Source organism: Pholcus phalangioides, unplaced genomic scaffold, assembly GCF_987345545.1.
Source record: "Pholcus phalangioides strain wild (caught in Gottingen) unplaced genomic scaffold, Ppha-v1.0 ptg000011l_1, whole genome shotgun sequence".
NCBI lineage: Eukaryota > Metazoa > Arthropoda > Arachnida > Araneae > Pholcidae > Pholcus > Pholcus phalangioides.
Window position 1 is genome coordinate 61297628 of NW_028301604.1, and position 60948 is coordinate 61358575.

The following is a 60948-nucleotide window of genomic DNA, read 5'->3' on the forward strand; positions in this document are numbered from 1 at the left end:
ATATGTGCTGGTGCTCCGTCGTGCCGGAACCACATAATCCCTCGAAGATTTACTGGTACATTTCGTGCAGTAAATCAGGCAGCACCTGCTGAAGGCGACGTTTCATCCACTTCAGAGAAAGTTCCCTCTCGCGGTTTGCCCCGCTTTCTTTTCGACCCCACATTGAATGGTGAAAGTTGTTTGTTTTGGCGAGTTCTGTCACCCCTTACAGTTCTGACCATCAGTTTAGTTACACCCTGTATATAACTGTATACTATACATGAAGCATATAAGATTGTCGGTTTCAACAGCTGGCTGATGTGAAGATGAATTCAGGAAAGAAAACTCAACTGCCTTTGCGGGGAATCAAACCCACGTCCTTATCTGAATATGATCAGCTTAGAGTGACATCATCTTCGGATAAGAAACCATCTGGCCGCAGTGTAAGAAATCGTGAGCTTAAGTTGGGTCCGATTGTCTATGTACGGTCCCGTTCAGCGCACACTGGCTCTAAGGAGAGAGGTTATTGCCTTTGTAGCGTAGTAGTCTATCGCGCATATCCAGTAAGTGAGCGGAAGTGAGTTGGATTCCCCGCAAAACCAGTTGAATTTTCTTTCCTGGATTTACCTTCACATCAGCCAGCTGTTGAAAATTTCGTATGATCAGCGGAGAGTGACATCATATCATCATAAGAAAAATTGCTCTCCTAAATCTTAATTTTTTTTAAAAATATATTTATCCTTTTCTTCACCTATCTCCTGTATTTCGCTACTCGTTTCAATTTAAACTTGATAAATGTATTTGGCCGGGACGTATAGCGACCATCATATGTATAGGGATACATATATAATTGAAAAATGCGCCATCTTGTTTACTCCAAATAATATTCCTCTGAATTAACGTGCCTTATATCATGTAAGGCCATTATCCCAGAACTCATCTTGTAACTGTGACCCATAGAAGCCCTCAACTGCACATCCAATCTAAGTGACTTGCCCGAAACGTTACCCATCATAGAGTTTCATAGGTCCGCAAGCAAGTGTGTTTTTTCTGAGGCTCCCTACCTGGCTAGAAATACTTGCCTACAAATTTACATGCTTATAATATCGGAAATTTTAACCAGATCTCAATTTCATATATGAGACGCGTTTAGATAGCACTGTTACATATACAGGCCAAGCCGGCGAATAGGCATGATGGACAGTGAATCATAATCCATGATCAGCATCGTTTGTTGTACGATATAAGGGTGGGCGTTATTCTTGAAGAAAAAAACACTTTGAGCCTGTTGGCGAAACTGGTTATATGTGCAACAAGTTTGGTGCATTTAGAGCAGTGATTCTCAACGTGGGCGGTGAAACGTTCCAGGGGGCGGTAGAAAGAAGCAGCTAGTATAACACAGGATCCTATGGGTTAGATTGCGTTGGGGGCGATGGGAGAAAAACATTTCTGAAGAAGGGGGCGATGGGACAAAAAAGGTTTGGAAACTATGATCTTAGAGTAATACAAAATAGGGTACTGTTGTAAAGAAGGTGTAGCCTCTTGACAAGCACTTGAATTTACACGGCTGTATAGATCTAATTGAAATACTTTTATAGACACGCGAAAAGTATTTCACACACTTTTAAAGACACGTTTATAAAACCATACGAAAAACATCATTTTGATAGGACATAGCTTGATTTAGGACGCTATTCAGTTGGCTGTGCTTTGCTAAAGGGGGAGGGGATAGAGCAAAATTTCACGATTACCATATTAAACCCACTTTGCAGGTGAAACTTCACACTTATTTGTGACAAAAGAGTGAATAGCAAACTTTTCAAATATCTGATCTTATTAGTACCTGTTAATTTATGAGGGACCCAACCGTAACATATAGAGTAGACGAAGAAACTACAGAAACCAAAGTCACCTTTGAAGAAGGACGCTTAGCATATACATATTATCCTTTGAGTCTATAGGTATCGGGTTCGAGTACTGAGAGAGATGCGGCATTTGTAGTCTTTCAGCTTTATACAGTCTATCCTGGTCCAACTGGTTCTTCAGAAAGAATATAACTGCAAGTTATACAGAAATAAATACATTCAATCGCGATGTACACAGTAGAAAACGGCATCGTGTTCTAAATGCAATAAGAGGTATTTTTGTCGAAGGTCTTGTTTTTTAACTAATCAGATGTTGGCGCAGGCGCTGAACGTGCAGTGAAATGTACCTAGAGCAAAAAAATAAAATAAAATAAATGAATGTGCTCAGAGGAAAATGGGAACACGGTCATTAATACTTCGGTCATGTTCGTATGTGACTAAGCATCTTCCTGCTGAAGTTCGCTTATTTATGTATGATGTTATATGTTCGTTTTGACCATCAAATAAGGCATTAGAGCGGTCATCAGCCTTTAGGACATATTTGCATCAACGAACGTAATGGAATGCGTTGAAGGTCGGAAGTTTTGAACGTGCTACTAAGAACAATTGCGGCTAAACACGCGAACGGGAAGTCCATCGCAAAATGAGCCGTGATTTTCTCTGCGCGTGTGTACGCTCATCAAATTCATTGAAGAGAGTTTTACTCTCATGTTTCACTTCCAACTAACATGCCATTTAAAATAGATGAACTAAAGAAAGACTGCGCGAGAAGAATAACTAGTGCAACTCTTCTTGTGCTGACAAAATATTGCGGAACTCCATCTTGCGGAATGAGAACAATATTCTATATTTTTTTGGGTGTAGAGTTTATTTATTTTTTATTGTTCCAAGTCCAAGTTTTATAATGAGAAATATTAAAATTCACTATGTATAATCAGGGACGTATCTCCCGGGGCCCCCGAATGTTGATCTTTCTACATATGTATAATTAGCTTTTTGGGGTAGGGAGTCCCAAGAGAGCTTGGAGTTTTCTCCATCTTTTTCAAACCGAACTCAACTCCGATCCTATCGCCATATCGCCATGGGCAATTTACTACCGAATCGTGCCGGAAGGTGAGTTCCACCGGTGGTTTTCTCAAGCTCGGGACATTGCCTCTCGGTTACCCCTGCGTAGTTATGGCTCGCGTTATAATTGAGTATAAATTGTGGAACTTGAAATGCATAAGATTGGGAGGTATTGGAATCCTTTATTATAACCAACCAAGGGCGATGATACGAAGGCAACATTGCGAGGGCCAATAATTGAAACGGACTTTGAACACTTATTAGCGATATCAGAGAAAAAAATGGAAAAAACATATGGATCAATTAACATTATTAGACCGTTTCGAAATCAATTTCATTGAGCTTCACTTTTTGTATGCAAAGTCTAAAATCAAAATTAACGTCATATATATGATGGGATATACACGTATAAACTTTTGACATTTAACATCAGTCCTGTAGATCGTATATTCATGAATAATTGGAAATGGGTTTCAAGAGGCCTAAGCCTCCTTAAATGTGTGTGTGTGTGTGATTTTCCCACGCTTACAACGTAGACTTTTCAGTGAGAGAAAAAAAAATCATATTGTAATTATCACACGTGTTATGAACGTTCCATAAATGACGATGGAGTTGAAAAAACGCAATGGTGTCAACCATAAAATTTAGGGCTGGTTCGATTGATCAATCAAATGTTAATCAAAGTTAAAAATTTCTGTTGAGTTAATCGACTCGCGATCAATTCGATTAAAGTTTTTACTAGAAGTTTGTAAAATTAATTTGATTCATATGGCGAAACCAATTAGAGGAGATGTCTTATATAAAGTATATAAATTATATTCCTATACATAACATTTCAGATAAGTGGCCATGTTTAAAAATATTTGATTCAATATTTTGATCAAATTTTTAGACATGTCGATTCAACAAAAACTGGTGATAATTTCAGTTTCAAATTGGAAGTTTAAGAAGACGAGACCAAAATTTATAGTCTCTAGGAAAACAAGCAACAGTATGGAGATCGAAAGTAGTTTTGAAATCAGTGGCTAACCTAAAATAACTGATTTTCTGAAGCAACAAAACATTCAAGTGAAGAAATTTCAGGATTTGTGAGACTAATATGTTCAGCATATTAAATTGCTTTCATCGGCAGCCTTAATTTCTTAATCATTCATGTATTTGTTCACTTCTAGCGAATATAAGTGCGCGAAATGAATAAAATATATATTTATAGCATCAATTAACATTATCCAGTCACCAATATACGTTACCAATTCGCTTGTAATGCAGGGCAAGTCCTACTTCGGCCTTTATTTCATCAATCGTTCGTCGTAGAAGTATGGTTATTATTTAAAAAATGCTCAAAATGTGTTCAAAAATCACTTTGTACCAGTTTCGAGAGCGAAAATATAGTGTGACAAAAAATAAAAAAATCTAAATTGTTTTACGGTCCCCATATTCTCTAACATCTAATTGAAAAGTTGTTTCCCTGTCTCTCCTGAGGCCAACAAAAAATTTTCATGTTTCTAATTCCGATATTCCCTGAGGTACTTGAATCCAAAAAACAGAGAAAAAAGGGGGAAAGAACAGCCTGAACTAATGTGGGTAACGCTCCTTTCCCTTATTTATGATGTTCTTTCCCAACTTTTCTCAAATTTTTTGAAATCAAAAATCTCTCTGCGAAAATATTGCACTTAGAAACACGGAAATTCTTTTGTCGCCCTCAGAAGAGACAGAGCAACAATTTCCTAATTAGAAGTTAGAGGACAGGAGGACCGTATAAAAATTTAGATTTTATTCATTTTAACACTGTATTTTCACTCTTCAAACTGGTACAGAGCGATTCTTGAACACATTTTGAGCTTTTAAATTAGAACCATGCGTTTTTATGACGAACGGTTGATGAGATAAAGGCCGAATTAGGATTTACAGGACACCCTGTGCATAGGCGTACGCAGAATTTTCTCAAGCAGGGGGGAGGGGTTCAATTTTTGTTTCTTCTCAAGTTTGTTTCTTTTCCTGCAAAATAACACTATAATCTCGGCTTGAGGAGGGGAGTTAGAACCCCAACCCCCCTCCCCCTTTGCGTACGCCAATGACCCTGTGTATGGTGTACATTTGAAAATATTCAATTAAAATTCGATTAATCATTCATTCATTCATTCAAACCGATCACAAGTCCGGTCTATCGCATAAGCAATTTACTGCCGATCGGGTTGTGCCGGAAGTATGAGTGCACCCCGCAAATCCCCTGGGTCCCACGGATCTCCTGGAAAACGAAAACGCAAAAACGATTATATACAACGTTTACATTACACATAGTACATTCGATTAAAATTTTTGATTCAATCAGTTCCCATCCCTAAATAATAAGATTTTTTTATCGCTCGTTAATGCTATTCTTCTTGGCAAACGCTAATCGATGCTAAATGCAATTTCCTCTGCGAAAGAAAAGAACAGGTAATGTAACCTGTTCTTTCACAACCCACAACTGCTGAAATCTAGAAAACTATAAAACTGCTCATTACAAAATATATTTCTCATTTTTAACCCCATATACAGGGTGTCCTGTAAGTATTAATGCGGTCTTTATCTCATCAACCGCCTGTCGTAGAGGTATGATTCCGACTTAAAAAAATGCTCAAAAGGAGCTCAAAACTTACCCTGTACCAGTTTTAAGAGGCAGAATACAGTATCACAAAATAAAAATAAAAATCTAAATTTTTATACGGTCCCCTTGTCCTCTAACTTCTAATTAGAAAGTTGTTGCCCTGTCTTTTCTGATCCGAAGAAAATAAATCCCATGTTTTTAACTGCGATATTTTAATTCAAAAATCGGTTAGTTATGCCTTAGTTAAAACCTTAGTTATGCTGTTCTTTTCAGCTTTTCTGTATTTACACTCTCAAAATTGGTACAAAGTAATTTTTGAACACATTTTGAGCATTTTTTAAATCGAAACCGTACCTGTATCAGATAAAGGACGCGTTAGCACTTACAGCACACCCTGTATAGCAACTTCGAATGCAAGAAAATGCATTATTATAAAAATAAAGCAATCGTTTTTTTTTTCAAATGTAAAAAAAAAAAAAATCATAGCAAACACAGTCATATTAAATTCAGTGATCATAATCATTTTGCAATGCCGATTAAAACTGAAACATTCTTACACCATTGCATGATTTTTGAAATCACCATTTTTAACTCAGATCAAATGTCTGAAGTTTTTGCTGCTGATGTGTAAGATAAAAAAAAAAAAATGATGAAAATTTATAGGAATGTTTACTCAACATGTGTTGGTAAAATGAACCTTCGATACTTCGCGATTTAGCAACTGACTAATGGGAAATATTTTTTAAAAGATGTCGAATTCAAATTTTTGATATTTATCTTTTTTTTATTCGAACTTTTAAAATTCCTAAGATTTCAACAAATGGTCAGATATTCGCATTCGAGATCCATTTCACTGACACACGTCGTATAAATATTTTCCTGCAGAATTTCAGCAATTTTTGTGCAATAGTTTTTTTTTTTCAATCTTACGGATTAGAAGCAAAAAATCAAACTGTTTGTTCCTTAGATACTTTTCCACTGCCATTCATTTCATCTTTCTTTGATTATGAAAGAACCAATTGACCGATTCATACGAGATTTATTGCATTTGATTTGCAGTTAATTGAAATATTTTTAGTCATTTTTGAAAAACTGATTTTTTGAAGCCTCAGACGCGTTGTGACACCCTCCCCCCTTAACCCTTTCATATCCTAGTGCCACAAATGTGTGAAAATTGCTTTTCTTACTGTAGTATTTTTTTTACCTCAGGGAGATAAGCCCTGTTTTAAAGGGTTGTGTAAGTTTCGAGTTACTTGAGAAATATGATGAATATGAACTTTTGGATTTCTCATCAGCGTGCAGTACTTAAAGTTGAACTTCCAGGGGTTTTTAAGATCGCTTTCAGGAGAAAGTGCCTCCGAGAAAAGTGTGATTTATAGCATAAAAATTAGCAATATAATTCTGGAAAAAAATTTATGGGAAGATGAATATACCCTTCATCATCTTGACTAAAAAAATTTGTACGAAGTGAATTATTTCTTCACAAAAAAAAAGGAAAAATGATTTGATGACATTTATATTTTTAATGCATTTTTCGAGTATCAAAAATGCAAAAAAGTTTTGAAAATTCGGGTCTGAAAGGGATATAGGATCTCATACCTTTTAATATGGTCACAACACGCCTCAAGAACTATGAGTACTGCGGTTCTCAATTGTTTTACTCAATTATAATCTCAATTATAACTTCTATGGCGGAGCCCCGTAGGTCCATTTTCTATTTCATCGAAGTTACTGATTTATTTTTATTATTTAAAAATATCTATAATTATTTTTTTCAAATTTACTGTTCGTTTTTATTTACCTCGAGTGGCCGCGGAGCCCCTCGAGAGTGCACACGGTGCACCGGTTGAGAACCGCTGCTCTAGTAGAAATATCATAAAAAAACTTAATCATCGATTTCTTTCAAAATTTGGTACACATATTTTTGATTATAAATGTTATACTGTGTCAATACAATGTTTTACACATCTTGATTACCTATTGTTTTAGAAATTTTCAAACATTGAGAAAAAAAAGCATCATCATTAACATCTTGCGCGTATTATAAAAATAGCATGAAATCAATATAATTGAATAGAACTTGATTCAAAATAAAGGAAACTGTCCAGTCCATAAATGAAAAATATTTGAGATAATTTATATATCAATATTGAGAAATACTGATGTATAAATAGTTGATTTATAAAAAAATTATTAAATTTTTTTTATTTTTAAAATTTGAATTTCAAATTTAGTTTAAAATAAGGTTATTATGCAATCTCAATATTCTGCCTCATTTCATGAAATGAACAGTTTTCTTCATTTTAAATCAATTTTTATTCAATTGCATTGATGTAATGCTATTTTATCATGCGCAAGGTATTAACAATACTTTTTTTTTCCTTAATGTTTGAAAATAAGCAAAAAAATAAGTAATGGGGGCCATTCAAGTATTACGTCATCACCGAGAGGGAGCGAGGGGATTTCGGATTTGCTGACTTATGATGACAACGGATAGTGGGATATTTAAATGATGATTACGTCCTCAATCACCCTTTATTAAAATATTAAATATTCTTAATGGCATCTTTACTTTGTGTAGTTTATGTGTATTTATTTACTAATCCTCTGATAAACTTGACCAAGCGTGGTGTGGGCCCACCTGGCGCTATAGTCAAGACCATATATATTCGTAATAATTCCATCATCATTATCGCATCGGTAACTAATTAGGAAAGAAATACTCCAAATTACACTGAAATGATTGTTTTTAAACAACCGTCTTGCCATTGATTAACATCTCTGGAATTTAGAAAAACCATGATCAAGAAGACGATAGCCCAATACTCGGTACTTGTACCAACTAGCAACGGTAATCAATACCACTCCATTAATTAATGCTCAAAACTTGAAACACAAGCAAAAAATATAGTGTGTTCAGTCAATCAATGAGAAAAATTATTCCCGTGCATACGTAGCCAAGTTCATGACAGCAGTGTCGTACAGTGGTGGTTAGGTATATTAGTTATTATTAAATTCACTATGTATATTTTCGAAGGACAATCCAATCAGGGGCCTACGCAGGATCGACCTTTGGAAGGGGCAAAATGGCTTGGGGGAAGGTCACAAAGAATTTCTTAAAAACAAATTGTGATTTATTAGCCTTCACCTTCAGAAAGCATTGAAATTAACAGAAATCGATTATAATAACGTGTAAAGGTATTTTCTTTCTCAATATTTTAATTTAAAATATACATTTTTTTGGATCAAAAGTTTTTGATCGTCCTGGAGGGGGGGGGGGCATGAGCCCTAGCCCCTGCCCCGCGTAAGCCTTTGATCCCGATGTGCTGTATCAGGTGTGGACATTAGTTGGCGAAATTTTGCTGACAAGGGGGGGGGGATCAGACTTTTACTGACGTTTGCTGACAAGGGGGAGTCAAAAATGGTCAAAAACCTGCTAAAGTAATAGTTGAATGGCCCCTTAGAGATATAGAAAATATTGTTTTTTGACATTGTATATGAAATCGAGAAAATATGTGTAAAAAACATTTGAAATAGACCAAAATTAAATAATATTTTTAATGATATTTCAACTGGATCATAGTTTTAAGGCCTTTTCACCACGTTACAGTAAAAGGTACCAGACCTCCTTAAGAGAAATTCACAACCATTTTAATGATGGTACTATTCAACACGATGTAGTATAATTTCACACAATATAGAAGGGAGTTGGAAATTTGTGGGACTGAAAACGAATGTGTAAAATAATAGTTATAATAATAAAGATGGGGAGGCACGTGAGATTTTGACAAAGTTTGAGATAGAAAAGATGGAGAGACGGAGCGTGAATCCGGCTCTTCTTTCCGAAACTTTTTCCTAAAACAAAAAAAAAAACAACAGAAACCCAAATTATTTTCATCCCACGCGGCGAAAAAACTTCATTTCGATGGCTGTTTTTGGCTGGTAATTCTTACTCTTTTGGCGATACAAAACTCACTTTTTTTTTTATTATATTAGAGCGGCGAACTCTTATATCGGAAAATTCACTATCCCTGGCAAAAAGCGTCAAGTCAAATGTTACCGCGAAAAACAAACATTTCTAACTTGGGATGCAGTTATAGTAAGATCTCTGTTGATATATAGGGTGGAGGTGACAAAACACATGCGTCAAACTTGCTAATGTGTGTTCAAAAAAAGTTCCGTTACAAAAAGTCCTATTTAGCTGTTGTTGATACGTTCTCGTCTCTAATCGCTGCGACTAGAATATAACCCCATGGTGATTGAGAAAAAATAAACCACCGTTTAAAGTTCCAAAGAAAAATTTAATTTAAATTTCGAGTCAGTGAGTGCCCGGTGTTTTCTGTAAAATTTACTCATTTTTGTTTTGAAAGAAATAGAGAGCCCACATCATGACTGTTTTAATATTCAAGACTGTATTTGTGACTCTGTTGTGCTTTGTTGCATTATGGACAGTGATCGAGTCGCAAGAGTATGGAACGACATTAACACTTAAACAGGGAATTGTGATCGGAAGGATTTTGAAAACGTCGAATGGTCGAGATTTTTACGCTTTTCGCGGGATACCCTATGCGACTCAACCCGTAGGTGTTCGACGCTTACAGGTAAGTTTCGTTTTCTCTTTTATAACAATTAAAAACTCTAGTTTTATAATTTTATGTGCTTTAAAGAAAAATAGGATAATTTTTATCAGAATATTTTACATGGGTAGTATATAAAAATGAAATAGAATATTATATATATATAGAATGTGGGCTATGGGCCACATGCCACGGGGCTGTGGCATGCCTTCTTGGGGTCTCAGGTGCAGACTTTTTTTTGGAACCCCCCGGAAGGGTTATTATTGCGCAAAATAAGTGTACATTTTTTGTGCTTCTTCCACGGGCGTGGTGTACCAGCGTTTCTCAACCTTTCTGAGCCCAAGAACCACTACAATTTCTGAAATAATTTGACGGACCACTAATTTACAGCATTTTGGCCCGACTTATTGTTCAAACCGATGTGAAAACCATTGCTATCAGTCACATACCATGGAATAATTTTCGTTTAATCAGAACTAAGTTTTCAAGCGTGTTTGCGGATTACCTGTATTATCTTCACAGGTCATTCTGGCCTGTGGACATAAGGTTCAGAAACGTCGTTGTATAAGATAGATAGGAAAAAGGTTTTTAGGTTCAAAAATAATTTTGAATCTGTACGGGTCGGCAATTTTTTCGTTTGAAAAGCTAAATTCTCATGAACCTCATAAAAGATCAAAATTTTAATATAAATAAAATTCATTCAAGAGGATGATTGTTTATTCTTTCTTTAAATTCAAGAACGTGGGGTGATATTATATGCAACGTATATGCAGATTTATTTCAGTTTAGGCTTCGATTTTAAATTCATATATTTCACATTTACACAAAACAATGTGTAAAAGTATGCATAATCAAAGATTCAAATACAGTATATAAAATAAACATTAAAAATGACATTTGTCTTAACTTTTATTTTTTGGCCATTTGGTTGATCTTAAAAATGATTGTGCAGTAAAGAAGATGTTGTCACATAATTACGTAACAATATGTATAGCGTGTATAATGTTACATATTATTATGAACTAATATGACTGACATTCTTCTCGATTTGATTCAAATTCTATTTGAAATTTTAATAGAATTTTAACTTCTATTTCAATTTTATATATATATATATATATATAGCATATATATATAACACTTAAATAACTCCTCAAGAGCATCTTTTAATTTGAAAATATTTAATGCTCAAAAATGATTTTTAATATAAATTCGTTTGTCTTTTCAGAGCAAATAATTACATATGAATATGATATCGAATTTAATTATTTTTGAAAATTTCGTTCTGTAAAAAAAAAGCAAGTGATGGTTATTTGAAAATATAAACCATTTTTTAGCTTCACAATACAAAATAGAAATACAAAGGCCACAACAGGCTAATTGCCCAACAGGTGGCTGAAAAAAAGACACCCATACAAAATACGGATGTCAAATATAACCACAATACAGCAACCCAATATAAAAGCATATATCTCGAAACAGAACTAATAATTAATATTAGATAATACACTGCCCATAAAAAAGATTATGGTTGTCTTATCGAAGTATTTATAGTCCATATAAGTATGTCTTAGCTAAGTAAGTAAAAAGTTTCCTGGAAAACCATTTCAGCTTAAATTTCGTCTGATGATTTTTTTCCCTCAATGTTCGATACAAAAGATACAAGAGTTCAACATGATCATAAGAAAAGTTTTTTTTACCATTTAATATTTCAATGAGTGACTAAAAAAATTTCCACAAAATTTTCTATGGGCTTCGTATCGTAAGTAGAATGCTCTAGAAAATTTTGTAATCATTATCGGATTCTGTAAAACGTATTATAACATAATCATCTAATTTTAAAAATTAAAAAAAGTCCACTACGTCACTAATTATACCCGATAACAAGAATGGCATCTCTTTAATAAACGACATCTACCAGTCAAGTAATAGTTTGCTTGTATTTAATTTAATAATTCATTTAAGGAAGGCACGTTTCATTCAATGCAGCAATTACTCTGTAACAATCATTCATCTAAGGCTAAGGCAAAAAAAAATTATGTTAGGTTAATGAATGAGAAGTTGACCGAGAAGGTCGTTTCGTGATCACGATCAATAAGTCATAATTTCTTTAGCAATTTTTTTTTATTGTCGCTAGCTTGTAACTTATCCACCGACACGGGTAATAAGTAAAATACCAATTTCTTTTTGCCATATTGCTAATTTATCTTAACGATCAGAGGCATAAAAAAATTCTCGATATATTGTGCGATTAATTTCAGTTCTAATTATATCACTTCATCAAATACGATCAATATTTGCTTTTTATATTATTCTATACCACCACTCAAACAGTATCTTGAAAAAATGATCATATATATATAAACACAAAAAAATTATGTTAATTCTAAGCGAAAGGAAAACTAGCTTTTTTTACTTTCACTTCGTAATTAATATTGAACTATAGTATAATACTTAAAATTAGGCTGAAAATCATGGAAAATAAAATCCCGTAGAACAATATATTTTGTTGTCTTTCTTTCTCTCTTTCAGCCTAATTTTGAGCATTAGCCTAGAGTAATTAGAATCTTTTTATTTTGAAGGTTTTTTAGAAGAAAAACATTTTTCTTTTGTGCTGCCTCCCATTAAACACTTTATGAATCCCAATGAGTTTCATACACGCACTCGAAGTGACATAGAAAGTGCTGAGCTTAAGAAGGCATCCGTTTGTGAATATTAATAAGTGCGTAAAATTTATTGCAGTACCTAACTTCCGATATCAATTTTTTAAATTATAATCAACAGTGTAATTGTCTGAATTAATCAATATGGAAATTAAATTATATCAATCATACTTCGCGAAAAACTCGAGAGAATTAAAAATTCATTAATTTACATGTTTTTTTTCCCATCACCAATACCATATTGTGTATAGTTGCCATATCGTTGTAATATTGCAAACTCCTTTCAAAAACAATAATATTCACATATGAATATGAGATATTTACGACTGAATAAAATTTTCAAACATGTTTTAGTTTTAAAATTTAGTTCAATTCAAATTCATTTTATGCTTTATTCTACTGATAGATTTATTGAGCGGGATCCACAAATTAGAGCTGATTTCCAACAGTGACACAAATTAATCCATGGACTGTGTGCATGGAATTTAAATCTAGTCCGAAAGTTAGCACACAAATCATATTACTGTCAAAAAAAGCAATAAAGATTTCAAATTCCTTTAACAAAATTTTTTATTTACAGGTGAACCCATCGTTTACGGATTTTAAGTGGGATGTAAAACCTTCCATTACATTATCAATCAATGAAAAAACTTGAAAAAAAAATTTAGGAATGAATTAATTAATACAGGATATTTTCTTTAGGAATATGTGATGTACAGAAAATTGTTAAAACAAGCTCAAATGGCACAGAAAATATATAATTTGAACAAATTTATGGGACATACATTCCACAAAGATTAAAAAAAAAATTTCTTGGAATTAAAAGAACTGTGGGATTTATTCCATAAGCTGATACATCCGCAACCATCGTTGATCGAAACGATTATAATAATTTTCATTTCATCCAGACGTTATTAAGTATGCTCAATAATTGATGCAAATTCTTCCGATGATCTCACGAGCGAAAGATAAAATGGAAAGTGAAAGGGAAGGAAAAAGGTTTTATATAGAAAAATGGCATTCTCTTTTCAAGTTAGTTTTGGTTACATTTCATCATGCCCATAGTATTAATGCACATTTTTTGTAAGATTTTGTGTAGAAAGTATGTTTTTGTTAGATTTTTTAACGTGAAAACGTCTTTTATGTCATCTGACGATACTGGGTACATTCTCAGAAAGTTGCGTAGCGAAATAACTTAAACGCTCATATCGCAGGAAGTATTCAAAATATATCACTGTTTTTGATGTCTGCGGGTAAATCTTGTCAATACAAATCCAACGATGTCACTCTAGTTTTAATACCTCTCCTGGTCCGGGTACCACGTTTGCGGCCCGCTTTCGTAAGAGAAATCGTTTTACGCTATATCTCGAGAGGTTTCTTAAGGTCTCTTAAGAGGTTTTTTCAAATAACAGCCAATGGTGTCGTCTGATAGATATTCTTTTGGCAAATCCAATGATACCAATTTCATTATGTCAGTACCAACCACGCGACGATTCAGGGCACAAAGAACGTATTCACGTCAATATTTGCGACCATGTCTATGACACAGCCTACCATAATTTTTTAACAAAGTATATTTTGGGAACATTCCTTCACCGTTTACCCTTTTTCTGTTAACACGATGGTAATAAACTCAGAACATATTTATAGTACATTCTATGAAATATGATTCAAGAGAAAGAAAATTAGGAAAATAGCAATTGATTTTCTTCGTTTATAACGAAACGCGATTCTTATTGGTTCTAAAAGGGAGTGAAATGCTCTCCTGCCTAGCAACAAAAGCATCTTTTCGAAACATCAAAGTTGTACCTCCCTTCGTTTTTTTGGACACCATTAAATACATCCTAAAACCACTTGGGAAATAAAAAACTAAAAACCATGCTTTTTTTAGACTGGACACGTTTTTAGGCAAAATGCTTATTCCTATTTTATCTAAATATTACAGAATTACAATATGCGTTCCATAAGAACTGAGAGTAGAACCATAAAAATTCAAGAAATATAGGTACAGCAAAAAATGATTTATACTTTCTCAAATGATACGCAATGGTCCCATCGTCCAATCCAAAGCAAGTAGAGAAGTTTTTTTCTGGAAACTGCTTCAGTGAACTCCCGCACTCCGAAATAACGTCAGCATCTTCATTGAGTTTTCAATCACAGAGTTTCTCTTTCATCGTCGGAAACAGCCAGAAATCGCAAAGTGCGGAACCCGGACTGTAAAGGATTATGGTATGATTTTTAGTGTTTCATTTACATATTCTGTTTCGATTTTGAAAAATTTGCGATGACACGTATCGAGACACGCATATCAACGCTTATATATGTGTCGTGAACTGGTAAGAAATTTGACCCATACATTACACCATAATGTGGACCGCATGTCGCTACTTCTGTTCAGCAATATCTTAGTAAATTCAACATTAAAATCATGTCACAACCTCCTTACAGTCCGGATCTCACGCCATGTGATTTTTGGCTGTTCTCGACGTTAAAGAAGAAGCTCTCTGTGGTAGAAAATTTAATGAAGATGCTGACGTTATTTTAACTGTGTCGGGTTCACTGAGACAGCTTCCTGGAAAAGACTTCTCTACTTGCTTTGAAAAGTGGATTGAACTATGAGAGCATTGCGTATTATAAATAATTTTTTGTTGTACTTATTTCTTAGTTTTTTTTATTTTTTTTTTATTTTACACTCAGTTCTTATGGAACGCACCTAGTATCTCAAAGAGTTGGGGTTTTGGGAACCAAATAAAATGAAAGACGAGGAGACAATCATTCATGCTTTTTGTATGAAGATAATGCCATTTACATAACGATACAAACTAGATATCATTTATTTTTCACTCGATATTGATTTTTTGGAAATTTAAATGCAAATATTTTCTCCCTATTTTAGGACGAGATCAGCAAGCACATAAAAACACAGAAATTAATTCCAAAAGGGCATGTAGTTATTTTTTTAAAAAGTTTAGAACAGATCAAAGGAATGGTCATTCACAAAGATTTGTATTCTTATTCACCTGTTATAATCTACCAGGTTTTTATAACGAGCAATTAAAAGATACGCTTCGTTTATACGGCATCCACAAAACATCACTGTTTTCGATTGTTCTGGTAAGTGAACGATAAAGCTCACGGATTTATGTGGTAGATAACTCGTTCAACTCTCAAATTGGGAAACTGACTAATTGCTATGGCAAAGGCGTCAAAATACTGATTTTTTCCGCATTCCGCCCCCCCCCCCCTTCCCATTTTGGGACTCTCGGTAAAAGGTCACGTGCGTTCAAGGTTACTCAATGATAATAATACGCATTCAAGCACGTCCATGTGCAAGAGCAACGGAATTCTCACGAGTTTGCAGAATAATAACAGGGAAATTAGAAATAATTCAAAATAACGAGATGATTTTGAATCGAATTGCTGTTACGCACAGATGATTCTAAAAATGAGCAAAATAACATCTCTCTGAAAAATTCATTCTGAAGATATAAAGGAGTTAGTTTTGCGCAAAAATGATGATAGATTAGCTCTGATAAGGAACGATAACTGTTTTCTCAAAAATTTGCGAAGCGTGCACCAACGCTTCACGTTGATTTTCGGTTTTTTTGCATCATCAGTTATGCCACCAAGACGCTTTTTTTGAATACAGAGAAACCTAGATATAACGATACCCTGCGTATCAAGAACGTATAATTAATCATATATTTATATTATCATATACATATTAGTAATAAATATAATTAATAATAACTAATCGTTGTAGAGGGATTTTATTATATCGTTAGGCGCAAAATTACCATCATACGCTACCAAATTTACGCTGTTCTTGTCAATCCCGTCTGAGTCGGCACTGTTGGTGCTACCGGAAAATGCATTTATGCACGGCACACAAAAATTATAATTAATTTATTAAATTCAGTTACTTTTTTGCCCCTCTAAAAAGAAGTTTGCTGCATTACACTTTTGTGTACTCCAAAGTAGTTTCATGGCAACTTCATGAACACTTTCAGGGCCACGTTCCTCAGAATACCGATGTTATTAGAGACCCTCGGGAGAACAAAAACTGGTGACGAAGAAAACAAAAATTGCTGGTGATTTTGAGCGAAATATAATAACATATCATTGTAGCGATTTCAAAATCTCATGGATTTATACATGGATTTATTGAGTAATAGATATCGTTGTATTGATAGGAGTTTAACATTAGCCTATAGACTAGCGTTTCTCAATCTTTCTAAACCCAAGGACCAGTAAAATATTTGAAACAATTCGACAGACCATTCATGTCCCGTATTACGGGACAATCCAGTATTTTCAGTTCGGAATTGTTCTATACATTTGTCCCGTTTTTTCAACGATGCTTATTTAAATTTGTAATGTTTACTACAATCGTGAATAAACAATGTTTTCATAATTACAGTAAAACCTCTCTTTTGCGGACATCAGCGGGACAAAAAAAAATTCGTCCGTAAAAGAGGGGTGACCTTTAATCAGGGATTTGAAACGCATGCTTTTATTATATGCGGGGAAATTATTATTTGGCCGTAAAAGAGGAGTGACCGCATCTGAGGAGTGTCCATTAAGAGGGTTTTTACTGTATTATGATAATTATAACTATAAATACAAATATTCATCTTACTTATTTGTGAGGTTCAATGCTTTTTTTTTCTCAATTTTTCAGTCATTTTAACTGCAATTAAGGATTTTGCGGACTTATGGCAACGTTTTTAATGACAATTGGTGACGTCCCGTATTTAAAATTATTTGAGATCTCAGTTCCCCTTATATTTTACAACAAAATATGGTCATCTATTCATTTGAATTTTTTTTTTTCGTCAAATGCATTTTTGTTTACTGCGATTTGTAGTAACCCTTTATTTCCCCAACCTTCATCCATTTTTGCAGTAATTAGCAAATTGAATCATAAATTATATCTTTCGGCTACAGTCAGTGATATTCCGTATTCAGGATCAATTTCCTGCATTTTCCTTGATGAGGTATGGTGAACCTAAGTATGAAGGAAAAATTTTTATTTGAACTCTTATTATATGGATATCAGTAATATGAATTACATCAATTGCATGATTTTTCATTCAGTTAGAGTCGAATTATCGAATCTGTCTGCGGACCACCTAGTCATCGTCGCGGACCATAGGTTGAGAAACGCTGCTATATACCAGTTGTGCGCAAACTTTTTGAAGCGCGACCCCCTTATGACCAAAACAATTATCGGCGACCCCTACATAGGCTGACCATGTGTCCTGTGACCCTCTACATAGGCTGCCCATATGTCCCAGTTTTCCGGTAGTTATTAAAATAAAATAAAAATTAACTTTTTATATGAACACCCTGTTCTCGAAAACTCAATAAGAAAGTTGTTGCCCTGTCTCGTTTGATGCCAAAAAAAAATGTTTTAAGTGTAATATTCATTGAGACATTCGAATTCGAAAAACGGAGGAAATTTGGGAAAAAAACAGCGTTAAATTTAGGCAAAACGGGTTTTCTGCATCTTTAGCGCTGATTTTTCCCAACTTTCCTCCATTTTTCGAATTCGAGGATCTCACTGAACATTGCACTTAGAAACATGGAATTTTTTTGTTGGTATCAGGAGAGACAGGGCAACAACTTTTTACCTGGGTTTTGAGGCACCCGGGAACAGTATAAAAAGTTAATTTTTATTTTATTTTAATAACTATAAGATCTAATACAATAACATGAATGACTTATCTGAGTACTACACGTTATTTGAACACTTTTTCTAATTGGAAGTATACCTTTAAGATCAACGGTTCGCCAGTAAAATGCCATACCTATTAAGTGTGCTATGCACCCTGTATAGCACACAAAGGTATATGATATCATGGAAAGAATTAATCGTTTAAAATAGAAATGGGCTGCACATATATATCGCAAGAAGACAGGACAACAGATGAACTACAAGTATTCCGGATTGGTAGCCCGTGGTGTTAAACGTCCGAGAAGGCGTCCCCACGCAAGATGGATCGACGAGATCCTTAGTCGCTGATCTATGAAGCATTGTCATCAAGATTCGTGTAAACAACATCTCGGGTTTTTTTCTCAATATATTTTATATTCTTATATTCAACAAATATTTAATGTATATCAATTGGTGCAGTAAATGCTGAATTAACTATTAAATGGCTGCCAACTTTGGAGAATGAGTATTCGGGAGGTTTTCGCGCGGATCCAAATTCCGTACAAAAATAAATGTAAAAGGGATCTTCTAAAACACTTTAGGTATTTTTCCGAGGCCGTAACTAGGCAGGGACAACCGGGCACTGCCCCGGGGCCCCGAGCCGAATGAGGGTGGCCTTGCAAAAAACTTACACTTATTTTGCATAATTTTTTCCTTTTAGGGGGGGGCAATAAAATGTCTGTCCCGGGGCCCCGAGAAGGTACGCTCGGCACTGGATTTTTCATTAGTAAAAGGGAAATTTTAGGGATATTTTCCCGTTGCAAAAACCGTGACACCGTGCAAGCCATCGCCAATCATGGTTAAAGTCCTTGGGTTAAATTACCTCTCAAAAATCAAATCTCGCAAGCCAAACAATCTCCGTCGATCCCAAAACGGAACATATGGATAAAGCAGATAGACACGAGTGCCAATTTTAGATTTCGAAAGGATGGATTGACGCTTGCTGATTATCTAATTTTGTGTTTTTTCCCCAAAAGGGAAATATTTTTTTGTGATTTGACGAAATGGCGACAATTTACACAACGCTTATTGAAGCAGCAGTTTTTTTTTCCGCGTAAATTCTTGGGGAATAATTTTTCCCTCTTAATGTAGGGATTTTTTTTATAATCACAGGCGAAATTCGGGAGAAAAAAGAATTTTTCGGGAGTCCGGCTGATAGAGTAGAAATCCGGGAGACTCTTGGCAGCTATGATATTTTAATACTTTTAAAAATGACCTTCGGGAGTTAATGTGGGCTGAATTGTAAAACTTCATAACAGGCAAGATAGTATATCAACATCAATGCATGTTTATGTAACGCGTGAGAGTTTAGTGGGCCTGATATTCTGTGGATTGCTGATTTTCTCAGAGCGAGCCATCCTTTTAGTCACAAGGAACTGTGTTATATCGAAATAACTTCTCGCGATACAGGAATTACTTTATGCAGGAGCCATCGATTTCCCTTAATGTCTAACGAAAAGTCTTTGGGTAGGTGTTTATTGACAAGCATCAAAATACAGTCGATGTTCGTTATAACGACCCTCCTCGTTCCTCGAAAAATGAACGTTATATTGTATTGAACGTTTGAAAAATATTTTCTTCTTAAGAGAATTTGTATTTGGATATAATGAAAAATTATATTAAAAATCATTGCATTATTATGTAAGCAGTTGTAGTAAAAATGCATCAGGTTAGGAAATAATAATAAAATTGGGATAATTAATTACATGCATGTGCCTGTGTACGGTACTGAGTTCTGCAATATTAAGAGTCAATGTCAAATACAATTAAGGCGAACCAAAATCACAGTTTCGGCACACTTCTTCGCCGAAAAGAAGTGAGGCAGAGCTGAATTCAGACATTGCATTGGATTGATGTCTTTGTAGGTCGTTGTATTGGATTCAAAAGAGAACAGGAAAAAACCCAGGACGGTCTCAATAACGAATGGTCGTTATAACGAGCTCGACTGTATTTGGAAACGTGAACATCAATTAACTGTGAAAAAACCCTTTTCTCCACTGGGACATTATTTAATATCGAAGCGTTCACTTTTTAGCAAGATAAAGTAATATTTAGAGGGTGATGATGGTTAAATAATATCTATATTATATAGTTGAAATAGGTAAGGTAATGTTCACGCCTTGAAGTGATGTAAAAAGGATTCGTTAGCCTGTAACAAATGATTAAATCTTGCTGTTGATTCACTCGTCTGATTTATTGACACTATTATGACATCGTTGTAAGTTAGAGTACTGTAGCCACGTGCCATTCGAGGCAACGAAACTCTCTTCGTTCCGCGTATGAAGAAGAGCAGAAAAGTATCGCATTTTGCTTTTGATTTGATGCCATTTTGCACCCACTGATCAATGGTCATAGATATCAAATGATCCACGAACATCAATATAGATGACGAGTGAAAACTAACAGGGTCCCCTCATCATTTCTAAAATCGTTTCTAATCACCCAGATGGTACGTGATGGGGCCATCGGTCACGCTCTGCAACGTGCACACGACCCCGTTCTTTTTTTCATAAAAAATACTACTCTCATACAAGCTTCCATAGAAACCATTAAATCACTATAAACCGTAGACAGAGCAATGAAGTAGCATTTTAGGATAAATTTAACATTAATTCTCGAGCACGTGAATACCAAAGTCTCGTACAGATTAATTTTAACGCTCGAGAATACAAATTTATATTTAATTAAGATTCGCATTCATTCATCTTTTTCCCATAAGAAAAAGACACGTTCTGGAATTATTAATAATCGAGATGGTTATCTACTTACATGCATTGCTGTATTTGAACTGCATAGATATTTTATCGTTTCGATTATTTAATGTGCAATAAGAGTGACTGAAAAGAGTAGTTAGTAGTAAAGCTTTGAGTGTTAGATCAATCACGGCAGCCAACTTCCAATCATTTGCTTGTTATTTTATTTACATTTGCGTATCTCAAGCCTGGTTCAATAGTCATTCGCAAATATTTGCCTTCCCCTGATGCAAAGAAGCAGCAGTGGCATAGGCTTGTTTATTAAGTTCTTGCCTGGATTCGAACCCGTGGACCTCGACGGTAACTTTCGTGGTGGAAGGCGAGCATCTTACCACTGCGCCACTCGAGCGCAAAGGAACTCAGCTTAAGACCGTATTCACCGGCACGGTTTAAACTACGATCGCAGGTTAAACGATTAACGATCGACATGGATTGGTTGAAATCCTCAATTTAACCAATCCGTTTCGATCTTCAATCCTTTCACCTGCGATTGCAGTTTAAACTGTGTCGGTGCATACGGCCGTTAGTGTTGTGACTGCTAGCGTTCTGTTCGACCAACCTCCCAATAATTTCCAGTCCCCAACATTTGACGATCATTGACAATGGTGGAGTGGCCACACTATCTGCCCATGACCAACCTTGGAACGTATTGGTCCAGCCTTGACACGAGTGTGTTCCTGGCCTTACAGCAAACTTACAAACAAGAAAAACTTTCTAGGTTATCAGAGTTTTTCTACAGTATATTGATGAGTTGTACATAGCACTATTTGAATCATATATCACTGATACTTATACAATTAAAATCACACATATATATATATACAGGGTGATTATAAAAAAACTATCCCGACATATGGGCCCCTAACTATCATACCATTCACAGAAACTGAATGAAATTTTGTCATAAGGTATTTTGATGTATGCGCTCAAGAATGATATGGAAAACAACAGTGTCACTCTAACAGTTACGGTTACAGTGAGAAAATTTCGAAAATATCAAATGACAACACCAAGTTTTTTGTATGGGAATGTGATCTCCATTGTGAAAAACCCTAAATAGCGTTCGAACGGCAACTGTAGCATGAAAATCACCGGCGGTAGATAGGCTAAAAGTGAGGACAACCAATAAGGACAGAGAAGCAGCATAAAATAAAGCATTTTATTGTGTTTCACAAATTTTCCACATGACCTTGTGGAGGAGTAATCAGGCTGGGATCTCAGCCGAAAAACGGTGTGACGAATGAAACGAACATTAATGCTCTGGTGCACGGCAAAGTCCTTTTTACTTTTTCCTTGCCTAGCTCCGGGGATTTTCGTGCTACAGGTGCCATTCCAACGCTATTTAGTGTTTTTCAGTATGGAGATCGCATTCCAATAAAAAAAACTTGGTGTTGCCATTTGATATTTTCGAAATTTTCTCACTGTAACCGTAACTGTTAGAGTGACACTGTTGTTTTCCATATCATTCTTGAGCGCATACCTCAAAATACCTTATGCCAAAATTTCATTCAGTTTCTGTGAATGGTATGATAGTTAGGGGCCCATATGTCGGGATAGTTTTTTTATAATCACCCCGTATATATATTCTGTTAAAGTTATATATCGTCCCTCATGCCAGAGGCACGAATATGCAAATTTTCCCTTTTTTGGGTATATCATCTGGTTGGATCCCTTATTTTGCTATCCAAGTCACAAACATAAGGGTTAACCTATTGAAACGTGTACATTACAAAGCATTGAAATGACACACATAGCGTAACATGGGTAGAGTAAACATTCAGACGTAATTTCCCTCGTTTTGAAAATTTCTACATTCATGCTTCTGGCATGAGGGAAGAATATAGTTTTCAGATTATAAATATCGGCTATGGAAGTTGCTCGAATGTGCAAAAATTTAAATTTGTATACGGCCCTCAATCTGAAAAATGCAAATTAGTAAATTTTGCGCCTTTGTCTATGAAACCCAGAAATTTACCGCGTAGAATTTGGATCAAAATTCGTCGAGATTCGATAGTCAAAACTCGTGATTTTTGTCAGTTTTCATGGAAAAATTTTCCAAGTCAATTTAGCCTTCTAGAAGCCAGATGGGGAACATTAATAAATTTATGTTTGTAAAAATGCCGGACTAGTATTCCATATTAAAAAATCCTTCGTAAATATCTATCTTATAATTGTCGAGATAGTAATGAAATAATCATTAAAATAATTATTCATAATTGTTTCGATCATAAAAATTCTGTTTTTTCCTTCTGTAATATTTTATTTGATTAATTAATTTTTTTGTTTCCCTTTTCATATATCCTTTTCTGGTTAGTCCTCCAAATACCATTATACGAGAAAAACTAATTGACATTTTTTAGAGATTGTGAGGGCCGTATACAAATTTTAATTTTTGTATTTCCCCTAATGGCAGGGATTGCGATGATTCTTGCGGGGTTCAACTGTCACGGATAAATTTCGTTCTTTTTGCGGATCATTTTTCATATTTTTGTTGAATTTTAAAAAATACACCATAGAATTTATATTCTTTTCTGTCAGTTATGGTGAAACAGCATGTCTTTGGTCTTTCTAAAATTTCGTTTCCTTTAAGCCTTTTAAAGCTGAATCTATTAATTGATATTGTTTATTTATTTATTTTTTCTTTGTCTTAAAGATTAATTACGTGTATAGAAAATAGTATGTGATTATTTCAGCGCTAAAATTAATATAATAACTACAACTTGCAACAAAGAATCATTGGGCAACACTATACAGGTGTCCTTTAAATGCTAATACGGCCTTTATCTCATCAACCGTCCGTCGTAGAGGCATAATTTCAGTTTACAAAATGCTCAAAAGGCGTTGAAAATTTACCTTGTACCAGTTTTGAAAGTGAAAATACGGTGTGTCACAGAATAAAAAAAAAAATCAGAATTTTTATACGGTCCCCCTGTCCATTAACTTTTCATTATAAAGTTGTCGCCCTTATTTCTCGAGGCCAACAAAAAAATTTCATGTTTCTAAGTGCAATATTCGCCAAGATATTTGAATTCCAACTTGAAGTTATGAAAGAACAGCAAAAACTAACGGACAACGCTCCTTTCCCACATTATTCCTATATGATTCACGCAGAATTTGGCTACATTTTTTCAGATGAATTCTCATTCTGGGACGTATTTGTAATGGGGTGGTTGTCCCGGACGTCTCTTAGCAGAGAACGGATTTCAGGCTCTCGCCACCCTAGTCACTACTAATTTTGTCATCCTTTTGAAATGCTCTTATATTTCACATCTTAATTTTTTCCCCCCGAAAAGTCATGCCCCCCCCCCAGCTCTTAATTTTCAGAATGAAAGCTATCTCTTTACTGTTTGTTTTTCGAAATATAGTTTTGAATATTGTTTCATACACACACTCATAACATAAATGAGATGCCGTAAAAATTTCAGACTATAATTGTTAGACTTCATCAATGGCAATTTGTAACAGTGATCGATTTTATTCAACAAGCTTATTGTGTTGCAGAATTACAATCAAAAGCTGTGATGGAACATTTAAATTTTCCAAAATTTCTGAGTTGAAACTGGAAAAAAAATATCATCTTGAAATTGTTAGTCATATACTTTATTTATTTAAGGGGAGCCACAGCCCCTGAAGTCCATTTTTAAACATGACTTTAAAAAATCTTTCATTTAATTGAAAATCTCAAATGTGTGCATCAAATTTCTTGCCAATCGGTTAATTTTTTTTTTTTTTTTTAAATAAATAAAAAATTAATGTGAGTTATAGTGTAAAAACGTGAACAAAAATAAACATCTTGAAAACGATTTTCTCAAATTGCAATTTTTGAGCTCATCCGTTAAGACAGTGCTTCTCAAAGTGTGCGTCGTGGCTTCTAGAGGTTTTGCCACTCTTTGCGTGTTATTATTGAGCGGTCGATAGTTACCACGCTGTGTCGCCACTCTTTGCAAGGGGCGTCACGACAAGCCGCATATATATATTTGTGCACCTATTTACGCTTTGAGGCGGTTCTTTTATACGGGGGAAAATAATCATCTAATTATTCTGAGGAGCCGCAGATGGTTCATGAATTAGGGCAAGGGAGCCGCGGGTGACAAAAGTTAGAGAACCACTGCATTAAAATAAAATAAAAACTATTGCACCAAAAATTCTGAAATTTTGTAGGAATTTTTATACGAAGGTGTTAGTAAAATTAACTCGAACTTCGTTATTTGATCATTCGTTAGAATTTTATGAATTTTTAAAGTTTGAAAATTTGTTTTCAAAAATCTGAATTCAACATTAAAAAAAAAAGTAATTGGGTTAATTTCTAAACCTGACGTTCATTTTACTAACACATGGTGAGGAAACATTTCTGCAAAATTTCAGAACTCTTTTGGGGCAGTAGTTTTTTTTAATCTCTTGGATGAACTCAAAAACTGCAATCTGAGAAAATCGTAGTAACATCCAAGTAAAAATTTTAAGTCACACACACACACTAGAGAGGAAAAAAAACTGGTTTGCTTTCCCTCGATTTCTTTTAGGGTTATACCATTGTTAATCAGTTTCGAAAACGCCAAGTAATACGTTTGGTGTACGTTCGGTGAATTCGGCAGGATTATAAAGTGATGTAATCAATTTTTACTTAAAATTACACTTTTCGTATTAGTTTTTCACAAGAAATCGCGTGTATTATTATTGAGCGGTTGATAGTTACCACCCTGTATAACGATACTAAAGGGACCGGAAAAAATTATCATTATAAATAGGAATACAGTAAAAGTTTCAAAGATGCATCGGGATTAGAGAGTAATATCGTTGTATAGGCTATTATCGTTGTGGAGGGTATCGTTATAAAGGATTCTTATAGGTTTTATATAAGATTTATATAGGATTAATGTACTTTGAGTACATATATATTATTTCCCAAGATACCTTTCTTGGTGCCATGTTACAAAATTCGAGTAGAAAATTCCTTGCACAATCAGAAACCTTGAAAAACGATAGCATTTCAGATGAATGGAATAGAATTTTAGTACGTTACCATAACATTCATCGAAGCATATCGTCGTAAATAGGAAGCGAAATTTTCAGGCTTTCCGGCTTAGCGACATTTTTTGCTGCGTGTAAGGTTCATTTTTATTACGCCAAACCGCAAGCTTATTAGGAAACCGGTATACATGTATTACATTTGACTTTTCTATATCATTCAGAAAATCACTGACTCAATGAGTTATTGTAGATATAAAAGCATTTCAATCATTCTTGTCTCGAACGTATGATGTAATGATGTATTCAGGTAAGTATTAAATATTAATTTTATTTATATAGAGCTTCGGTCTAATGCTGTGATTGCACTATAAAAGTTTTATAAAAGTTCTTTCATAAAACTTGAAAATTAAACTAATACAAATACCACGCCACAACAGGCAAATTGCCCAACGAGGTGGCTGACTTAAGAACATCATGGATCCCCGAGCCATTTTTTGGAGGCCCTACCTACTACTGCTACACCACACATGCATCCCGCCCACACCCCCTCCCCGCCCGCGGAACCCCCAACGAATCGCACATTCCGAATGTGCGTGTAGTGAAACCTGACGTGAAGTTATTTTGTGTTTCTCTGTAATGCTTGTTATGTGTAGTGCTGCCATCTGCCACCAATTTTTCAAACTATGAGTGAAGTGTTATAATTGAATGATTTATCGTTGTAGGACTGTTGCTCTCTGTGGCGAGACTTTTTAACGGGGAGATCGGCTCGCATTTGCGCCTTGAAGTTGGGAACCACAGAAAACCAGCTTCAGCCGACCACCACTGTGGGGTTCGAACCCGGATCCTCGCATCGCGAGTCCGTCACTATAACCACTCGACCACCACAGCGGAATTGGTTGCATTGGTTACATTCGAACGAATGTTGCAAATAGGCTTATTGGTTGTTTTTTCAAGTTTTATAAAAGTTTATTTTATCACACTTTTATAGTGTAATCCCGGCCGTACTCGAGTATGTTAACAAAAAACCCACGATGCTACAAATTTAATTTGATTACGATATTTTACTAAATTTCATTTACCATTTCTGACAGCGAATTTCATTTAGAATTACTCCTTTCAGGAATCCTTGATGTTTCCAGGATGGGCTGGTACATTAGATGCCAGAGATTACAGATCGGAATGCCCTCAATGGGACGTTCAAGGAAGGCTGAGAGGAGAAGAGGACTGCCTTTTTATTAACGTTTTTACGCCTAGTTTACCCGTAAGTGCAATGAAAATTTTATTATTAAAACAACTTGTTTCCATCCGTTTTATGAACATGAAATTGAAATTTACGAAATTTGCGAAACATTTTGAGAATTATGCTTGCAAGTTGTTTATATAATTCAAATATTATAATAAAGTCCACGCCGCTTAATGCGATCACACCGGAATTCGGGTGTTTCTGATAATAATAACAGAATGATAACTGTATCCGAAAAGTCCCGTTTGCAAGTATGGTGACCATACATCCCGTTTGGTCTAACGAGTTGTATGGTAAATGGGTATTGGCAAAACGGGACAACTTTTTTTTTCCCGCATAATTGGTTGCAAAATGTTTAATCGTTAAATTTTTTTTTTTCATTTTATTCTAAAACATGCCTTCTTTTTTTCCCTTCAGTGTTTCCCAAAGAGGGGGCAATATCGCCCCCTGGTGGGCGATGGAATGATCCAGGGGGGCTACGGATTTAACATAGGATCCTATGGGTTTACTTGAGTTGGGGGCGATGAGAGAAAAAAAATTCTGAAGAAGGGGGCGATGGAATGAAAAGTTTGGGAAACCATGCTTTAAACTAAAATGTTGCGTTATTTTTATTCAGTCATTGTGAGGCGTTAGAATGAAACTGCCCAATGTGTATTACAAATCACAATGGTTTTTATAATGTACAATTACGTTCCATACATTCCTTGAGAAAGACTGTCGGAAAAAAAAAAAATTGTAATCTGTTCAACTGAAAGAGTAACTGATCAAGAACTGAACGGAAAAGGTTTTATTTTGTCATACATTTGCCTTTAGCTCCACACGTACTTGGATCGCAGCGACATTAAGTATGCAAATGTTTGTCAACAAGAGGAGGACGGTGAAAAAGAGCACCGACATAGTTCTGCAGCATGATAACGATAACTTACAGGAAAAAAAATAAGTTTGGTTAAGCCTTAGCTTCAGAATGCAGAAAAAACATTTGACGGAAAAAAGAAATTGATAGCATTATCCGAAGTCCTGATAACAACAAAGAATTATTCGAAGATGGTGCAACTCTCCATTATTACTACAAATGTTTCGACAGCTGGTTGATGCTTTCTGGCTGAACTTCAGTTGACCATCGATAGATGGTCCAACCCATCTCGTTAATGGCAGTAAATTGCAATTTAGCGATATGGCTGTCGTTGGTGTTTGGTGAAGTAGCTGGTTGATGCTAAGATAAATCCAGGAAAGAAAATTCAACTGGAGAACTTCCTTGCGAGGAATCGAACCCACACCCTCTCACTTGCCGGGTGAGCGCCCTAGGCAACACCATCTAAAACAGAAAGCCTCTGCGCGAAGCTCGTGACGTCTCTGAAGAAGTCCATTTCACCTATAGTCATTGGGTATACTGCAAAAAAAGATAAAGATATCGAATGCGTCGGCCTGCTATATCCCATGGCTGCAGGTGGAATGGACGTCTACAGTGACGTCAAAGCTTCGCGTGGTGGCTTTCTGCTATAGATGATGCTGCCTTAAACTACAAAGCCAACGCTTAGGCAGTGTCAGAAATTGTGATCTTTATCCCGAGTTAGGTCTGACTGTCCATGTATATCCCCGTTCAGCCATTACCTCCTAGAGGTTTTATTAGGAGGGTATCTATATAGGTTCTATTGTATCTAGGAGGTTATGGTTTCGCGAAGACGAGCTCTAAGGAAAGAGGATTCGTTGGCTTTTTAGTCTAGTGGTCAATGCGCTCACCCGGAAAGTAAGAGAACGTGTGTTCGATTCCCCGCAAGACCAGTTGAATTTTCTTTCCTGGATTTATCTTCGCATCAACCAGCTGTCGAAACCTTCGTAGAAACGAATTGTTTCCCCATGTTATGATATTGGTCCGTTCTCTGCAAAAGTGATAACAATACCCGAATGATATACCATTACACGTGATTATAATAAGCGGCGTCGACTGTATTGAAAAAGATACAAAATAATCAGCATCAATACTATGAAACTGAAAATTATCGATTTGCAGAATAATAATTGATTTTTTTTTCAGTTACTTGAGCAGTCGACTACGTTAATCCATCATATTTTTCTATTCATAGTTCTGTAAGTCCATGGGAATAAAAATCTCAAAAGGAATTTTCTTGGTTCCCCTGCAAATTATCTGATTATTATATCCGTAGACATGCATTAACAATATTTAAAAAAAAATACATTCATTTTAACGTAGTGAATTTCTTCTCGCATGAAATAATAAGAAGAATGAAAAACTTTCAGAACAGTTTTTTTTCTTAGTAAATTTAACTTGCGTATGTATTCTAGTCTCTTTCTAAGATCTCTCCCGACAAAAGAGAGACCCTTGTAGTTATAACAGGAGCTTCTTTTGTGCAAAATACTCCACTGAAGTAGGTAATTACTGATCTCGTCTTTTGCTAAGTACTCTCATAAAACAAAGGCAGTAGATTCCCATTCACTAGATGCCGGATTCTTCAGGGGTCATTTCGACGGTGGAGTATAAACATATAGTATAACGATTTAATTTTATTATATTCATAACGAGTTTTAGATCTGAAAATAAAAACAAATTTAATTGGGAGGGGGGAATTCTTCAGATAAAAAACTTATTAAATCGTGGGCGATCGTGATCGATCAAACTCAGTCATACCCCAACTTACGTGATTTTCAGTGAAAAATGCTTGGTTTTGAATTCAGCTCAATTTGCGAGCGTTATGGAATTATAACTAAGGTAGAAACAATAATTAGGGTGTGATAATCAGGTGAGAATATATTGTCCATTCAATCAGATCACTATATGTTGCCAAACTGAGCTGACTTTTAAGGTGCGAAAAGTGGAAACGGGTTAAAAACTCTAAAGAACTTTAAACTAAAAAACTTTGCAAAAAGATTTTTTGGAAATTAATTCGGGCCTTTTAGAACCAATTTTGATCAAAAAATTAATTTTTAAAAAATGGCTTGGGCACCATTTATTAAGTTGAGTAAAACGTTATTGCTGGTTTTGGAAAAGTTCGTTCACAAAGTGATTCTATTTAATATTTATTGACAGTCACTCTTCTGCCACTCTAATTTCGACACGCTTGGAACTGGTTTTTCTAATTTATGCAAAGAAACAGAAACTGATAACAAAATTACCCTGCTTCAACCCCAGAATCTCACTTTCTTCGATGAACCAAAGTATTATCAAATATCGCCCTACGCATGAGTTTCATTTGCGCATATTTTGGAGTAATTTAAAAATTTTAATGATAATGTTCAATCATGGTGATTCATTAATAGTAATGCTTGTAATGGTTGCTATTTTGACTCGTACTTGTTATTAGCGCCGTTTGTTGAAAACGTTTTACTGAAAAATCCTTAACATTGCTCAGTTTATCCTCAGGATTTTGGTAATTGGTTCTTTTATAATACAGTAGTTAAGACCAAGCGAAGATAACATGTTTCTGATATTTAATTCAATTTCAGAGACTAGAAAATTAATTTATGTTTCTGAAACAATTCATGCAGTATACAAACCACCGGGCTAATAACCTCTCTTGGCCGATGGGCAGTGTCTCTCTTGTTAGGTACTAGAATGGGTGACCGTTATAACGAAAACTCTTGTTTTCTAGCCGCTGCGCTGGTTCTCTCTGCATTGGATGAGCATCAGTATGGCTGCTCGTCCGTATATCCTTTTTTTGTTCCTTTCATTATTATATTTATTTTTCATGATTCCTCAAACATATTTCAACAGCTTCATATGCAATATATGCGCTTCTCATATATGTCATTATATTTCAACCTCATTGTGCACAATTATTTACCTTCTATTCAAAAGTTATTTCTTTATATAATATATTCCACAAAATTATGTAATGTGAAAAAAAATTGTGTGTATGCACTGGATTGTTTTGGCTGTAATTCATATTTTTTTCAGCGGGGAAACAGCATGGGCGGAGACACCGGGGGCATCTAATGTATATGTGTATATATGAATTGGCACACATCATCATCATCGTGCCCCCCCCCCAGCAATAATGACCGTGCCCCCCCAGACTTCCGAGTCTATCTCCGCCTATGGGAAACAGTAAACACTTTCCATTTTAAACTGTGGAAGACTCACCTTTTTCAATAAATCAAATGTGATTTTAATATTCGCACTTAACAATTGTGATGTAAATAATGAACTGAATAATTCTCGAGTGTTGAATGAGTTATTTTAGAATTCCGTAAACTTTTTACGCGCAATAGATCGTACTACAATATAGTCAAACTCTCCGTGCTTCAGAATATTAGACGCTAGTTTACTGATCATACAAAGGTTGAATTATGTATTGGTACGCACTACATGTACAGTAAAACCTCTCTAAGACGGCCACTTGGCGTTTTGTGCAAAAATGGCCGTATGTGGAAGTAACCGCCAAACAGAGGTTGCTTGTCATCGGATTTGGGTACAGGATCGACCGACCAGTTACATACATTAAAATTACTTACTCTACAGCAGCGGTTCTCAACCTTTTCTGATTCGCGGAGCCCTTTTCAGTGTATAATTTCTATGGCGGAGCCCTGTATAACTCGAGGAGCCCGTTTTAGTATATTATTTATACGGCGGTACTCTTAGATCTCTTTTGTTTTGTTTGTTTATCAAATTTATTGATTTATTTTATTATCCTCGAGTGGCCGCGGAGCCCCTGGGAAGTGCATGCGAAGCACCGGTTGAGAACCGCTGCTCTACAGTTACCCGTCACTTACATTAAAAATTTACCATTGAGAGACCCGTGAAAAATTCGGACCTAGGAGCCTGACAAAGACTCGAGCCTAGGACCTTGGCTCCAGAATAGAGAGGAGGAGGGGGCTGGTTGTACAGTCTTACCACTTTTTTTTTTTGAAACCGAGCACAACTCAGGTCTATCGCCACGGGCAATTTATGCCGGAAGTGTAAGTGTATGTACTTAACAGTCAGAGTGTGTGTATGATTTTTCAGTGCTGCCATCTATATATCTATATTTCAGAAGTGAAGTGAGTGAAGTGTAACGTCTGAAAAAAGTCTTACCACTTCACAGTCACGAAAATTGGTCACATTTCGAACGCTTGAATGTCATATTTTATACAGTGCAGGTAAAACGTCTTTGGCACCTTCGGATGCATCTTGTTCAGATGAATCTATATGATATGCCATTCATGTGAATACGACTGATAAGTTTGGATACCAGGTTTCTCGTCGCCGACACCTATGGATCATTTTGGAACGTTTCTCTATGAATAAGGGGTCATTCAAGTATTACGTCAGCATCGAGGGGGGGAGGGGGTTTCGGATTTGCTGACTTTTGTTGACGGGGGGGGGGGGGTTTGAAGGTTGCTTACGTCATCAACCACCCTTTTTAAAGATATGAAATATTCTAAGCAGCTGACGAAATTTTGCTGACGAGGGAGGGGGGTGAAAAATGGCTTACGTAATACTTTAATGGCCCCTAATCGGAAAAATATACCTTCAGAAAAGGTATTTTGTTCATTTCGAAAATAAAACTTCGCGAAGAGAGGTTGACATCTGAATAGAGGTGACCTACTTTAACCACACTAATTTCGGTCATATATCCAACCAGTGAAATTGAGAAGGAGCGGGTGAAGGCGCCATCTATCGGCGGTCGCCCCAGGCTCGGTAGGTAAAGATGTTGTTTCTTTGAGGTTCTTTGCCCGGATTCGAACCCATGGACCTTCAAAGACAGTAACCTTCAAAGTGGAAGACAAAGGTGGCCGTCTGCAGAGATTTTGTCACATGTGTGTGTGTGCCATTTGAATAATTTAACTTCTAAAAAACAACGGGAAGGCATTCTAACATTGACGTTGCTTCACTTTTCTTTGTGATTTCTATGCAGTCTCCTGGAAGTTATGGTCTCGTCACTTACCCAGTTATGATATTCATTCATGGCGGTAATTTTGAGTCAGGTTCAGCAAACATCTATGGACCGGAAAAATTGATGGACAAAGGTGTTGTTTTGGTCACTTTCAATTATCGACTAGGAATTTTAGGTAAGAAATAAAAGTGTAAATTTCATTTGAAATTTAACAAAATTATTATAAGCTGCGAATGATCAAACTGATTTTTTGTCGCAACATATGATATTTAAGTGATTTATATTCATTATTATGGATTTTCTTTCATTCTTCATATTTCATGGATACTGTTTCCGTAGGTTTCCTCAGCACAGGAGATGGAACGTTTCCTGGGAATTTAGGTCTGAAAGATCAGGTCATGGCTATCAGATGGGTCAAGGAAAACATCGATAAATTCGGGGGAGACCCCAACGCCATAACATTATTCGGCCAGGGCGCGGGAGCTGCAAGTGTCTCCCTACATATCATTTCACCTCTAAGCCAGGGTGAGACAGTTTGTCAACTAATATAATGCAATATAAAATATAATATACTCTTCAGATTATAAGTTACATACTACTTGCTCTTTTTTGTTGCGTGTATGAATTTAGGGTTATTTAAAACTCCTGTTATGTAAATATTAAGGAATGATTGAACACACTCCTGAACAAGCATTCTTGATCTTGAAATGTGTGGTCGAATATGAATCGCTGTGGTGCAAACACCGTAACAAGACATTTTAAAATGACACACATTAACAACACTAATTTTGGCAACGAGGTCCTCGGATGTATAAATGAGCGTGAAGTATACACTATGTACAGTTCTATGGCCCCCACAAAAAAAAACCTAAAGAGAGGAGAGATCGTGGGGAGCTATGTAATAGCAATCCATTGGAGCAGAAATGTAGTACGTAAGGGTACGAACATAGTATAAAACTTGCCCTTTGTGATAGATAAGTGATGACCGTTCTTGTAATGTACATTTTTGTTTCTGGTTTTACTGGAACAAGCTCTGTCCTCTCCCTCAAGTTTTCTAAACATCTTTGTCGGCAAGGTATGACTCAAAAGCATGATGTCATGTGCAGACTTAGTGAGGCTACAGAGGGGTGGCAGAGGGGCTTAGCGGGCTATAGCCAAGGGTGGAAAATTTGAGAAATGAGTGGTCAAGAAAATTACTTTAATGGGAGAAAGACATCGAAATTTGCGAAACCTCCTCCTTTGCGAAAATTCTCCTCTGCCCAGAGAGGGAGGGACTAGGTCTTTGAGTGTGAGTGAATAAACGAGTGACCTAGAGTATGGAAGCCCGTGAGTGACCAAAACAGTGTGTCAGCACGTTAGTGACCAAAACAGTGAGCCAGCATGTGAGTGACCTAAAGACCAAGGGACCAGGTCGATGAGTGACTTAGAAAGTTTGCAAACATGTAAGTGACATTGCCGTCTCAACGCATGGGTCCATCAGGACTCGGCCCGGGGAGCCTCAAGTGCAGAAGGGGCCGTCATGAAGATGAAATCTGGTAACAATTTTCGAGAGTAAGTATATAAATTGGTAATCAGGTATTTCTACCCAGGTAGGGGACCCCTCAGAAAAATACTTTGCCCGGGGGCCCCTATGATGCTCTTAAGACGGCCATGGTGATTGATCAAAATGTTACCTAGAGAGCAACAGACTAGATCAAGAGGTAAAAAGTGACAAAAAAGTAATTAAGAAACAGGCACGTTTACAGGCTGAGCGGGCTAATGTTCAAGAAAATTAGACTAGGATCAGAGAAGGGCGGCAGAATTTTTGTAGCCTACAGTCAGTTAAACCAAAAATCCTCCTTTGGTCATGTGAACTTCTGGCATTGGAAATTAAAAAAAAATTGCTCTCCAACTAAAGCCTAAGCTGCCGACCCTTACAACCTGCCGCCCGGATGCACCGTACCCCCGTGCACCCTCACTTAAGCCACCCCCGTATTCTCCAAAAGCTCCCTCTAACGCCTTTGCTATTATTACGGTTCCACCACGTAGTCTATAACAAAAATAGCTTATTTCATTAATTTTTATTGAGTTTTGCTATCTTCGTTGATGCTTATACTTATGCAGTTTTACAAAATATGCGAAACAAAGATAATATCTCTGAGGACAAGAAATTAAAATCTGAAATTAATTTCATGCAAACGTTTTTTTTTTTTTTTTGTTATAAGGCTTTATTTCTACAGCTCAAAAATATTCCAATGATAGTCAACATTATTGTAAAGTAGAAACATTCATGAAAGCCGTACTCATTTCCATGGAATACGGCGTAAATTGAAATGGACAAGCGCAATCATTTCCTTACCAACGTCCCAACTGGATGAGTTATAGGTTCGTTGACTTCTATGAAACAGCTTAAAAGATGACTTTCGAGAGCCAAAAAAAAATTGATTTGAATTACAAGTGTGTTCTCTCACTAATGTTTTATATCGTACTGTTTGTTTTTTAACGACAGGGTGATTACAATTAAAGTTCCCGTGTACTCTGAGGAGTTTTTCCCAAAATCTACTCATCCGAATGCTGTCAAATTTTTAGGATATCTTAATGAGACTATGGGAGAGAGATTTATGAAATAAAAAATAAATACTGCAGTTTTGATCACCAGGTGAATAAGCGGCATTTTTTAAATTAAATTTTCCTTTTTTCCATGGTCCATATAGCGTATATACCAAGTTTCAATGGAGTACGTCCTCCAGAATGGGCGCTATATAGGTCTGAGTAGTTTCAGTATATATGTATATATACTGACACAGTGACACTGCTCGGACCAATGTAGCGTCATCCGTCAGTACACTGAAAGGCCAGACGCAGCCCAGGCTCTGTCCCTGGTGGGATGTAAGCCATTTACCCGTAGGGGTTGGAAAAAGAACCCGATTTGGAGGCGCCGGGTATCGATCCCGGTACCTCTCGCATGCTAAGCGAGCGCTCTACCATCTGAGCTACGCCCCCGATATCCGTCAGTACACTGACACTACTCCGACCTTGTAGCGCCCGTTCTAGAGGATGTATGCCATCGAAATTTGGTATATATACGCTATATGGACCATGGAAAAAAGTAAAATTTTATTTAAAAATGTCACTTATTCACCTGGTGCTCAAAAATTGAAGTACTTATTTTTTATTTCATAAATCTCTCTCCCATGGCCGCCTCATTAAAATATCCTGAAAATTTGGATATATTCGGATGAAAAAACTACTCTGAGTACACGGAAACTTTAATTAATATCACCCTGTATATAATGCTATTTTTAATTATGTAACAAAGATTGTTAATGTAATAAAGTTGATGATTAGTTATAGAAAAATTGAAATCCTTTGTCTGATAATAACGCAATAATTACAATATTAATGTAATTATTGTATTTCTAAATACAGGGTGTCCCATAGATTCGTTAATAGTTTAAAAATTCATAAAAATTGAAAGAATTGGTTTTGAATGAGGTTTGCGAAAAAAATTTTCTCACGAAGGAGGGAAAAAAAGTTTAGTTTAAATTTTTTTCGATGGAGGGTGCTACACAAAAGCAAATCACTGAAAATATGCTAATCAGAGTCCTGTAAAATGCAGGGTGTACGATTAACAGCTCATTTCTGAACTTCCCGGTTATTGGCGCTTACATAAGGTTTTTATTGTGATGTTGACATTGATGGATAAAACACTGTTATTGAAGTCAGGGCCGCAACTAGTGGGAGCAGGCGGGTCTGGTGCCCCGGGCGCTGAACTAGAAGGGGTGTCAAATTCACCCTTTAAGTGATTCCTCTCCATGCAAGGGGCAGAGAAATTACGACTTGCCCCGGGTGACAAAGTATCTAGTTGCGGCCCTGATTGAAGTAGTTTTACCTCAGCCATGAATCACCGGCTAAAGCTTTACAATTTTCGCAGTGCCCTCTATCGACACAAATATGAACTAAATATTTTTTCTGTACCTAAACAAATCGCTCTTCGTGAGAATAATTTTTTCGCAAACCGCATTCGAATATATTGATTCCTTTAATTTTTTTATGAATTTCTAAACTATTTACGAATTTATGGGACACCCTGCATAATTATTGCGCTAGAAAAATTTAAAATGGCAATTTATATTGAAAAATTAATCGAACGATAAAGTAAAAGGAAATATTGACTGTAATTTTTAACTCCTTGTGATAAAATTTAGCATTTTAAGTGGTATCTTAAACACTTTACGATCAAGGACGTAATATTGCGTCCAAACGCCAATGGAATAAATTCAAGCAAGTTCTGTTTCCTTTCTTCTAGAGAATGAAATAAAGTTGCTCTTTTTTCACCTCCGTTTATTTCTATATATACTAATATTAGTGATTTTTTTCTACATATGATGTATCCTTCTACTATATACATATATGAGCGAAAGAGAACAGGTAGGGTGAGGGTGGAAAAAAGAAATCTACTTCGTACTTACTCTTTTATCTACTTATCTATTATACGGTTTTTCTTTCATTTTTGTTTTTTTTCCTTCCTTTTCTTCTACTTTTTTTCCCCCTCCTTCCTTTCCTTTTTTCTAACATGCGGTTAGGTTAGGACAAGGTTACCTTATTTATCGCCAATTCGTCAAATAGAGATCATCCGAATTTCTTGCCAATAGCTTGCACGCGAAGTGGTTAGAGGATGGGCCAAAAGGGCTCGAGTGAAGTGTCCGACTCAAACGGGATCCCCCCCCCCCCGCCCCCCAAGTTATTGGAGGCTTTCACCAATTCTGAAATTAATTCTGAATTTTCAATAATTCTGAAAAATGATTTCTTTCAACAATTCTGAAAAATGGAATGATTTTTTTAAAATAATTTTAAAATATTTTTCAAACAATTCTAGATTTTCATCCATTCTTTCAAAATTTTCATTAATTTTTGTTTAGTTGATCTGTTTAGTATTCGCATATTTTAATATAGGTATTTTTCGGAATTTCTGTACCATCATATATAACTTCTAAGATATCTACCCCCCCCCCCCCGCGCAATTACGCAAATCGTGTTTCCTTCGCCTGAAAGTAGACGACATTGCACATTCTACGTATGTAGCATGATGTTAAATTTTGAGAACGATAGACACTCCATATAACACACATCCAACATTTTCTTCACTATTAAGAGGGAATGGCCCAGGATTTATGAGACAAGGGCATCGCACTCACTTCGAAAAATGAAACCATTTCCGTGTCTCGTACAATAAAACCCTTCACTTCTTATCAACAGGGCCGTTACAGTAATCTCTCTCGCTTATACGCTGACTTCTCGTTTATACGTTTCTCTCGGTTATGAGACGATTTCCTCCGCTCTCGTTCACAGGGGAATAGGAAAATAATGCTATTTATTTTTCATTTATACGACTCATTTTACGATGTACCTCTCGGTTATGAATAGCAGAGAGTTCAAATTTTTTTTGCTTTTTTTCCCTCAAAAAATGATTTTTCAAAAAGTCTAAACGCATTTTCAATGAAGAAGCTTTTATGTGTAACTAAATTTGTTATATTTGTGACAAAGAGTGTATTTTCTTCTTTCCTTGGACTATACTCCTGCTTATGATTGACTGGACATCGATCAGAATGGGTTCCCTATGAAGGTTCTTTTCCATTTCGTACAACCCTCGTGGTGAGATTCTAGTACCCACATCATCACATTGTTCAATGTGGCTTATTAGTACCAATTGACCAGGCCTCTTCGCGGGTGCTAGGGATCTCAACTGAAAGAGTTAGTTGAATTGATGTGATGAGAGAATGGTGATAAGACTAAGTTCTTGCAAGTGTTTTAGAAAGGTGACATATTTTTGTTTTCACAACAGATTGCATTTCGTGTTTGACTACTCATTCCATCCTGTATTTTATCTTTGCTACATTTTCCATACCTAAAATAGGTAAATGAAAGCAGTTACTGATTCCATTCAAACTGAACGAATGAAAGTTTAATGATAACTGAGTTAAGAGAACCACAAAACATTGCTTCTGAAATACACAACGATGAAGTGATCAATGCGGAGGATAGTTAAAAAATAAATTCAGGGACATCTGCAAAAGTTTCAGAGAAGGGCTATTTTCATAACCAGTATCCAATCGTACAAATCGAAAAGACAGCTTTCCAAGATAGACGGTAAGAAAAACAGTGTTCGATTTCAAGTTGCTTTATATGATTTTGATGAAGCAATAATATTATTTATGTTCTGAGAAATTAAACCGGTACCTTTTTTTTTAAATTTAATGCACTTGCGTGTGTCAGTTTTCATGCTATAGATATTTTTTGAGTGCAATTTTCTTGATTTTTATTTATACGCCTCTTTCACTTATGCGTCTTTTTTCATGTTCCCTTGAACCGACGCATAAGGTGCGAGATCACCGTGCTATTTTTTACTAGTTGAATAAAGAAATGAATTTACGATACTTCTGAAATATAACGAGTCATTTGACTCAACTTCCTATAATGTATATTATTTTTAGGTCTTTTCAATAGAGCTATCTTACAGAGTGGCTCGGCTCTGTGTGATTGGGCATTAGAAGAAGATCCTGCAAGTTATGCTCGGGAGATAGCACAGCGTCTAGACTGTTCAATACAATCAAGTTCGTCGATTATTGAATGTATCAGGAGTAAACCCATAATGGATGTACTGAATATTCAGAGAGAAATGAAAGTAAGTACTACAAGTATTCATAGTGAAGGTCAGAATAATCACAAGTAAAGCTTAGTAAACATGGAATTTATGATCATAATCGTACTTATGGGTCGTATCTGAGGAAAGAAAAGAAAATCTAAAATGTGGCAGAAAATATGTTAATTTCTGTTTAAAAAGTTTATATCAGAAGTCATTTTTGACTCGAACATATGAAACGGATAGATATCAATTTGAAAACTTGAAAGTGAAAAAATTATGAATATATTTTGAAAAAGTATAATTCAGTGGCTCTTGACGGATAGTTCCCAGTATAAAGGTTATAGTTGGATAGCGCAGGGGCTTAAGCAGGACCTATTTCGGGGGGAGGATGTTCAGGGCCGTCTTAAGAGCATCATGGGCTCCCGGGCCAAGTGATTTTTCTGAGGCCCATTCTGGAAAAATTTAACTATGTACTCGTTTTTCTGATGCCCCTCTTCTCTTGAGACCCCCGGGCCGTGCCCGGGTGCGCCCATGGGTTAAGACGGCACTGGGGGTGTTATACTAGCGGATTATAGGTTTGGGTGGAGTACGGAGGATTTCTTCTAGAGAAATTTTGAGTGACTTCAAAAAGCATTTTAAATTGACAGAAAAATTGAATAAAACAGCATATGAATTCATTTTTTTCAGTAACTCATTTTTAACCCTTTCATTACTGACGGTACTTGGACGTATCACTAATTTTTTAACTCCCGTAACGTCCTTTACATACGTTTTTGGGTGTTGGTATTTTGGCTGTATAACTACACTTTACGATTACTAAAAGACAGCACAAGTGTGGGACAACTAGTTTTATTAAATATGTTAATTAATAAAATTCTGTTATATATTTCGCCCCTTTACGTAGGTCGTTTGATAAATAAGGTAAATTTCGATGAGATAGTCAGCACACGATTACTTTCAAATTATTACAACTGTATCACTCTTCAAAACCTGTCACAACAAGTTAGAGTTCAAAGAGAAGAGCTTTGTGGTTTATTTTTTGGCGTCGTACTAAGCAGGGCCACAACTGGGGGAGGGGCTGCAGCCGGATTAGAAAATTTTTGCCCCTCTCTCTTCTGAGGCCAACAAAAAAAAATCCACTTTTCTAAGTGCAATATTCACTGAGATATTCGAATTCGAAAAACGAAGAAAATTTGGGAAAAACAGCATTAAATGAGGAAAAACCGTTTTACCCGCATTTAACGCTGTTTTTACCTAAATTTCTTCGAATTCAAATATCTCAGTAAATATTGCACTTAGAAAAGTGGATTTTTTTTTTTTTTGGCCTCAGAAGAGAGATAGATAGAACAAAACAAATTTTGAGGATTTAAGTAACTGCACGTCATTTAAGAACTTTTTGTAATTAAAAGTTTGTTTCGAAAGTCACTGGTTACAAAGATATCCGCTGTGCAAACAATTTGGGACAGCCTGTATAGACTACTTCTCCACAAAGGCTTTAAATTTAGCCAAGGAAATTGGAGAGTATTATTATAGAGAGTTATTGGAGAGTATTATTATAGAGAGTTATTGGAGAGTATTATTATAGAGAGTTATTGGAGAGTATTATTATAGAGAGTTATTGGAGAGTATTATTATAGAGAGTTATTGGAGAGTATTATTATAGAGAGTTATTGGAGAGTATTATTATAGAGAGTTATTGGAGAGTATTATTATAGAGAGTTATTGGAGAGTATTATTATAGAGAGTTATTGGAGAGTATTATTATAGAGAGTTATTGGAGAGTATTATTATAGAGAGTTATTGGAGAGTATTATTATAGAGAGTTATTGGAGAGTATTATTATAGAGAGTTATTGGAGAGTATTATTATAGAGAATTATTGGAGAGTATTATGTAGAGCTATATTTCTGGGAAATTTGAAGGAACAGCTGCAGATGAAACGGCTAAGATTTGACTCACAAAATCCTACTTCACCAAGTCAATGCTCCATGTCACAGATACAAAATTGCAATGGCCAAATTTCAGGAATAAGACTTTGCACAAATCTTCCATCCACTAAATTCTACGAATTTGACCTCACGTGACTTTTTCCTGCTCCCAGTATTGAATATTTTGCTTGGTGGGAAAAATTGTTCATCAAATAAAGAGGCTATTGCAGCTGTAAATGACTTTTTTGAAGAGTTAAAGAAAATGTAATTTTTCTGACGGGATAAAGAAATTTTAACATAATTGAAGAAAGCGTATGGAGCTTGATTGAAGGAAACTACGTTGAAAAATAAAATAGAATTTTTCCGAAAAAAAAAAATGCTAACACTGCTTTTTACCTAACTTATCCAAACGACCCAAAATTTTGTGTAAAATGCAGTAAGCACTGATATTACAAAACGTTCCCTAACAAATCCATGAAACAAATTATGACTTTGTGGTAAAATAAATAAATATTCATTATTTTATGCATTATTTAACATATTTGAATTGGTATTTTTTATTTTTATTGTAAGCTTATAGTGATAGTGCTGACGGAACTAGTACCAGGTTATTTCAAGTTTCAATTGGTTTTCATTTCAAGTTTCAATATTTCCAGGTTAATTCAATTTTTTAAGTACCAGGTTAATTAGTTCGTTGTGTACTAAATAATTTTTTGGAAATAAAATGAGATTATTTTTTTAGGCATTAATTAGAACTAAACTGACCTACCAAAAACATTTACATGATAATTATTTTATTTTTTCATAATGTAGTAGTTAAAGGGTTTAAATACGTAGCTTTAAACCTTCCGAGGGTTTTCTTCTTTGGGGGAGGAACACGTGCAAAGTGCGAAATGAATGTATTCACGTAAAACACTTATGAATGCGCCTCCAAACACAGCCTACCTGTATTTTTTTTTTCAAATTTCAGATATTCGGTGATTACCCCTTACGGGCAATACCAGTTGTAGAGAAAGGAGGAGAGCACAGTTTCCTTCCAGGATATCCGTCACATCTTTTTGGAGCTGGAAATTTCCGAAGAATTCCCATAATGGCTGGAGTAAATAAAGATGAAGGTGCCTTTACGTATCCTCGTAAGTATTTATTAAGCAAATAAATTCACACATCGCTTATACAGGGTGAACGTGACCTGTTCTGCTAAACAAAAGGGGGTGATAGACGGGAACATGAAACATCCTACCAATACTGTCCTACCTTGAATCAAAGTTACCAAAGTTATGGTATTGTAATCGATTATGGAAAAAAAATGCGTCGTCTGAAAAAAATAGAATTTGTTAAGTTTTTGAAAGACCTACATTCAAACTAAGCACATATTTGGAAATAACAGAGAAAATTCTAAACAGTGACAGCAATTTCATTGAAATATCTGGATTTGATGGAGAACTGCGAGCGCTGAAACATTAGTGAAGGGAAAAATCAAATTGTCGTCAAAATTTTTCATCGCTAATTACGCAAATACCCTTCTGGCTACAATCGGTCAAATTTACTAAAAACTTCTCCATTGCCCCAGCTTTCGCAAGAGCCTATAATAAACCATATCGGTGTTCTGGTTTAAGATAAATTTAGCCCTTTGTTCGAAATATATCACTGAAATCTGCGTTCGTCGAAGTAATTTTAGTAAGTTTTGCCGACAATTCGATTTTTCACTTCATCAATCTCTCAGCGCTTGAAACTCGCCATTAAATACAGATATCCTGTATACCAGTGGTTCTCAACCTTTGGAAGCCCGTGGCCCGGTAAATCTCTTTTGTGTAAGTGGAAGGCCCGGTCATACACACAACTAACGAGAAATTGATGGGAAAAATGGAACTGCGAATCACTCACGGCCCGGTGTGACTAGTGTTAGGGTCCGGTACTGGACTGCGGCCCGGCGGTTGAGAAGCGCTGCTGTAGACAGAGGTAATGTCACCTTATAAGATTTTTTTCTGCAAAATCAAGTTCTCACCAAAATCTGTATCCGCCAATTCCGAATTTTCGTGGAATACCTACTTCGACGAACGCAGAGTATTCTAGCTATTAAGTCTAGATATTTCAATGAAACTGATGTCACTTTATAGGATTTTTTCTGTTTTTCCAAATATGTGCTTAGTTTACGTGTAAGTCTTTCACAAACTTCAAATGTTTGTTTTTCAGACTTGACGCATTTTTTTCCACAATCGATCATCCGCCATAACTCGAAAACGGTTCGAAATAGGACAGGGGTGGTGAGGTGTTTCATGTTCCCCTTGGGCTCGTCTATCAGCCCCTTTCGTTTGGCAGAACAGGCCACGTTCACCCTGTATTATAGCATTTGTTAAGCTTATACGGAGCTCTTACTAAAATTAATTAAGCCAAATAATTTTGAGAACTTGTCGATCCGTTCTTGATTACTTAATTAGGCTCTCACACACACACTACTAACACGTATGTGACATTAATATACGCTACTTGAAAAAATTTATAGAAGAAATTCGTGTGTTATCTAAATATCCAAGCCTCATGTTTTTGGTTGACCCTGAACGACTTCACGCCCGGAAAGGACAATGCTTCATTACCTTATTTACATCTCCATTGTAATTTGTGGAACGATACTTCAGATCAAAATATGTAAGAAAAGGCTTCAAAAGAAAGCACTTGAAGTAACTGTCAACATTTACAACAAAATTACCTGGGGATAGGCTACTATACAAAAACCTGATGGAAAGCAAAATGTCGTACTGGATGAATTACTGAAAGAACGAGAAATAAACTGTCAATATACATCATGAAAAGAGAAGAAATTTCCATCTCACGCTAGACATGAATTCGTAAATAGTCGTTTTTATGATTTTTGTGTCACATTTACACAGGACTCCGAGGTGAGTATCCTTGTATTTACGAAAGTGAACAAGTTTACGACACTTGATATACTATTGTAGCGTAGCGTATGGTTCGCGCACGCCAATGAGATGTGGTTTATTCAATTTATTGTGTTAGAAGACGAGAAATAAATGATTAAATGAATATTTAGAAAATGAAACTCGTGAGTTATTGTAAGACAACTAAATATCAAGTCACATAAAGTGTATATATCCAATCGCTATTTTAAAAATAATCAGAAAAATCCTTTTTCTCATTGTTAACAAGAAAACTACAATAACTTCTTAAATAAATTTACTCAAAAATAATTAAAATAAATTCATTTCTGAGTTTAAATGTCTCCCTCGTACTAAAAACAACTCGAAGTAACTATTGAGAATTGTTAAATACAATATCATTAGAACTACATTTTAACTACGTATCGCCTAATATAGTAATGACAAAATAAATGCAATCATTGACAACTAAGTCTATATTTTTCTTTCAGTCCTGTTGAGCACTTATCGAGATGCTCTTCGAGAGAATCCGAATTTCTTGAAAACTCACCTGATACCGATGTTTATTCTGACAACAACAAACATCCGTGGAAATGTTGAATCTGTATCTGAAACTATCATGTTTGAATATTTTAATCGCATCAATCCATCAAATGTGACACAAATCATTCAACCATTTATCAATGTAAGTATATTCAGTTTCATCATCTAGTCGTGTCTTGACAGGTGAGCCAACGGGGCCTAGAATCGAACAAAAGAACTGGCACTTTCTTCAACTCTGAAATAATTTCTGGTTAATTCTAAATTTTCATCAATTCCGAATTTTCGTTAATGTTATGGAATTACTTATTTCTTAATTCCGGAACTTTCCCCCTCAATTTTGAATTTTCATCAATTCTGAATATTTTCATGCAGATATTTTTCATCACTGTACATTCTGTAACAGCTTATGCCGACGTTTCCTCCTAAAATATATATAATCGGGACTCAAGGTAGCATTACAAAAGTGTTTAGGGACCCGGGTTTTCGAAATTGTTAACCCATTTCTGATTTCGTCATCTTTATTGCCTGTATATTTCAGTTTAAACAATCTTATAAAATCCCTGTTACGAATAGTTTGATAAAAATTACAAGCTCATAAATATCAAATTATCATTTGCTTACATTATATGCATTTCAAGCACAGAAACATTCATGACTTAGACATGCTGGAAATTTGTTTCTTATCAAAAGATAAGAATTCATGTTGAAGAGATATTTCGAAAAAAATGAATAAATAAATAATAAAAAATACGTACTATGATTTTTTACTGTTTTCATAGATGACAACGGATGCCATGTTCGTAGCTTGCAACGATGTCACTTTACGTACGTACGCGTCAACAGGGGCACCGGTTCAAATGTATACTTTTGAATACAGAGGAGAAAATAGCATGGTTGAACTTCAATACGGATCACAACTAGCGTATTTTGATCCTGGTTGGTATTTAAAATGAATTAATTAGAATGAAAGTGCAATTTTTTTTTTATAAACAATCAAAGATTCATGAAAATCCAAACATAAATGATACTTATGAAGCCTTGACACAAAACTCCATTGAAATACATCCAAGCAATTACAATGATGTCAAGATATTTTCATACAGGGGTCATAACCGGATACACGGGAGCGGATTTTTACCTCCACCCTCCCACCTATGCTAGTACAGTAATACAAACTTTTGGGGGAACGGGGGTGGTTAAGCCCTCCGCCCTCCCCTCCATGTGCTTATGTACAGAGTGTCCTGTAAGTTCTAATTCAGCCTGTATCTCTTTAACCATTCGCCGCAGAAGTATGGTTCCAATTAAAAAATTATCAAAATGTGTTCAGCAATCACCCTATACCAGTTTCGAGAGTGAAAATACAGTGCTCACAAAATAAAAAATCTAAATTTTTATACAGCCCCACGTTCTTCAACTGAATGTGAAAGTTGAGGCCAACAAAAAATCCATGTTTATAAGTGCAATATTCCTGAGATTTTGAATTCAAAATTGAGGAGAAAAGTTGAGAAAGAATAGCATAAATGAAGAAAAGGAGGGATGTTCGTTAGTTTATGCTATTCTTTCCCAAAAGTTCTCCGATTTTTGAATTCAAATATCTCAGCGAATATTGCATTTAAAAAAAATATGGGATTTTTTTCGGTGGGCTCAGAAGAGACAGGACAACTTTTTAATTGGAAGTTAGACGGGAGACCGTATGAAATTTTAGATTTTTTTATTTTATTTTGTGACACACTGTACTTTCACTCTTAACACTGGTACAGGGTGATTTCTGAACACATTTTGAGCATTTATTAAACCGGAACCATGTATCTACAACGAACGACTGATGAGATAAAGGCTGAATCAGGACTTACCCTGTATATTCGACAGCGTCACCGAGAGCCAATTTAATTCAGTAAAAACCGATTTATATAAGGGATACCTCCTTTAAGGAAAAATTTTCCGGTCTGGAGTTGTTTCCCTTATACTTCTACTACAGTAGGAGAGACCGGTTCTAATTGGCGTAAGGCAGCGGTTCTCAACCGGTGCTCCGTGTGCACTTCCCAGGGCTCGAGGAAAATAAATCAGTAAATTTCATAGAAAAAGAGGGCTACAGGGTTCCGCCATAAAATTATCTACTAAAAAGGGCTCCTCGAGTCAAGCAGGGCTCCACCATAGACATTTTATACTGAAAAGGGCTCCGCGAGTCAAAAAAGATAGACAACCGCTGGCGTAAAGGGTAGGCCGGGAATCAGCATCTGATTTCTATCAGGTACCTCTGATCGGTGCTAGAGTCGACTCACTTGACCTAGCCCGACCCTAGACAATTGTTTTTAGTCGATCCGAGCTGTGATGGGAAAACTGTACCAGAATTTCTGTTTTGCGATTTGGAAAGTAAATTTTTCGCATTTCAATTATTTTTTTCTGCGGTAAACATACGGGGAGATATTGTTATTCCCGTTATAACAGCAGAAACGTGTAACCAAGCGTTTGATTTTCACGTATTGGGTTTTACAATTTAAGATACCTTGATATAACTCTGCCTTGGGCTTGTTTGGCCGGCCAACTTCTAGTGGGGCACGTTGGTCATGTGCCAATCAACCCCAAGTGCTGAATACTTTGCTCCAGATGGAATAAGAACAGAGATTGTAGGCTCTGTCAGACCAAACACGCAGATTGTAGATTGCAGGCTATGGCAACACCATGCATACGACCGTCACGAGCTTCGCGCAGATGCTTCTGCTATAGATGGTGTTAGCTCTGAAGAGGTCGCTGAGCAAAGTGTCGTCATTTCGCAAGCTACTCCCAAGTGCTACGTCATCAAAATCAGTGTTATCCTCAAGTAGCAATGTTTCCGTCATTTTTCTAGAAGAAAAGTTACAACCATTTCCGAAGGCACCAGCCAGGAAAGAATTAAACTGGGATCAAAAAAAAAAGAAGATCTGAATTCCTGACAGACAGTCCAATAAAAAGGAAAGAAAAAGACGGAGCAAACAAAAAGAAATTTTTTCTTTTTGTTTGCTCCGTCTTTTTCTTTCCTCCAGAAAGGTTTCTCCAGAAAAGGAAAACTCCAGAAAGGTTTCAAACCAAATGCGACAGCAAAAAAAAAAGAAAAAAAGAGCTAACTAAAAAATCAACTCGAGTACAAGAGAGGAGGAAAATCAGGGAGAGAGATGCATTCTTTGCTGACTCTGATGTCAGCCCCAATGTTGAGAGATCTTTGGGCTAGATCAGTGTTTCCCAAAGTGGGCAATATCGCCCCCTGGTGGGCGACGGAATGGTCCAGGAGGGCGATAGTAGCTACGGATTTATCATAGGATATAATGGGTTCCTATGGGTTCACTTGAGTTGGGGGGGGGGCGATGAGAGAAAAATATTTCTGAAGAAGGGGGCGATGGAATGAAAAGTTTGGGAAAGTATGGGCTAGATGCTAGATCATAGTTTCCAATACTTTTTGTTCCACACACATCGCTCCCTTCATCCGAAATTTTTTTTCTCTCATCGCCCCCAACTCAAGCGAACCCATAGGATCCTGTGTTACACCAATACCTTCTAAAGCAGAAAGTATTGGTGTAACACAGGTATTGGTCTTGCTCTAGAAGATGTTGGTTACACCCGTAGCTTATATCGCACCCTGGAGCATTCCATCGTTCACCAGGGGGCGATATTGTCCACTTTGGGAAACACTGGGCTAAATGATGAGGACGACCAAGATGGACTTATTTCGTTTCAAACAAACATGTCATCGGCATCAGCGGTTGGGAAGAGTTCAGCTGACAAAATTCCTCCTGAATTGGAGGAAATTCACGAACCTGATCCCCACTTACATTAAATTTTTTTAAATTCTAAGCAAGTCAACCTAGCAGGACTGTCTCCCACCAGGTGACTAAGTTGTCGTCTTATACTATGGAAAGAGAAACCTTGGAAGAGTTACTGTGTTTGATGAAGAGGATGTCCTGGTTACCACGATGGAGAAAAGGGAGAAAGTACTAGACTTGGCTCAAAAACAAAGATGAAGTTTTGTATACATTATTGAATGTGGTCAATAATGTTCCTTCGCCTAGTCGTTGTGTTCATCTAACGGTGAGAACGAATACTTGATTTATAACGACCGAGATTTAATGGCCGATTTGAAGATTAATTTGTTCTACTATGTTTGAAAATATTCTTTGAAGTAATACATTGAAAAAAATAGGTCGTTTCGGCAATGGTTTATTACCCCTCTCTCTTCACAGGAATGATGTGCCAACCTAGCCCAAGGCTTATGGGGCAGGTTGGCCAAACTTGACTTGATGACTTTTAAGCACTCTCAGCGTCTGAGTGTTTGGTATTCAGGAATGAAAAAAATACCATAATGTAGCCGAGAATAGATGTAGTTTCCGTAGATACAATCAAAGTTGTCATAACTAAACCACACTTGCCCTCAAAAATACGTAATAAACCTCAAACGTACGTATCTCAACGTATACGTAACTCGAACGTATACATACTCCTAATAAACCTCAAAGTGTTGCCCACTTATATATATATATATAGCCCCGGTCTCCCCTAAATATAAAATTAATTTTGCTATCTTTATTTCCAGGGTTTTTATTTTAATTTAGTATGTAATTTTACCGTTTATAGGAGTTTCTCATGGTGATGAACTACTTTACCTGTTCAGCTTGGATGTGGAAGGTTTGCGTCAACCATCTCTTCTGGACAACTTAGTTAGTGGCCGAATAGTTACTCTGTGGACTGATTTCGCGAAATTCGGGTATTTTTGATTATATTTATTTTCATAGTAGTCTCTACGGAAGTATAATATTTGATCACCTTTTTTCACTGCACAATCATGATAGTAGTGATTTTTTCCATTTCCTTGCGCAACTAATTTCACATATACAGGGTGCATAGATAAGTTCCCTTGCCACAAATTACTGGCGAACGGTTGATCCTAGAGGCGTACTTCCAATTAGAAAAAGTATCTAAATAACGTGTGTGGACATCAGATACGTCATTCATATTGCAAGGGGTTGTATAGTTGTTATTGAAATAAAATTAACTCATACTGTCCTAAAAAACCCAATGAGAAAGCTTTTGCCCTGTCTCCTCCTGAGCCCAACAAAGAAAAATTCCACGTTTCCAAGTGCTTGCTGTTCCAAGTTTCGCTGACTTATTTGAATTCAAAAATCTGAGAAAATGTGGGAAAGAACCGCATAAACTTAAGGACAACGCTTCTTTCTTTCATTTATGCAGTTCTTTCCCACATATTCTCTCCATTTTTTAATTAAAATATCTCAGCGAATATCGCACTTGGAAAAAAGTGCAATTTTTATTTTTATTTATTTATTTATTATTATTTTTTTTTTTTGGCCACAGGAGGGACAATGCAATAACTTTCTAATTGGGTTCTTTAGGACCGGGTGTCCGTATAAAACAGTTGATTTTTTCATTCCAGTAATTATACAACCCCTTGTAATATGAATGATGTGAGTTCTAAATGCTATTTGAATACATTTTCTAATTGGATGTATGCTTCTAGAATCAACGGTTCGCCAATAATTTGCTGCAAGGCGGCTTAGCTATGCACCCTTTATATTAATTTAGACATAGGATATGTCTGAAGGGCTGACAAGGCTCCAGTTCAGGGGCCAATTACCATCATTTTTTTTGTTTTTTCATGCTACTACTTTACCGCACACCAACTCCGATCATATATCGCCATACGACAATTTCCAACCAGTGGAGTTGGGTAGGAAATGAAGTTGCCATCTATATTGTCACCTGGCAGTCGAGTGGTTAGGGAACTAGCTTCTCACTGTGCAGGTCTGGGCTCGAATCCCGGTGCGGGCATGGACGTGTACTAACCCTTGGAATACGTGATCCCTTGGGAATACGTGAAGATCGCGTTATTATTATTATTATATATCGGTGGTCGCTCGGTAGGTAAAGGACTTGTTTCTAACGGCGATTCAAACCCGCGAACCTTGAAGGTAACCTTCATAGTGGAAGACGAGCATCTTACCACTGCGCCACTCGGGTGCTGAAGATTCCAGCCTAGGGGCCCTGCTCCAGTTATGGCCCTCACATCCTGGAGCAGAACCCCTAGGTTGGGATCTTTGGCGGTCTCCAATCCAGACTCTCACTGCCCTTCTATAATGAATTTATAGCATGAAAAAACACAAAATGATGATAATTGCCCCGGGCCGCAGGGCTGAAGCCATGCCAGTCTCCAGTTGGGGGAGGGGGGAAAAACTGGTGGCAGATGGCAGCACTGCACATAGCAAGCATTACACAGAAACAAACTTCACGTCAGGTTTCACTACACGTACACGCACATTCCCGCATGTACCAATTCGTTAGAGGTTCCGCAGAGGAATATGGACGAGGTACATGAGTGGGGTTTTGTAGCAGTAGGAGTAGTTGGGGGGGGGGCATACTCAGTGATGTCTTAACGGGAGGGCTAACAAGGCCTGGTTCCAGGGCGCCGAGTCAATCATGAGTCTTTTGATCATTGAGGGTTTTTATTAGGGCTGATCAGATTAATTGGTTAATTGTTCATCTCAGTAAAAAATTTTAGTTGAATTAATTGAATCGATCAATCCGATCAAAATTCGATTAAATATTTTTATTAAAAATTTATAATTTAACTTGAACTATTTGACCAAACCGATTAAATGTGTGTTAAATTATGTTCCTACACAAAGCATTTCAATAAGTGATCATATTTAAATATATTTGAATCAATATTTTGATCAAATTTTTCGACATAATGAAAAACAAGTCGATTCAACGGAAACTAGTGTATGATTTCTAAAATTACAAATTAAAACAAAAACGAAATGATCCAAGTTAAGAAGTTCCAGGATATGTCAAACATGTTCAGCATATTATCCCTTTTGTACCAGAGACATGAATGTGCTAATTTTCTCTTTTTAGTTTATCAGCTGGTTGGATCACTTATTTTGCTAAATTTTTCCCAAAACGCGAATGTATCCCTATTAAAACACATTTTAGAAGAACAACTTCCATACAGTGTGTAATATGGGTTCTAGAAATTTGTACATTCATGTTTCTGGCAAAGAGGGACGATATTAAATAGCTTCAAACGGGCGGTCTCTTTATTTCTTAACCTTTTTCTATATTTCTTTACTCTATTTCCATTATTCAGTGAATAGATGCGTGAACCGAATAGGATATATTTTTATAGCATCAATTATATTGTTACCAACACTACGTTCGCTATGAATGAATAGCATTTGAATATATTCGATTAATCGACGAAATACTTTTGATTAACTAGTTAAAAATTGCCCAAGTTTTTATTCTTTCTGAATTTTTTTTATAATTTTCTCTTTTTAGTATTTTGGAAATTCAACTCAGTGTGTTTTATCGCAAAAAGATTGCGTTTTTACAAACTAAATTTAAAAATTTCAAGTGGGGTCTGGGCAGGTCTAAAACTAAAGGGGAAGAGAGGGCGGGGGAAAGTTCCCCGGTCGGCAAAAATCCTAGTTACGGCTCTGGGTATACCAATTCTATTTTAAAAACTCATTATATCGTGATGTGATTACATTTTTTGTTTAAAAATTATATTTTATACTTTTTTATCATTCAATTTTCCAGGGAAGCTCCACAATTTATAAACTACGAATTTCCGAAGTGGGAGTCATATAAACCGGACATGCAGTACTATTATAGGATTGATCGTGATTTGAAGCTCGAACAGTTCTTCAGACACAGATCTGTAGACTTATGGAACAAGCACTTACCAGCTTTAGCGGGAATGATTACGCCAACTAACAGTCCTTTGGTGCAAGACCAAAAAACCGAGAATCTCTATAGAACTTTGGCGTGGGCTATGGTAGCAGTCTCCATAGCTTTACTCGTGGTTGTGGTTGTTTTATTGGTAGTACTGTACAACCAAAAACGAAGCCAGAGCTTCAAGGCTAACACGGAGAACCAGTCTCGTTTATCTGGCTCGACATTGTATTGATTCCAAACAACATGTGAATGTGATAGTCTGTGAATGCACCGTCGAATGTTATATACGTGTCCTTTAATAAAATTAAAGAGCCTTCGAAAACAGCCTTCGTACCAATGACTTGATTATCAGAAAACTTATGTGCGTTGGAAATGGCTGAAATCCACAATTTTGATTTTTTCTAGTCCAGAAGGCAGTCGACTTAGCATTCTCATTTCTTAAGTTCAGAACATCGTAATTATCAAGAAGTTTTCATGAATATCAACTATACTGAAATGATGAGTGAATCTTCTCACGTAGCATTTTAAGGAATTAAATTTGTGTTGTGAACCGATCATTGAGAATTCTTGATAAACACACGAGCCAATCTTATCTGAACTTTTTCTACAGGCAGCAGCATTGTAATGCAACATCAGCCGCTGAACATTTTGTGAGTAGAAAAGAATCAGAATAACAGAATAAACTGATGTATTGAAAAACATGACAACTGAAACTCAACATGATCATGTTTCTTTTTTATGTATTGTTAATGGGTACCTTGGTATCTTTGATCATGTGAAATTTCATTTTATTATGTCACTTGTTAAGTAACTGGTCTTATTATTTTTATACATGTACTACATTTAATAACGCCGATTCAAAAAAAGGTAAGGTGGAAAGCCTTATACATATTGTCTTTTTCTCTACATTTCAAGAAAAAGTTGTCTCTCTTGAAGTTGATGTCCTTTTAAATATTGAAACTATATTATAGCATTTAATATATAGATTATATAATATAATTTATTCATTATCCATTAAATCTACAGATTGAAATTTTGACTTTGGTTAACCCTTTAAGCGATTTTAAAAAATTTTCCGATCCGCATTAAAACTGCCACATTGGAAATAAAAGCGTGTTAAGAACCCGAGATCTTTCGGGGTGGCCGAAATGAAGCACATCAACTTTGACGAGATATCTCGGGATTTCCACTATAAGGGTTAAAATGTATGTATGCATGCATATAATACCATACAACGTCTTGCAGGATTTTCCTAACCTGAGATAAAAAAAATGTTGAGTGACCATTGAATTTTTTTCCTAAGAATATAAATTAATTCTAGGTTTGATTTACGTTTGATCAGTCACTCTTTTAACTTTTAATTCCCGTTATAATGTGTTGACTCTTATGGTGTTAATCATTATTGATTTTATTTAAAATGTACCGTAACGATATAATTAATCTTAAATTTCACCCTCACTAAAATAGGAATACGACTCAATAAAAAGAACTGCGTTGTGTGATGTGCGAGAGCACACAAAAAAACTTATACTAAGATTATTTTATTCCAACGATGCCATAATCCCCCCCCCCCCCCATATACACAAAAATTATTTCACGTGTCTTTAAGTACTGTACTTTAAATGAAAAGAAAAATAAACGTGTAGTAAATGTCGTGAGTGAATTTTGTTACTTAAATTTTCATAATCACAAATAAATATACTCTACTCAATTCTTCCAACTACGCTCTATTAATAAGTATTTTATGCAAAAACCCCCTCATGTTTTTGCTATCAATTGCTTTGTATAAAGTACCCAGTGATAGAATTTATTCCCCGCTGGTCCACCCGTTAAGACGACACTGCACTAATCCAAATAAATCCTAACAACCAGAATGGCCTAGGTTCCGAGCAATCCAATGATACGACTCATGGCCAAAGCGATTGATCATGAGAAATTTGCCCAGTTAGGTCTGACTGCCCACTGTACAGTCCCGTTCGGTGTATATACGCTCTAAGTAAGAAATATGATTGCTGCTTCTGCAGTGTAATGGTCTAACACTCTCACCCTGTTACCCAATTGAATTTTCTTTCCATAATCCATCTCCGCATTGTATCCAATTGTGTGTACCTCGTATGAATGACGGAGAGAGACATATTTTTGTATATGTATTCTGGAAGTGACAGAATGTACACTTTCCCCGGGCAAAAGAGAAAATTTCCGTTTTTTAGTTGTGGTCCTGTACTTCATGACAGGTAAACTAGACAAGTAGCCCCTTTAGCCTTTTAATTAAGGGCAATAAAAACTCACTTTTATACATTCTGGTAGCGGGCCCATTCATTTGATGACTTGTTTGTGACCTCCAATAATTTATACTATTACGTTCAAAAAGTTCCGAGACTTATTTTATTACGGAAGAATGAATGCGGATAGAACCTGTTTATTTGGTGTTTCCTTGGAAATAACTACCCTGTGCAATTATAAATTTTTCCCATTGTTCATACAAAGATATAAATGCGGAGATTCAAGCCTTTTCGTTTATCACATCCTCCAGGGCAGAGGTCCTCAACCATTTTCCACTCGAGAGTACTGTCTGTACCCATCATCAAAATGAGAGCACCCTCACGCTAAGTTCAACATACGAATACATGAAATGACGATGATTTCAATCCTTGAATGCAATTTTTCCAAGGTGTTTAATTGGAACGTTGATCAAGAGCTCGCGAGCACGAAATCGAACACGAGCATCGAGCCCCCTGAATACTTCAGGGAGCACCGTGGTGCTCACGAGAAACGGGTTGAAGATGCCTACTCCAGGGCCTTCGTCGCTACACTTCTCCGGAACCAGAGAATCGTTGAATCTTAATTGCCCCCCGTTGTGGAAGCATCGGAATGCAATTTTCTGACAGGTAATCTGACACTAGGAAGGACCTGAGTCCTTAAACGTCTGCTTGATCGTCGTGAGAAGCAAGCGACCAGATCTCTGGTAGGCAGGGGGTGCGAAAGGTGCGGTCGCACCGGGCCGCAAAATTTCAGGGGCCACAACTCTTCCAAAAAAAACACTCTTCTTTCTCAGCAGATAATTTGGAAATTTTTGATTAAAATTTAATTTTTTTTCATTCAACTATTATTGATTGTGAAAGGAGGCTTTCAGTTTAAAGCAATTATAATATCATTTTTAGTATTATTAGGTATGGCATTAGCTTATTTCAAAGAGGAAAAGAGTGTATGCAGGTGGTGTCACATTCTTTACCACTGAAAAAGTCGGGCCTTTCTTTCTCCCATTAAAGAATAACAGGGCTATATTATACAAACTAAGGGAAAAAAAACATGCTTCGAGCATCGAACGAAAAGGGACATCACAAAAGAAATCTAGTAATTTTCCCCCTTGAAAACTGTCCCTTTCGTTTAAGTTACCATCTGGTCTGGAGAGAGATACCAGTAGTGCGCACAAGGTGATCCGGCGGTGCTTGATAGTAGCCTGTAGCATGGACATCTCTAATGATGACTGCCCCGGAGCGAGGCAATTTCCACTGCCCTTCGGAGTGTTAATTGCATGCCTTCCTGGGAACCTCTGAACTGTCATGAAGTCATGATGTTTCTCTAGGCAGGCTTGAGAACTTCTTCGAAATTTTCAAACACCACCATCTGAATCATTTTGTCATATATTCCGGAAGATGGATATACAATGTATAAATTCTAAATTTTGACAATGTTTACTACTGAACTTCAAAAAACAAGGTAAGACGTAAGTAATTTCTCATTCTTTTTTTCTCCTCAATCTGATTCCTCATTCAGTACAGTGCCGACAATAGAGATATTTTGTTTTATGAACAGAGAGTTCGTGCGTAAAAACATTTAAGAGCACAAAGGTCTGAAAATTTAGGATGTAGGCTACGTTGCTTGGTAGTTCATTCTTTGATAAGACAATGTGTTTGCCAACTATCAAATAAATTATAGCTAAGGTTTAGGCTGATTGCAGCTAGTGTTGTTAATATTCAACAACCTATATACCAGGGCGTCATTGGAATTTCGAATTTGATTATTCAAATATTGAGATTGCAATCTTGGATTTTATTTGTGGCAAGAAACTCTTGGTTTTAAACAAGTAATAACATTGAAGAGCTCACATACAACGAGTCCTACTTATATCGTTTTCCAAAAACTCGTCATAAAAACGTTGTAGGCAGGAAAACACTTTAAACGGGAAATTTCGATAAGTGTCAGTAAAATTTAGAATAACGAAAATAAGTCGTACTAAAACTAAACGAGAAAACTTTCTAAGTGAAAACGTTGAGCGGAATATACTGTAGTAATTTTAAATTAATCTACATTTTCAAATACAGTTCGAAGTGTTTCAGAATTTTTATTTTTATTTTTGGGAATCCCAATATTTGATTCGGGAGCGTCTGCATAAAATCTTTTTGAAGGGGCCGCAAAATTTTTTTTCCACCTGGCCGCGAAATTCCTAAGCCCGGCCATGCTGGTAGGCCAAGTCGTGGGTGCTCCAGCATGACAATTCGTCAGCTCTCAGGTCCCTCCTGGTGTCCGATTACCTGTCAAAAGATTCTGGTACTTCCGCAACCAGGGGCAGTACTATCTGCTCATGCTTTTTCTCATCTCATCCGAATTATAAGCATAGGTTCATAAGCATGACGGAATAATCCGAAAAACGCTACCAAGAAATGATTCTTAAGCTCACTCCTTAAGTTCACGTGACACGAAAGAGGGAAAAATAAAAGAAATCGCTTTCCACTCAGGGAAAGACAATCTTTCCCTTTTTCTGATCGACCGCTGACCAATCAAAATTAACCCCTTCGCTTACAAGCGAATCGGCAAGAAATTCGGATGCTCTCTATTTGACGAATCGGCAATCTATATAGTAACCTTAACCTAACCGCAAGTTAGAAAAAGGGAAGGAAAAAGTAAGACCACACACAGAGAGTATAATAGATAAGGTGATAAGGATTTCGTAGGGGTACAAAGTTATATTTGTTTTTACCCTCACCCTACCTGCGTTCTCTTTCACTCTTATACGAAAGATACATCATATGTGAGGAAAAAAATCACTATCAGGGTATACAAAAAACCAAAAAGAAAAAAAGTTATAAGGTTGCAACAAAGCTTCCGGATAATCAGTAGAGAGGAAAGAAAACAGAGTAAACTTCTCTCTTGTTTGAGTTCATTCCACTGGTGTTTGGACGGGATATTACATCCTTCTGATCGCAGTGTTTAAGCTTGGGATATACAACTACTACCATGTTTCCCCGAAAATATAAGCCCTAGCATGATTTTTCAGGATGCTCCTAATACAAGCACTACCCCGAAAATAAGCTCTAATATGTGTATTTATTTATTTACATCCACAAAAGACTGGTTGCACTTACATTGCGGGGAAGAAAGAAAAAAACAAGCACGATAAAAATCAAAAGAAAAATATCAAATAATGACATATTGTGCATACATGGGGGGCATTAAATTAAAATGGTTATCTGATCAAGAAACTCAAAATGTCAAAGCTTGATAGTTCGTTTGCAAAATAACGCGTACGTCGGTGTACAAACGAGATCGGATGGAAATCTATTCCAAGCTCTGCCAGCCAGACATGAAAATGAATACTGTAATCGGTTTCTTTTCGCAAATGGACTACGTATGCACAGCTGGTGATTTCTGGTACAAGAGTTCATGAACTTTATATTCGATGAAAGAGTCGATGTATAGGTTAGACCATATTAGACAATTTTATACAGCAGTCTCAAGTCGTTGATCAGTCTACGTCATTCTAGGGAATGTTGCCCCACGAGTTGCATTCGTTCAGGATAACAGAGGTCCCGGAGACTAGGCAGGCACTTCGTGAAACGCTTTTGGGTTTTTTGAATTAATTCGATGTCGCCAATCAAATAAGGGTTCCACACTGACGATGCGTGCTCGAGAATCGGTCAAAAGTGTTGAAGGCACACATCACAGTTGCACTGTCACCTTATCATGTAAGCAACGGAGTTGCTATTTTTCTTTTATAGCTGGACATTGAAAGGCTCTGATCTATATCTATGCCTAGGTTAGAGTGTATGGTTACTGCTTTTATTACACAATTATTTAGAAAATATCAGCATTCAGGTTTGTTGATCCCTATGTTTAACACAAACGTTTTATTCATTGATATAGGCAGTGAATTTTGTTCACTCCATATCAAAAGGTGATCACATGCCTTGAAGGTTATAGGCACACTGAAAATCTTCTACGATTTCTACGATCTTCTACGAATTAATATGAGATGAGGTCTTCTTTTCGGGGAAACATGGTATTATACATTTACTAAATTTTTTGTTCAGTGATAGTGGCAACGCAAATTCATTTTTGGTGCACACGTAGATTTTTTTTTATTTTTTCACATTCTTCAAAGTTATAAATGGAAGGTGTTAGCGGGGTTATTAGCTATATATATATTTCGCTTTTTCTAATGGAGAAGATGGAAAACAGGGGAGTACATGAAGAGTTATTATTAAAATTAAATATATACTTCAGCATGTGTATATTATTCACGAGGATATTTCTCAGCAATATAATTAATTTATGGAAGTTCTTTAAACCGTATTTCGGTTCGTAAGGAACTGCCGAAATCACATCAGAATAAAAAATGTATTGTTTTCTCCCATTGACTCTATTTTGATGAACTTGGGTGATTATTACATTTCTTCATTTATTATTATTTTTTACATATAATATAATATTAGGATAATTATATCAACGAGTAATATACAGTGAAATCTGGTATAGCGATACTCTGCGGACCAAGAAAAATATCGTTGTAGAGAGATTATCGTTATATCGAGAGGCAGCAGCTATAGTACGAGTATTTTCAAACAAACTTGAAAAAATATAATTGTAGCCAGGGCCGTCTTAAGAGCGTTATGGGCTCCCAGGCCAAGTGGTTTTTCTGAGGCCCTATCTGGTAAATTCTAGAAATTTCAACCGCATCTCATTTTTGTGAGGCCCCTCTTTTCTTGAGACCCACGGGCCGTGCCCGAGTGGGCCCATGCGTTGAGACGGCACTGGTTGTAGAGGGATTTATCGTTATGTCGAGTATCGTTGTAGTGAGGTTTCACTGTATATTGCAAATTCGAATCTGTCCGTTAGTAAAAGGCCGACGAAAAATACATCTTTTCTTTCAAGGAAAAACACTAATTAAAAATCATCATCAAAATATGATTTGATGTTTTCCAGAAGGCATTCGATCGGGTCCAACATGGTAAATTCTTGAACTTTTTTTTTTACATGAGATTGATATGGGGGGCAACTTGTTCAATTGGATAGAATCATGGTTGAGAGATAAATCACAAAGCGAGAGGGGTGAAGGGAGAATTTTCTGATTGGACAGGTGCACAGAGTAATAATACTATAGAGTGCGCGCGAGGGGTTACAATGTGAAGCAAAGATCCGGAGTCACGTGACTCCGGTCGAAAGGCTGGTCAGAGAATCTCGCTGGCAATGCTTTCCTTATGGCTACTCGTATGACGATCTACACGCGCTGTCTTATTTTTGATTAGAATGGCCAACATTTGCGCAGCTTTCGGATGTTCTGAGCGGTTTAGAAAAGGGGGACCAGTATCCTTTCACAAGGGAATACTTTTTTGCTTATTCCTCTTCTTATAAATTAAAAATTGGAATATTAAATTGATGATGCAATGGATTTCTGACGTAATCTCAGTTTTTAACGATTCCATTTTGGATTTAATTCAATTAAAGTTCCAAGTTTTGGTAAAATTCAAATGTCATGAATCATTATTAAATGTTTTAATAGAATTTTTGGCAATAAATGATTGAAATTGTGAGTTTTATGAAGTTTTAACTGAAATATACGTCTCCGCAAGATTTGGCGAGATTTGGCGAGCTAGTGAGTTCATTCGAGTTTCGCTCAACTTGGAAGAAAATATGCTTTTCAGAAGGAGAAATTTATGAAAAATATTCTATTTAAATAGAATGTGAGGAAAACTCCCCCCCCCCTCCT

The 60948-nt window shown here is 36.1% G+C and overlaps 1 protein-coding gene and 1 non-coding gene across 2 annotated transcripts; one reads left to right on the top strand and one right to left on the bottom strand.

The window, feature by feature from the left end:
- Window positions 1–9518: 9518 nt before the first annotated feature.
- Window positions 9519–54615, top strand: LOC149080663 (esterase E4-like). The gene is made up of 10 exons (XM_089239850.1): window positions 9519–10100; window positions 27297–27437; window positions 33272–33425; window positions 33590–33775; window positions 39724–39914; window positions 42773–42935; window positions 45188–45381; window positions 46019–46175; window positions 49845–49974; window positions 52824–54615. The coding sequence occupies exons 1-10, from the start codon at window positions 9888–9890 to the stop codon at window positions 53191–53193; spliced, it is 1899 nt and encodes a 632-aa protein (XP_089095976.1). The 5' UTR covers window positions 9519–9887; the 3' UTR covers window positions 53194–54615.
- Window positions 36160–36232, bottom strand: TRNAA-AGC (transfer RNA alanine (anticodon AGC)). The gene has a single exon. It is a non-coding gene; the product is annotated as a tRNA-Ala (tRNA).
- Window positions 54616–60948: the final 6333 nt, after the last annotated feature.

What these genes read in the sequence shown, in the direction of transcription:
- LOC149080663 (XM_089239850.1), top strand. Translation starts at nt 9,888, where the DNA reads ATGACTGTTTTAATATTCAAGACTGTATTTGTGACTCTGTTGTGCTTT. An exon ending in TTTTTACGCCTAGTTTACCC is followed by an intron (nt 27,438 to 33,271) that starts GTAAGTGCAATG and finishes ATTTCTATGCAG; the next exon opens with TCTCCTGGAAGTTATGGTCT. An exon ending in TTATCGACTAGGAATTTTAG is followed by an intron (nt 33,426 to 33,589) that starts GTAAGAAATAAA and finishes CTGTTTCCGTAG; the next exon opens with GTTTCCTCAGCACAGGAGAT.